The sequence below is a fragment of the Rhopalosiphum maidis genome, chromosome 1, assembly GCF_003676215.2.
Source record: "Rhopalosiphum maidis isolate BTI-1 chromosome 1, ASM367621v3, whole genome shotgun sequence".
Taxonomy (NCBI): domain Eukaryota; kingdom Metazoa; phylum Arthropoda; class Insecta; order Hemiptera; family Aphididae; genus Rhopalosiphum; species Rhopalosiphum maidis.
The window spans coordinates 85825797-85897885 of record NC_040877.1 but is presented as its reverse complement, the minus strand read 5'-3'; the positions used below and the strand labels follow the sequence as shown (position 1 = coordinate 85897885).

General features: G+C 26.8%; 5 protein-coding genes and 2 pseudogenes across 6 annotated transcripts in view; 1 reads left to right on the top strand and 6 right to left on the bottom strand.

The window, feature by feature from the left end:
* LOC113559348 overlaps positions 1-17673 on the top strand; it is a 17696-nt gene extending 23 nt beyond the window's left edge. The window contains exons 1-10 of one of the 2 annotated variants that reach the window (XM_026965052.2): positions 1-366; positions 9145-9260; positions 10260-10504; positions 10578-10612; positions 11101-11215; positions 11373-11558; positions 11633-11819; positions 12882-13065; positions 15273-15488; positions 15545-15770. The exon at positions 1-366 is cut by the window's left edge and continues 20 nt beyond it. In XM_026965052.2, the coding sequence (XP_026820853.1) occupies positions 9151-9260; positions 10260-10504; positions 10578-10612; positions 11101-11215; positions 11373-11558; positions 11633-11819; positions 12882-13065; positions 15273-15488; positions 15545-15625 (1359 nt within the window). In that variant the 5' untranslated portion in view covers positions 1-366; positions 9145-9150 and the 3' untranslated portion in view covers positions 15626-15770. Of the gene's footprint in view, positions 367-9144; positions 9261-10259; positions 10505-10577; positions 10613-11100; positions 11216-11372; positions 11559-11632; positions 11820-12881; positions 13066-15272 lie in introns of both variants that reach the window. The other variant, XM_026965051.2, reaches the window with a different exon arrangement.
* A 1812-nt stretch (positions 17674-19485) lies between these two features.
* On the bottom strand, positions 19486-21909 carry LOC113557711 (annotated as a pseudogene).
* A 2987-nt stretch (positions 21910-24896) lies between these two features.
* On the bottom strand, positions 24897-33156 carry LOC113557712. The gene is made up of 4 exons (XM_026963267.1): positions 32527-33156; positions 31801-31869; positions 31318-31410; positions 24897-25025 (listed from the first exon to the last, which is right to left on the bottom strand). Exons 1-4 carry the CDS (start codon positions 33154-33156, stop codon positions 24897-24899), a joined length of 921 nt encoding a protein of 306 aa, XP_026819068.1.
* A 4462-nt stretch (positions 33157-37618) lies between these two features.
* On the bottom strand, positions 37619-43820 carry LOC113557713. Its single transcript, XM_026963268.1, has 4 exons — positions 43191-43820; positions 42471-42539; positions 41994-42086; positions 37619-37744 (listed from the first exon to the last, which is right to left on the bottom strand). The coding sequence occupies exons 1-4, from the start codon at positions 43818-43820 to the stop codon at positions 37619-37621; spliced, it is 918 nt and encodes a 305-aa protein (XP_026819069.1).
* Positions 43821-53098: 9278 nt separating this feature from the next.
* LOC113557714 lies at positions 53099-53744 on the bottom strand (annotated as a pseudogene).
* A 2490-nt stretch (positions 53745-56234) lies between these two features.
* On the bottom strand, positions 56235-58950 carry LOC113557715 (piggyBac transposable element-derived protein 4-like). The gene is made up of 3 exons (XM_026963269.1): positions 57338-58950; positions 57203-57279; positions 56235-56389 (listed from the first exon to the last, which is right to left on the bottom strand). Exons 1-3 carry the CDS (start codon positions 58948-58950, stop codon positions 56235-56237), a joined length of 1845 nt encoding a protein of 614 aa, XP_026819070.1.
* A 596-nt stretch (positions 58951-59546) lies between these two features.
* Positions 59547-62426, bottom strand: LOC113557716. Its single transcript, XM_026963270.1, has 5 exons — positions 61797-62426; positions 61145-61213; positions 60730-60822; positions 59669-59774; positions 59547-59575 (listed from the first exon to the last, which is right to left on the bottom strand). The coding sequence occupies exons 1-5, from the start codon at positions 62424-62426 to the stop codon at positions 59547-59549; spliced, it is 927 nt and encodes a 308-aa protein (XP_026819071.1).
* Positions 62427-72089: the final 9663 nt, after the last annotated feature.

The window sequence follows — 72089 nt, the reverse complement described above, 5'->3', positions numbered from 1 at the left end:
AACGTCGAGCTCCGAGTCCTCCGCCCGCAGATAATATGTAGCCGCGTCGCGTCCCACCACTGCGGCCGATCCGATCGCTGGATCTCTCCCGTTTCCGAAGTGTGTTTTTGAACGAGCGTCGCATACATGGTACCTGGTTTCCGGGTCCTTCTGGCAGCCGATGTCACCGCCGCCGCCACCGCATCCGTTCGTCCCCTCGTAAATAATTTATATTTACACAAAAATCACGATACGTCGTTTTTCCCGCGTTGACCACCCACCCGCCCGCCGACGGACGGAACCAAACGTCCGCCGCCACTACCCGTTATTCGACATATACCACCAGTGTTCTACGACTTGTATACCGGACCTGCTGCAGGAAGAAAGGTATCGTCGACATCACATAATATTATTATATATACCTACTGTGCACGATATTCATTGATATTGTTATACATATCTCTTTTTACTCGTTTACGAGATTTTGTACTATCTTCAACAATATATGGTATGTTTACCCGGGTAAAAAACTACGGAGGGGGGGGGAGGAGAACACACAAGTCTTAAATCTCACATTAGAAACGAACCATGGCTACCCATAAAACAACGTGATGATGATCCTGTATAAACACAATTCCTTCTTAATATATTTAAAAATATTAATAAGTGTATTTTAAATGCATCTGTTCTTAAAAATGTCTAGTGTCTACTGTAGTATATTTGTATTCTTTGTCAAAGGTATTACTTTGCTCACCGTAAAAATTGCAGGAGGGTAAGTGCCCCCTACCCTAAATTGATCCCCCTACAATTACGCTACTGGGTATAGACGTGAGTTTGTGACCTGGTCACTGGTCACAGTAGTCACACTTTATAATATAGACAATAAATTAAGAATCTAATTGCGGTATGCGTATGTATAAATTAAACTTAGATTGCACGCGATTTAAACCAACGATAATAATATTTATTTTTTTTTTATTGGATAAAAAACAAGACCCTCGGCAACATAGGCCACTGGGTTAATAGATAATTTAATTAATAGTATGTAATTATACTATATCATTGTCTACTTATTCTAATTATTCTAAATTGTTTTAAATCTTGGTTTGAAGTTTGGCGGCTATAACAAAATTGATAACAATATTTGATTATAATATTATTTAGTGTGATTTTCACTAGCTGCTTTCGATAGAAGTTTCCGTGACGACGGTATGTTGTGGAATAACTACTGTAAATTGAAATACACGTATATGTATATTTTTTTTAGCTATACCTACGTGGGCCACGGGGTTATATTTATATATGCACCCCGTTTTCGTGCTCTAACAACTATATCGATAATAATGCTATGAATCGTATTGCAAAATGTTTAAGGAATGTGTAATGATGTTATTTTTCATATTAGTCATATTCAATGTACCTAAATTAGATAATGGTTTGCTGTAACAATACAATTACAACCACCCTGCACTTTAAACATTAAAAACACTTTTCATAATATAATATCCACTTAACAATACATAGATTACATGTATTTTTACAAATTTTACGTATGTAAAATATTTGGTTCATAAATCATAAGCTTATAGATATGAATTAAAGAAGAAACAAACACGTTTAGAAGAGAATTATCAATGTATTTTTTAACATAAAAAGTATATCTACTGTTTTAAAGCTATATTATAAATAATTATAGATAGGTAGACATTTAGGTAAGTTCTTCGTACTTATACATACCGTCAATTTAGTATTTTAATTATTACGGCTTGTTGCTATATGGTAAATATAACTTATAAGTAATACTTATTATTCCATTAATAATTAATATAATTGAGTTAATAAAGTGTTTGAAATTATATTTTACCACAAAATAACATTTTATTTTGTCATAAGATAACTCGTGTTTTTCTCTTAACCGATGTTTACTATGGTCTATTTATTATTTATGTAGGATAGATATTGTAAAACTTTACGACATACTTTTTTAAATCATATTATATCGTTATATTTAATATAGATAATATTACACATGGTCCCTAATATTATCATTTAGTGATTGATTATTTTTCACCTAATTTTTTCGCTATATAAACAATTATTTATATGTTTAATCAGAGAGCTTTCATATTTCACAGGTTTTCTTCAAGTTCCATACTTTTTAACTAGCCCTTTTTTTTGTGTAAGAATAAACATTATATTTAATTTTAAGTGATTTCTTAAGGATATATTAATTGGTTTTTTGATCATAAATTAATCTACTTGTCAGATATACGAATCGTGTTGTTATAAAGATAATATTTTAGGACTTGAGATAATGATAAAGTAAAAAAAAAACTCTATTTAAAAAAATTTTTCACGGATTGTACTTTTCAATTAAATTCTCAAGATTTATTTTTGTTTATTATGAACTTAACATCACAAAACTAATACTTTTTGAAATTTCAAGAAATATTCTTTAAATGAGGTCGTAGAAAAAAATATGAAATTAAAGTTAACAAAATAATTTCATAATTTCTGATTGTCTATTTTATTAACTTCTAAAATGAGTTCAATATACTTTATTTAGAACTTGCGATTTTTAAAATGCATGTAAATTACAATATTTGCAATGACTACTAGAGCCAAATGTTTTTTATGGAAGTTTTTATTTTTATAATATAATTAAGTGTTTTACTATTTAAGCGCATATTATTTTTAGAGATTTCAAAAGTAAGTCTTGTTAAGTTTATACGCAGAATTAATAAAAAAAATAAATAATACATCAACAATACATTTCGTTGGTGCCATCTATATTATATATATATGTATGTATGTATATATGTATATGTATGTATGTATATATGTATTGTGAATTGAGAATTTTACTTATGGTTGCCTAATTGCCGAACTATTGAACCGATTTAAATAAAAGCTTTATCAATATTTTCTTTGAAATTTGGAGGGTGTTTTAAGTTTTTTTTAACCATTATAGTATGTTTTAAGGTAGCTCACAAAGTAACGTATGCGTTTCGTTTTGTCTTAAGAAAATTTAATAAATTGTGTTTGTATGTATGGTTGCTATTCGTTACAGAAATAAAATTTAAAAATAAATGTATGTACTAGCTGATTGCTAAGGATATTTTAAAAATAAAATAATTAATATAATTTATTATTTGTTACATTACAAATATACAACAAAAAACCAATGTCTTTTTGTTTTTAGTTTATAGACTAAAAATTGACTCAACCAATTTTAACGAAAGTTTTAGATAATGTTTTTAGAAATATTATTAGGAAAGTTTAGAGATTTTAACCATATAAAAAAATATGCTAAGTGTTATATTAAATCCACTATACAGGACACAGGTGTATTATTCATCACGGTCGAATTAGTTCACTAGTTCTCAAAACTAGATAAACTGATGCTGATTTGACCATGAACTGAGTTAAACTAAACCCGAGATACAACGATATAACGTTGTATCTTATGTTTGTTCATTTTCTCGGGTAAAGTCAGGTTATACAGTAATATAAATATAAAATATTTTAAGTCTAAGTATTTGTCCTATTGATAATAATATGTCATTTGAAATTTTATTCTTAATTATTGCATTATTTTACTGTTTAGAAATGTTTATTTCAAAATATAAATTATTGCAAACTACTCAGAATCAATTAAAAAAGTTTAGGTACTATAATCTATAACATTATATATTATCCATTAAATCTACATTATGAAGTATGAACATTTAATATTGAGTTGACATTAGCATATATTGTAACAAAGAAACTAATCTTATTGAAGTTAAAAATATTGTACTTCATATATGATGTTAAATAGATTGTAACTTTTTAAAAGGCTTTTAATAAAAGTCACAGAAATGACTGGAAGAATGATACGTATGCAACATTATTAGTATACTCAAGAACTTGAAAATAACTATTATACAGAACTCTTTCTTTATGTCAAGTATTAATCAAACACACGTGCTCTTTATTGCCTATAGGCTATAGGCAATTATAAATCGATTATAATTGGATTGGATTATCATCGTATGTATCAGTATTAAAGTAAATAATTTATTATCAGACATTTAGACTGTAATAACTGTTTATATATTATTGCCACTTATTTAGAATATTTTAGATAACACTTTTTTCTTTTTAATATTTAAATTTACAAAGGTATATTGCATTTTACTTTGGTCTTTGATTTATTATAATAATGTTTTAGTTTTGACTAAAATACATTTTTTTCGGAAAATCAGTGATCTATTTGATCTTATTCTAAGACGTATATTTAATTTAATACATCATTATTGCGAATTGTTATATAAAGCTATCAAGATATATCAATGTTGAACACCTGATATAATACCATCACGTCGTTGACTCTTAGGTATTATACTCTTATCTAAATTATAAACTTATGCGATATGTTTAATAATATATTATATATATTTAACATATTAAATAGTTAGATACAAATGAATCCATTGACTTGTCGAAAGCATATTTATTAGTGATTACTGAAGTTATATCTAAACGTATACGCGATAATCGGTGTAATTGCAATCATTTGAAGAGCTTAATACATAATGATAATTATTTTCACTAATTGTAACCTACACCTTACTTATTAATTTTATTTATAGTTATAAACGCTAGTCAGCTTTTTACGTGTATGAAATATCAATATCATTATATCTATTACTAAATAGTTATAACATCGGTAAAATAAGTTATATGATTTAAAATAATAGTACGAAAATACAAGTAATTAAGTATTTAAGGCCAATATTAATCTAAATTAATATAATTTAAAGATCACATAGTTCCGATTGATGAATCATTCTTTAGAATATTTGAACGAGAAATCAAAAAAATTGAAGGTTTTGCTGGATCTTGTACGATCTTGTTGAGTTCTATTCAGTGTATGCAAACCGATTCTCTTACGTCCATGTACATTCAAACGATAATTAATTCATTGTATAGCTATATTGGTATGTATAAGGCCAGTTCGCCATAAATAGGTACGCTTCTTATTCTTAAATAGCTAAACATTTTATACTTTTTAAAAGGACTAGTTTGAAAATAAGCTATTATAAGATTCCATGATTAGATTACATAACACAGTATTAATCTGTATATTGTCATACTTCTAACACCATCGACAAAGAAAATAACGATACATTATATATAATACGTTATAGATGTATACGATGTATATAATATTGGTATTTCTATTATTTATAACAACTTTGTTGTCATTGTAAATATCTCTTATGCAATTTATACACATTTCTTAAGTTTGTCGAGTTCCTAAATTCAAACACAAATAGGGTAACGTAATTTATTATTTGCTTATGTGCACATTTTTATTTTTATTTAATTTAATTTTTTTTTTGCACTATACTATGATCTATTCACACGGTTTAAGTGATTGCAAATATAATGACGCAAGTAGGCAAAAACATTTTTCGAGTGTCACAATAATAAAGCCATATTTTATTTTACTTTACAAATGATAACAACAATGAGTATTGATTTTTTGAATTGCTGCTTAAAATCTATTGTTCGTTCACTTATAATGTATACATGTAATTAAATATATTAAGTATAGTTAACATAATAACAAGAAAGCTATCTATACTATTTTATACGTGGTTATACCGCGAGGATTTTATGAATAAATCTCCTACTTGGATTTAATGATATCGAATTTATCTTATTATTCAATAACGTTTTGTACCGACTACCGGTAGATAATGGGTGTATTATCACTAAATATAACTATAACTATAATACTATAAAAACCATCACTTTTCATTTTTATAAGATCAAAAGTTCAAACAGGTGCATAAACAACTTAAATGTGGCACGCATTGAAATAAAAATATATACTACAATGAGTTTTTCAAACTTTAAACAATTAGTTATTAAGTATTAAGTATTAAGTTTCAAAAAAGTATATTATATTTATTAATAATAATGATATAATTTCAATTATTTGATAATTAATTAAAATATGAATAATATGCTATTGAATATTAATTTTTATACTATATATACTTCATTTGAGATATAAAAATACAAAAATATTATGCATTATGTACTAAAAAATTGAAAACAAGTGCAAAATAAAAATTTGTATTTCAGTTAAGTGAAATATATATGGTTCAATTTTGGTTTTTTTAGCTTTTAGTGTTGACTAATCTGTATAAATTTTTAAAAATTAATTTTTCAATTCAAAGCTGCTATTAAAAGTATTATGGATTCTCTTGTTGAATTTAAGATAAAAATAATATAGTGATATTCTATTTTATAATGAAGTAGTAGGTTGATATTTCATTTTTTATGAAATAAATAATATCATCTATACTTTAGCCGTAACTTAAGCTATATATAATATAATATTTTGATGCAGGATAATATGGAATATATAGCTCCCAAATGAGACTGCTCAATTACTCTAAATCACTTTTCATTACTTCACATTGAATATTTGTCAACTTACACTACTTGTGTGGTTATGATTTTAAAATAAAGATGCAAATTAAGTGAGTGCATGGCAATATTTTGCATCTAAAGACTACAATAATCAATATTCTACATGTATTTAGAATATTTAGACACCTATATTTACTACACATTAATCGTTATTAGAGATTCCTACGGGTAATATGTTAATGTTAACAATTAATTATGTGTTAATACCATTATAACTTAATATTTAAATTATATTTACGTCATTTTCTGATTTAAAATATTACAAAATTGTTTTTTCGTTAAACATAATATTATATAATCGTATAACTACTCCGTGTTATTAAAGTGTAATGTACTTTGGTCAAACAATTATATTATTGTATTTATTCTATGATTATATAATATAGTCTTATAAATAATAGTTTACAATAGTTTATGTTTAATTGACAGGTACGATCACAGACTGACAGACTATAAACTTATATAGTCCGTGGCATGATGCTGTCTAGTACGTAGTTTTGTTTAGTAATATGTCTCGATAAAGAAGTTATAATAATTGCTTTTTTTAAATAATGAATTAATTTAATCCGTGGATTTAATATTAATAATGACTGATTGAATATTCGCAGTTTTTATAAAACCAATTTGAATACTCTTGGAATTGTAAATAGCTTATTAGTGGGACTTTATAATATTAAATATATTTTTATGAAAAAGTAGTGTTCATTAGTAGCATAAAATATTCATAAATTTTGATAAATAATATATCATATATAATAATATAAAACATTACTTTCTAGCAATTATATGTTAAAATTATAAGACTAATAATCATTTTATATTTTATATACAATTACCGGATATGCTTTTATAGGTAGTAGTTGCATTATAATATAATATTATTATATCGATAAGTACTCATATAATTTATTATAATTGTAGAGGCTACGTGACATTTTAAGCAAATATCAAGTGATTAGTTCAAGAGGAGTATTTCTATATTATACTTGTGTAGATATAGATAAATTGTAAAAATAATTTCAATAAAAAATATAAATTGTTGTTTAATTTCCGTCGAAAATTATTGTAATGACTCATTATATTAATATTCAATAATGACTAATGGGCATAACAATTAACACGAATACAAGACTATGCTTGAATTAAAAGCCAAATAATAAGCTATTCAAATTTACTAATCAAATTTTATTTTGGTAGGTTATTATGTTGGATACGTTAACTGTATAGTGTATAAAAGATTATTGTATATATTTAAATTATTTCGTGATATTTTAAAAATGCATTTATCTTGTAAAGGTCTAGACAACTAAGACTAAGTGAAACTCTATATTTAATAACTAAAAACAAATAAAGTTAAATTGAGAATTCTTTTTTACCGACGAATTTATTAGTGCTTGATTAGTCTTGATTAGATGCGCTAAAAATTAGTAAGCAATTTAATAATGACGGTTTATATACAATATAATTACAAATTTAATATTTAGGTATACAATAACATGCCCATGTGACACTAAAGTATACAATTTAACGATTATAGTACAGCTCGTTGTACCTAGCTATTATACAAATGTCAGTATATTATTTTAGGAGTTATTATGATTATTTTATAAGAATAAAAACAATAACTAGTATTTTCTCAATTAGTACTGTGTTAATTTATCGAACATACGAGTGACTAATAATGGATTATCAAACAGTTAAGAATTTGTATAAACATTTTTTTTTTTTATTGAATTTAATATTTACACCTCGAAATTTAAACAAAACATAGTAGAAGTCGTATATTATATTATATTGTATATCTTTATGGTATATAAGTGCATGTATTAACATACTATTAGAAAATTATAAAGTTCTATTTTCACATTTTATTATATTTGTTAATATTTTCCACATAATTTAAAATGTAAATAAAACATTAAGTCTAAAATATCGGAATTTTTCCCTTTAGACTACTAGCATAAACATTATAAAAAAGGTGGCAAGTGGGTACTGCTCTTCTGTACATTATATGTCAAGTGGGTCATTGTAATGAATGTGTTAAATTTTAATTCAATAAAATAATTTCTTTGTATATGAAAAACGATTCTGAGCAGAGACAGTCTGTTGGTCTATACACTAAGTATATTTCTCGTTGTGTATTTTGATATTAGCGATATTGCTATTATAGTATTTTATTTTACTATTAGTATTAATATAGCCCGTAGGTAGATTACATTTTTTTCTGAAAACATTACATTTGTTATTATAATATTATATTTGTTCTATATTATATTATTGTTATTAACTTTTGAATTAATACCACCTTACCATAAAACAGTGTGAAATAGATTCATTTTTCATGGTATAAATAGCTAGGTAATAGTTTAAAAGGAATTTTTAGAATCTCATTGTATTAAAATACTTGATGAAAATCACATTTATTTTCTGTTATTCGTTTTTGAGTTACATTAAAAATACAAAATAATTTTTATATACATAAAAACAAATCCAAAGTATAAATTGATCAGTTGAAGTGTTTAATATTAATCATTTATTATAATATGATATAATATTATAATTGTGTATATGTAGATTATAGGTACAATAAAAATAATAAGAATTAATAATATTATTCAAGTTATTTAAAAAAATATGTAATTGTTTAACTAATATATTGAAATTAATTCATTTCAGGTCAAAATGTCAACGATATCAAGTTTTTGCGATATTTTGATGGTGAAAGTGGTTGGAGATCCTGATTGGCGGCAAAGATTTGTCGTGCTTAGCAATAGTACACTATGGATTTATGGGTAAGCACTGTTATAATAATAATGATAAATTAAAACAATCTAAGACGTATTAAATGCATAGAATGATTGGTTTAACAGATAACATTAATTGTTTTTAAAAGTATACAAAATCAAAAATTGATAATAGGTCCACGAACAACAAAAAATAACTTTGTACAGAAAACCAATCTTAGCGGAGATGGTTTGTCAGCCTATATATCTAAGGATACTCGAATATATATTTCTATTTCTATAGATAATTGAGTTAGTTGATATATTTTAGTAGTTTCAATTTCTGATATATTTTTCATAGATTTTAACTTTCAAATTTTTATTTTGATCAATTTTGTTAAAATTTGAACTTTAAATATTTATAAGAAAATGTGAGGATATATTTTCGATATTTTTTTAATGGGTATTAATAACTTATGAAGAGTGTTGTATTAAATTTTCAAGCTTTTTTATTAAAAAAACAAATATTTTATTAGTCATAAATCGAAAGAGGAAAAATATTTTTAAAACTATATTACTTCTAGAAAATAGAAAACAAATATTTTGTTAAAATTATAAAGCTATTAAGTTATTAATTTCTGAGTTACAATAATAAAAAAAAAATATTTATTTTGTCAAAAACGTGTTTTGCTTAAAAATTTTAGTTTATTTCAATTGTTTTGAAAATCACTTGGAATCTATTACTTCGTTCAAAGTACCAACTAGATTAAAATTGCTACTAGAAATACATTAAAAATTGAAATTGAAAACACTTTTATTGATATTTAAGGTGACGTCACAAAAAAAACCACATTATTATAAAACCAATACATTTATTGGTCAGTTCAGAATCTAAAAATTTTTTTTTTTAAATAAACAAGTAGGTAATTTAAAATTCTAGAATGTCATGTAATTATCTATAATTTTTTCAAGTATAATAGTTAAAAAAAAAAACATTTTTCGAAATAATGAGAGTTTATAGTTAAAAGAATAATTTTGTATAATACAAAATATTACTTTTATTGACAGGGATGATCAAGATCCACGAAGGACAAAAATTCATGCAGTAAGAGACTTGGCAGTATGCCGAAGAATTTGCGACGGAAGCCACTTAGTTTTGCATATCAAAAACATAGCTAAATTGGATTGGTTTAAGATTAAATTTAACACAGAAAAACAACTAATTGCTTGGAAGAAACGTTTGCGACAAGTAAAAGAAGCTTGGAATGAAGAGACTTATTTTCAATACCTTAATCAAAAATCTCAGCTCAGATGTAAATTGATTATTCTATATCTTAATTTAATAGTATGTTGATTATTCAATCAGTATTTTGTTTTTTTTTCCAGCTCCATATGAGCCATTAACTAGGATAAATCAACAGGTATGACGATCATCTTTATTTTATATTATATTATACAGTTGAACCTTTATTTAACAAACTTGATGGTTCTTTTAACAAAATTCATTAAAAAAAAATAATAATTTTCTTTACTTAAAAAACCAATTTTTACTGTACGAAATAAATGCAAATATGTATATACGTATGTATAATAAGTATTAATGAATTAATTAAAATAAAAATAAAATAAAATAATCAAACAATAATCTAAGGTGATAACATTTAACTAGGCATACCTAGTTACTAGTTAGCATACTCATAGCATGAAAATTTCATGGTTCCATAAAATATTTCGTTATATAGAGAGTTTAGTTAAATAGAGGTTCACAATATATACAGCTGAATATGTATCTGGACAATAGATAAGAAAAATTTAAATTTAATTTTAAAACCATTCAAATAAATTGTATAAAGATATTTATAAAAATATTTTATTATTTATATTAATTAATTAATTTATAAACGTTCAGGTGCCTAGTAATAAATTATCAAAGCCTCCACGCATGCCATTTTCCAGGAGCCGTTCACTTCAAGAAATAATAAGTTGGGAAAAGTTACCCATGACACTCACTCAAGTAAACAAGGGTAAGTTCACCAAGTTAAATTAACAATTTTCCCCTCTTAGTTTGCATTAAAACCTTGTTATATTATGTTAATGCACAATATACGTACAGTTATTTACATTTCTACAAATTATATACATATATTATTATGAATTATAATCGCTGAATATTTCTATTAGAGATGCTTTGCGGAATAAACGATATAGACGCAATTTTAGTCAGAGTTCGATTATCAATATTGGAAAACGAAATGGCTTACAACAGAGAAATGGACAAAATGTTAGTCGCTTTTAAAAAACGAGCTCTATGGCCAGATTATTTCCTGATGGACGACAAATCGTTAATTGAACAAACGCTATCTAAATGTGAGCAAGAGTTTAATAATTAACAATTTGAAATTGGTATACTATAATGGAAATGAGTATGGTTCATTTTTTAGTGAAGGAGAGCTCAGACACACTTTTGCACGACGTCGAAGATATGTGGCCAGACGCTCCTATGGTATTACAGAGTTTGGATGATCTAGCTGATTTGTTAATTAAACACTTGAAATCAGTGGCAAGGACCCGAATGATCACCTACTGCCATCTTCTACGGGATTTTAGGCCTTTCTTACGTAATAATCTGTAAGTAATGGACATTGATAAATTTAAGTGATGATGGCTTATTCAAATTTTAACCGACCACGATGAAAATATTTTTTTTATATAATATATGCTTGAAATGTATACGTTAAGGTTGTTACTATTATATAATGCAGACATTATTCATTAAATAGTAAATTTAGGCGAGTACTTTGGTTAACGCACTTTTTTAAAACTCAATAAAATCAAAATTATACAATCGTGGATAATTTGAATCGGTTTAACATAATTATGTTTTTACCACCGCAATTTGTGAACGCAGTTTCATACTACTCGTATTATCAATGTATAACATATGTATCTACGCCTAGTTATAAACGTTATAACAGTATAGAGACAAAATTGATGGGCCTATCCCTATATTCATTTTTGATTAATACCTATAGGATATTATAGATATCTAATAAATTTTTGATTTCATTCGAAATCGAATTAGTATGTTATAGTTTATGATCATATTGTGACAAGGATCAATTTTTAAAATACGAAATCGTTTGATTAAAAAAAAAATTATAATATGCATTGAATATTAATAGATTTGTTTAAAAAAAATGTATGACTGAAAAGTAGGAAGACAATATTTGATTATTTGTCCAATGAAAAATATAATAAAATAATAAGTTAATGTTAAGTTATAAAGTAATATTATATTTTTATATATCGATGTTATAAATAAATTATTGATGTAAGCCCTCTTCAAATGATATTCTTGCAATATCATACTTAATAGAATTGTTTTATAATGAAAAAATAGATTAAGAATGCATTTTATTTTTTATACATACCAAAATAACTTATTTTTAATCATAAGATTAACAATATATCCTCTTAATCGAGTAAATATGGTTTAATTAAAATTCATACCTTTGCAGAAAATCGTAATAATCTAATATAGTAAATATAATTATATTTAATAATACATGCAATATTTTATTACTTCAATAAGTATATATTACATTTTTATCTGGCTGATTCCCACATTATCCGTCTGTCAACATTCAATGTATTTTTTTTATTAACGTCAACCTTTTTATTATCATCTAGAGAGAGCGTGGACGACATATACGCAGATGTGTACAGCGAACACTTTTATATGGAACGAGCGCTTCTGCCGATCTTCCGGGTCTACAAGTTAAAAGGCATATCTAAAAAGCTGGCTGTCATGTTATTCACTGAGAAGGACACCAACAGCGCACGTTGGAACAAACTGTTCGACCTGTGTCAGGAGGTATGTACGAAAAGACAGCTAATCGCATTTAAAACGTACATTGTCATAATACATTGACTTGTATGGCGTATGCGATAATGTACACGAATACACAAGTCACAATAGATATCACTCGAAACTCCAATCCATTATTGGTTGTTTGTGGTAAACTCGATTATAATAGCATTTTTTTCTTCTTCTTATTTTCTCAAAAAAAAAAAAAACCCGACCGAGGTCAATATCGATTGAAAACATAATCCACAATTATTACTATCTTTGCATATTTATCATTTTTTCAATAATTGTAAGTAGGTATTCACTCGAATACGGTGTGCTATTATGTCAACGTATATAAGTATAGTGTGACGTAATTTATTTTTTGGTTATTAAGATGTCTGCAGTATATATGTTTACAAAATGTTATTACATGGTAATACGTACTCAACTGATTAAGTTTTTAAGCTCTGTTTTTGAGTTTTAATTTGTGCCGCTTATATTTTATGGCTGTAACGTAAAGATAATAATTGTTGTAATAATCATGCATTTGATTAAATATCCTAATTTTATTTATTATTATAATTTTTATCGGTATGATGCAGTCAACATGACGTATTTAAACATTAATATAAGATATTAATAAATATTTTTATTACATGTACATAATATATATATATACGATTTAACTATTGAGAACCAATATTTTTGCAAATGGTTTGACAATTGTAAGAATGTAGTATTAATATGCATTTAAATCTATAAACTATAGGTACTCCAAGGTGACGTGTGTTAATGATATTGTTATTCGCTATACATGTTTATTTTTATTAATATTCATATCTATTATAAGTTTTTCTTATACATTTATTACGTGTCATAATAATTAAAGATTTCGTTAGATACACACTACCCACTTGCTTTAAAATGTTTTTTTTCATACACACAGTATACCTACCTATAAAACACTTAGTATATTATATTTCCATCATATAAAGGTGACCTAACCTGGCTAAAAATTCTATCAGTGGCGTAGCCGTGGGGGGCAGTGGGTCATGCCCCCCCTCCCTATCGGCTTTATCAACTTAATATAAAAACAAACTGTTATTGTTAATTGTTAATTATGTTTTTTTAGTACTTTGGGATTGGCTCCCTCCCCCATTTTAAAATTCTGGCTACGCTGTTGAATTCGATCGATATATTTTTAATTCTCACGCCAATGAAGACAAAAATGTGTTTTGAATTCATACATCTTGTACATTTATCATACAATTTAAAGTAAATAACTTGTGTATTAAGTATCCTATTCATACGAGAAATACTGATTTTTTTCTGATTATTTAGAATAAGTAGATACTTAAAAAGGATCGAATAAAGCCGTGTCTGTTGCAGACAATGTAATCAGATTAACCGTTAACAGTATTTGTAACGATTCTGTCACGAAAGATCAAAATATTCCGTAAAGAACGTCTATAATAATATTATATTATACGAATACATCGTAATATAATACAAATAATTCGTATAGAATTGATGACAATATTATAACATTAAAAGTATTGAAATTGGATATGGCACCGTTCACCACAGTCGGTTGCGCATGGAAAATAAGATTTTCGAAACGGTTAAGTATCCGTTTGCGTTTCTTTGTATCGCGTGTATATGACTAAATATTATAATATACAGGGTTCTTCGGCCTTGCTGTCCTTATCGATCGTTTTTCTTGATAATTATAAATTTAAACATTTTTGAAAAGTATTATAAAGAGTCACGATATTATTCTTATATTATTCAGTTCATGCTTTTATTTTGGTTACTCGAAATGAAATTTAAAATTTAAAAAAATAGTGGAATTGTCGGTGTAAGCGTTTCTAAAAAATCCGAAATAGCCTATATTTATGAGAGTAGCAAGTTTTCAAAACGTACTGAAATTCTACGAGCACCGAGTTTAGACTAAGTTTAGACAGAATAACAAGACGTAGTGTATTGTTATATTAAACCTATACATTTTGCGCCTATAAAATATGATTTTGGGCGCGTGTGCCCTTGTAAGCACCCTGTACACTTTTTTTATGCCACAAACAATATCATAACACGATAGTGGATTGGGTTGTAGGCGTTGTGTAAGGTTATATTATCATTGCGCTCAAAATGTCTGTCCGGCGCATCCGGTGGCATCACGAGTAGCAACGGGCTTATTGACGTAATACATCGTTTTTCACGTGTAATTGCAGACGCTGACCGAGACGTACGGCGAGCTGTCCAGACTGTTCGGCGACTATTACGCGCTGAGCGTGACGCAGTTGTTCGCGTTCAGCGACAAGCACGCGGCGTTCGAGCGCAACGGCAACATGAGCCTGTTCGAGAAGTTTGAACTGGCCAGGGAGGTGAGCGAGATATGCGACTCGGTGGTGCCGCTCATCAAGGTGGTGATCGTGGAGGGCGGCAAGCGCGGTGACGGTACCGCCGCGGCCGCGTCCGACGACGTGGTGGCCGCGGTCGAGGCCGCGGCGGCCGGTCACCGGCGCAGATGCGGCGCCGACTGCTGGGACGACGGGTATGGGAAGCGGGACGCCCGGCCGTTTGAGAAAATGACGTGCAAAAATCCGTTCGGCACCATCATGGAATACGACGTGGACAGGAAGGCGGCGTGCCGGAAGAACTGCGGCGGCGGCGGCGGCAACAACAAGAACAGGCAGAGGAAGACCGCGGCGGCCGGCAAGTGCATCGAGCTGAAGGTGTACTCGCGTTCCGTCAACTATTTCCACGAACAGTTCGACGAACAAGCGGTCGTCTGCAGCGGGTTCGTCGGGACGCGCACGTCGTCCGCCGTCTCACTGCCCTACTGACGGGTCGTTTAATATAACAATATTACGTACTATGTTGTGTATGAAGACATGTATGTGCGTGTTCTTAGAGACCGAGAGCGGTTGATATAGAGGAGCTTCGATGGGGCGGTCTCGTCCTCAATCACAATATTATTTGAATTTATCTATTACCAAATAAGAGCGTCGAGAACGATATATATATATATATATATATATATATACATATATTATATTTTTTTTAAATCGTAAAACATTACGCCTACGCATTATCACACACACACGCACGCACACATACACACGCGCCGTCACATCACGGCATAACCGGCAGACAGCAGTAATGAAGGTACTACACCGGTACAACAGCGGCGTGCCCTGCGGATTTGTCGAATGTGGCAGAGAGGATATGATTTTTTTACTATTCTCTTAGAACGAAAAAATAAAAAAATATGTATTCTCGCATTCATCTAGTTAATGTTTTAATTAAACACATCATTGATCGCGCGCGTTTTCAAAAATCACACAGAAAAAATATTGGGCTTAGAATTTTTGGTTTAGACAATACCCTATGAGAAATCAATAGACAGAAATGAGCCAAAAGGAAGATTCGGCACGTTCATTCCTCCCCCCCCCCGCTCGCCACGAGCACGTTCGCGTACAGTACATCGGTATTCTGATATTAGGGAATTACGGTCGACCCGGCGTAATGTGCCTACCGATAATCCGGAGAGGGCCGCGATTCACGACAATAGTACTTGGGGCGCGTACCACTTAGGCAATTCGATCCAAAACGTCAACTGTATGGGCGAATATGTAAACCACGAAAAATACTGTTTGGCCGAATAAGTATGAAGTATGAATAGATTTACAGATATTTAAATTTAAATTAATAAAAATATTTTTATGTACTTTAATTGAAAAAATGAACATAATAAAATCACATATTATAGGTAACTATTATGTCATAATAATGTCACTATAATCAAATTCATATAACTATATTATTAGTAATTTAGTGAATTTAAAAAAAAAATATTGGTACCTACAATAACATTGTAATATACCTATATTAATTTTGTCCCCATAAAAAATGCATACATATCATTCGTACACGTGAGGATAATTATGACATTCGCCTAAACGGTGTCAGTGGTGTTCGCCCAAACGGATTATAAAGTTTTTGGTCAAAATTATTACCACCACCCTCTAAGAGGAATAATAAAGAGGTCTCGGTCAGATATTTTATTGATAATTTTTTAGAAGGCGGAGAGGAGAGAATTCACAATTTTTAGAAAAGTTTCGTCGCGATGCATGAGTATAAATACCTACGTAATAACTGTAAGTTTGAGTGCATTTCTTTTTTCCCCGGCATAAATAGTGAACTGTAGATGAGGCTTATTGACGGCGCAATATCTTAAAAATAGCAATAAAAATATTATCATAGTATCAAGTATTTAAAGTTATTGAATATATAGTGGCGATGCTACAATGCGAGATAAATCAAACGCAGCAATATAGGTACTATTCAAATATAGAGAATACATTTTAGATGTCAAAATTTTGTAACAACCACGGTGTGTAAGCTCTAGTTGGTTTATCTATAGTAGATACGGTACCTATACCTACTTAGTTGTTTTATTTTTATATAAACTTCCACGAATAAGATAACAAAAAAAAAAAAAAAAAATGTTATTTAATAAACCATATATCAAAATTTGTATCAATGAAATATAGTTGTAAGAACGCAATTGCACACATTTTGTAACGCCATTATAATGTCAATAAAAAAATAAAATTTCACGGAGTTCAATGTTTTATGTATAATATATTAATGGTAAAAATGCTTACAAGTTACTATACAATTATTTTAATAATTGCATAAAATTTACGTTTTTCCTTAATGTCTTGTTTTTTTTTTTTTTAAGGAAGAGTAGTGACAGTGATAATTAGTCATTTTTAAATTGTAATTAATTTTAATTTGCGTGTAATTTTGTCACTTCGAAGTGGAATTGTGCATTAATTTGCATTAGCTAGGTTTTAGCCTGTTTCAATTCTGCACACGTTGCATTTCTGTTTGGCGCATCATCTACTTCCATGGTAGCACACGTCATGTAATGGTGGTGATTGTAAACTCCGCCAGAATACCGGTTAGATAAAAAGGTAATGAAAAGGTCTAACTCCGCCAGTGTTAAGGCCTTCCCACATTAAATACTTTGACATCCGTTGCGATAACATACGTCGAAATTTCTAAAGTTGACATGTAAAACATAACAGTACCTATCACAAAAATATATAGAAAAAAAAATAATAGTCTTAGAGAACACTATAAATAATAAATTATAATAATGATATAATTCGTCTTGAATATCTACAAATTGTACCACATCATTTTAGGTAGTTCAAAATATTATAACATAACGTTCCTACATATTTAATGGTTATTATTACGATTATTTACTATGATTATTTGACGTAATACACATTACAAATTGTATCATTGATTTGTCCAGATAATTATTATTTTTATTTTTAAGTATATTTGTTGGTATATTACGCATACTTAACTATTATTTAATATGGAAAATTATTATTATAAAAATATGAATATTTTTTTTTTTAATAATAATATATAATAAGTATTAATTTTATACTATTACCCGATTGTCTTACCTGACGTAGTTAACACTAAAAAAAAGGTATTTGTGGCGAAGTTTATATGCGCTCACATAGTGGTTAGGTTAGGTTAGGATAGTTATGTGGTTTATGACTGGGAATAACACAATGCATATGTACGGTACCGAAAAGTGAAAAACATAACTGTAGCTCTTTCAGCTAGGAATTTAGTATGTATCTCGCTTTTAGGTGTAATGTAATTGTGTTCCCCAAAAGGACGTGTTCTGCTAAGTTACAAAAAATATCAATGTTGAAATAATTTCCACAAGTATTGATAGTATTGTAATTAATTAACATCATTATCGAAGTAACGTAATTAGCAAACGAAATACCAGTAAAAATAATTTAAAAAATCATACACCTAATATAAGTCATGGAACTAGTTAAAGTGCGATACATCCGAATTGCATGCTAACTATTAGAGAGGTCTTTATTAGGAGAATTGCATGCTCTGTATAATTGTACTAAATAAAATAATTTAAATTAGTTTTTCACTGAAGGAAAGGGCTTTAGTTACATTAGAGAAGATAATACTGTGAATATTATAAAATTATATAATCAATTATTCCAAACAAGGTTAAAATAATTAAAAAAATAAATTAATACAATTTCATTGGAAAATTATTTTTCATTTAAGTACATCATTAATCATTATTTTGTAATAGTCCACACGATTAATAAAATGTTATGTTATACGTATTGGTATACAACTTTTACGTTGTTATTTTTAATAACTAATAATTGATCAACGATATACCTGTTTAGTGTTAAAACAAAATTAATTTCAGTGTAGGTGTTGAGCGATATGGATAACATATAACAATCAACTGTTTGATATCCGCCAATTGTATTTTACATTAAAATATGTATAACGTGTATACCTACATATTATTATATTATAATAATATATATCTTCTCGTCGACGTTTTTGATTAACAGCTACCAGCGGCTACCATGACTGTTGCCACTGTTGGCCAGATCGATAGCCGGTCGAGTCTTCACAGTCGTCGACAGAAACTCTTGTAATTACGGGAGTGATATTAGTACCGGTAAATCGGTTAATAGTGTAAAAAAAAATAATAATAGAACATATATTTTATACTATAAAATTTAGTTCATGAATTAAAAAAAAAAAAATATTAAAATAATAATCGGTCGTCTAAAGGTTGATGACCTCTTGAATAAAACATTATATAATACCAATTAATAGGTATCTATTATATTCTCAGTTTATAATTTTTATGTTACTTATATTCTGTAAAAATGTCTTAAAATTTTGCTTAGATTCTAACATAATTGGATGATTCTTCATTTGTATTATTGTTATTATACCAATAATAAGTAATATTAGTATCTATAAATAAAACAAATATATTGATTTTAAGCATTATTTACCTATTATTATAAATTATAATTGTATTTAAACAGATTCAAATAAATAACTAAATTAATAAACAATTGCATAATAACTGATTTAAATAGGTACTTACTGATACAACAAGATTTAAATTTATATTGAAAATTCCAAAAGCTGTGATTTCGCTTGATTCGTGAACTGATATTTGGTTCATAAATAATTTAATCTGATATAACCATTTAGAATTGGTGTTGATATGTTGTGAAAAGTATAATTATAATTTACATTAAACAAGTATAATTTAAAAAATATGCTCATACTATATAATATACTATTACTTGGATTTTTAGGTTGGCCGATAAATTCGATATCCTTATTAATCGTAAATGTGATATCATTTTCCGTTTCTGTAAAAATATAATTAAAACAATTACAATACCATCAAATCTTTAAAAATCTCATCGTTTTGTATAAAAAAACATAAACATTTAAGAAATATCTAAATAAAAATGTGATGATATATGATATGATGATTGAACTATTGTCAAACAGAAATATTAAATGTTTATACTTCATAAAAAAAAAAATGTTCTGAAATCAACCATATGAGCTTAAATAATATTATAATTTTTATTTAATAAATACATATAATTTTTAACGAATAAAATGTATTCTTAATTTAATTATTTTCTAAGTCGACATCATAATTAAGTGCTCTAATATATATACCTAAGAAAATAAATAAATTTATGTTTTATATTATAGATTAAAAATAAAAGAAGATCCATACAAGATAATAACATAATTATATTATACTCTGTCAATGCTATATTATTGAGCTATTATAAGTTCATAACTTGTGTATGAATTATAGGTAATTAGCAACATTGAAATATTTTTACTAACGTTACCTTTTCATGAACACGCGATGCGGCTATGATGATGGATAAAACCAATATGACATTTTGTAATTGAAATATGCATGGTAAATATTTTTGTAATATATTATTAGTATCAAAAGCAACAATATAATAATAAAAACTTAATAGCACACTATAATAACTAAACACAAAGAATCCTAATAGGATTTTTCCGTAACCGTTACTGAATGTTCTTAATAGTTCCGATAGCTCGGCGTGTAACAACTGCATTTTATCCAGCGTCATTTCTGTTATGGAATGTGTCAATTCACTTGGAGTGGCTAAAATCCGGGTAGAAGATATGTCCATGTATCATTCAATATTTGATATCTATACTCCAATTGTTTTAGGAAAAAATATGAAGGAAAAATTGTTGAAACGTCCATAATAAATTCTAACCGAATAAAATACACAACGATAGTAGAGATTATCAATGGTCTTTGGTGGCCACAAGTATGCAAGTAATGATGAAATAGCAATGTAATATATGAACGTGAAAATGAAAATTATGTTCCAATAAATGTTCTTGGGTGAAATCTGGCGAATCAATAAAAACTTTGGAAGTGATCTTAGTTTTCGGTCGTACTCGATTATACCATTCATCAACCTACAAAAAACACTATGTTAAAAACAAATAACTTATTTTTATTTTAGTTTTGTAGTGCATACCTAGTATTACTATGGTAAAAAATGAAAATGCATCATATAATATTTATTCTTTTTATTACTTACATGTTAATTTTCATATCTAAAATGCAGGAACATGAAAATTTATTTTTATATTTATGAATAATGAATTTGAATTCATGGACTATCAATCAGATAATTATATAGATTTTAGAGGATAATTTCTTGTTTTTATTTTTATGTTTTTAAAATGAAATAATGATAAGTATGTTAAAAGAAAAAAAAACAGTAAACAGATTAGTAAAGTTTCGAATTAATTGCGTTTTAAATCACCGAAATTCACTCACCTTGCTATTTATTCTACTCGACAGTAATCATCAAACTTCAAATATTCGTATTTTTATATACGTGTAAACGTACAGTAATACGCATGTACTAATTGTTTAGTAGCGTCGGTATCTTATTTTTTTGTTAATTTATAGATATGAAACATTAATGGTATTATTGGTATTATTTGTCTTACTGTATCAAATGTAGTTCTGATATTCTTGATGCAATTATAATTGTCCATACTTTGAATACGTATATTAAATGAATTATATCACCACGTTTGCAATCATAGTAAGAAAATATTATTAACACGATCATCCGTAAAATCTCAAGACATTTATACACAAAGCCTGTACTTTTGATTAATAACCCATCCGGTTGTAATATGTAATTTATGTTAATTATACCAATTCATTTGCACAAGTATAAAATAGTTCTTAAAATTTTTACATAAGCAGTCGTCATTTTAAGAAAATGTTTTTTAGCTACTAAATTTAGATTCGAAATAGCTGATGCCTATTAAGTTATTAACAAATATTTGATTATTTTAATGTGATTATAAATTAAATATTTCCAAACCGCTGAAATTATGAAAAATAGATGAATATAGGAATTTCATAAGGCATTATTATTTATTTAGGTAAGTCAATAATCATTATACTGTCAAAGTTAATAACACCGTCAATGATAATTGTATATAAGAATATTATACTGAGATAATATGATAATTTGATAAAATAGAGTATTTTATTTTATATTCTGGGTGCCTATTTCACTAAAATATTTACATCGTTCTGTGGTACGTCAGTATTGACTTAAAAATCCGGTGCGTACGAATTGCGTCCCGTATAAAAAGATATAAAAAGGTATAATACTAATTGCGTCACGGGTTTTACTCGAGCACGACTGAATTGCGTCCCCAGTAAACTTGTGATATCTAAAATGTATAAAGGCGAAATTATTGATTATTCTAAATTATTTTAGTATTTCCGATTTAATAAAAACGATTACGTTAAAGCTTTAATAAGTTTCTTGTGAGTTACGTTTAGTAGATGACCAACACAATTATTGTCGCAGTACAGTGCCAAACTGTTAACAGTCCATTACCCTACATGTGTTACATTTTTAAAGCCGATTATGGCGAGTGAAATGAATAGTATGTAGCGAAAAACAACGTGATTTATTTGTTATTGACCAGTATAAATTTCGATTCCACGAGTACTTAAAAAACAATATTCAACTGTGGTGGTGTTGTAAAAAAACGTGTAAGTCTTGTATTCATTTAAACTCCGTTATAAACTCGAGTAGCAGTTTCGAACAACAGTGCTATTCGAGATTCTTGAGGAAAATCAGAAGTAATATTTCCTGAATATGTTTATGTGTTGGAGTTAGAAAATTACTACGATAACCAAATTTTAAGATATAAGTTATAACACAGTAGCGGCGTAGCTGAGGGGAGCACGGATGTATGCCCCACCCCTTGAAAATTTTTATTGTTGATGTTTTAATCACAGTTATAGACTGTATAAGTAATAAAATAATACAATTATAAAAAATTGAATTTTTCACGATATTTTGTGATGTATTACAATTTTTAAATAGCCCCACTCTAGATTGAGGTCCAGCTACGTTACTGTTACACACATATAATTAAATTATAATAGACATATATACTAAAAAATAATACACAATGACTAAATTAGTAATTACTACTTAATATTATAATATGTATTTCAAAAAATGTCAATGTCATATAATAAAATATCTGTCATTCAAAATTTTAATAAACATAAGTATTAAATGTTTATAGTAACATAATACTTCATAGGCGTAAATTTGCCTTGTTAGAAGGGTATTATAAACATAGAACAGGCCCGCGGAGGGCTTCGACCCCGCACTCCCTACATATACATTTTACAATTTTATTATAACATTTATTATATAAAATGTATACAAAAACTTCAAAATTATTTACTTAACGGCGTATAATATATACCTTTTTATCGTTGTCGTTATAAAATATTAAAGTATAGCTCAATCATTTTAATTGTATTACAAATTTACAATACAAAGTTCATACATAAAACTTAAATGTTCACATAACACATACCTATCGGCTATCGGATATCCTGATTAGGAATTATGTTTTACATTTTATAATTTTTTCTAATAAATAACCTTAAATTTCTTGAAAAATTTAAAAAAAATGAAGGGGGCCTGAGCCTCCCAAGTCCTCCCCAATTTACGCCTACGTAACACTTGTTCCAAAATAAATCATATGAAATTAAATAAAAAATGTCATTATAAGCGCAACAAATATGGAGTAAAAACCGTTTTACCAATTAAAAACCTATCGCTTAGATTTTAAATTTAACGCAACAATATAGATAATATTAAAATGTAGAAAATAAATTTCAGGTGTCGAAAGTTTGTATACATATAACCACGGTGTGTAAACTCTAGTCGGTTTACTTATAGTAGGTACTCTACATAAATCTACCTAGTTGTTTTATTTTTAATGCCTAAGAATCAGATAAAGTAAAAAAAAAAAAAAAAAAAAATTGTTGTTTAATGAGTTATCAAAATGTATTTGTATGAAACTATGAAATATAGTTGTATTAGAACGCAATCGCACACATTTATTGTAAATGCCATTATAATATTGATAAATAAATAAACGTCCACTTTTTTCATTGCTTAATAAACAAATAATTATATATTAAATATGTACAGGCACGTATACAGGAAGGGGGGTTTGGGGTTCAATATAACAATGCTATCAAAAAGAGCTATACAAAATAATTACGATTGTCGCAATATATTGTACATATTATTTTATGAGACTCTTAATTTTATCAATATACTTTATTATAAAATAAAGGTAGTTACGATATTTTTATTTAGGTACAAATGGCTTAATATAGTTTTATATAAATACGTTAAAAAAAATCTTTTGAAATAATTGAAAATAAGATAACCCACTGTTTTCACTCTGAATTATTTTTCGTACGTAAAAATGTATTAATTATCAATTAGTCAACTTTTAATTTTTAAAACACAACCCATAAATTAATTAAAAGATTGATTAGTTCTAGACTATGCAATTAAAATAGGCATGTTAAATTTTCAGACAGTAATATTTTTGTTATTTATATTCTTTATAAATATCTGTAAATTCTCTTCTAATTGTAACATTATTGGATGTTCTTGCATTTGTATTATTGTAACTAAACCGATTATAAGTAATACAAGTATCTGTAAATAAAAACACTTTATATTATTTTGTATCATAATAAGCTATTCAGCTTAAATAAATTTAAAAAAACAATTTAAGTTACACAATAATTAAATTGCACTGAGGCTTCCTCTGTTTTCCGGCAATGTAACTCTTGTCCGTCATAATTATGACCGATTTCGGTAAAAAAAATGATTAAATTATTTTATGTATTTGTTGAAATTCCCTAATCCTGAATCCATCAAATATCGTAATTATTACGATATTTGTACAAAACCTTGGATTACAGATAAATTGATCAAAAACAATAATCTAAACCTTACCATATTACTATTACTCACATAGCTATAATACATATTATGAATTAAGATATCTTAAACCTTGATTCATAAAGCCGGTTTTATATTTTATACATAGTACATTCAAGTATGAATATAACATATGTTGTAGATATTATGGTTGTTGTAAAGTTAAGAGAATCATATAAAAAAAAAAAAATAATAATAATAAATATGTAATAATATTACACGAAAAATTAAAAAATTCAAACATATTTTAAAATATTCACTGTTAGATTTCAAAATTTTAACATATCGATAAAAGTGTTTTTGAATGAATTGTGAAAAAGTGATTCAATTTCTTATTTGTTATAAATAAGTCATATTTTATAAAGTTTTTGTTACTTAACACTTGAATTTTACAATATTCTTTGATCTGTATTTTATTTAAATTGTATTAAAAAAAGATTCAAAAAAGGTCATAGCCTATTTGCGTCCCAATTATATTGATATAATCGATATTAAAATGTTACTAAAAAAATATACATTGATGTTTATTTTAATTTAATAGAAGTATAAGTAATAAGTAAATTAGGTATACAATTGTAAATAATATAAAAATTCAGAAGTTTTACATTTTGTCAACTAAATTATAATTCAAAATAATAATTTCAATAATAATTATAATAATAATAATAATAATTTAAAAAAATTGTCATGATAATAGTATTATGTTGTATACTTATGTATGTATACTTTATATTGGTAGTAATTTAAATGACACTTATAATACAATTTAATGGTGAAATTTTGTTTTTTTTTTTAAACTTTCTATTTGTGTTTTTTTAAGTATTCTAATTTTAAATGTTTTTTTTCTGTAATATTTTTTTGTAGAATTAATGCTATTAATCAAGATATATGTATTAATCTGGAATGATTTTATGAAGTTAATGAATTGGAAAATATGCGCATGACTAGAATAAAAATATGAATCAAAGTTCGAGTGAAAAGCTTCACATGCATTTGTTGTTCTTTGTATGCTATTTGAATATTCAGACCAAACTGTCCCCATCCCACAAATAGTGAGATTTATTATACACTATAGTTTATCGATTTTAGTGATTTTAGTAGATAATATCAATAATAATTATATAGTTAACTTGCGTTCCCAAAACGGGACGCAAGTTACCGGTTAAATTTACTACCTGAAAAATATACCTTTTTTGGGACACAAGTAACATGCAACCAAAATCCGAACTTACAAAAACACGAAAGGTGAGTTTCATAAATAACAAATTCATCTAGTGTTGAAATAATAATAATAATAGTGATATGATTAATTTAAGGGGTTCTCCAAAAAAATAAATATAAAATAGGTTATGAATTTTTTCGGCGTAAATTAAAATATAACTTTTTGCGAAAACAGCTATGGTGATAGTTTGACGAGTGTCATTTTCTTTTTCCCCAAAATAACCTTGATCCGATAGGTTTTACTAGTGTTATGTTAGATAATACTTCAGGACTGAATTGCATACTTACTGATACAACAAGATTTAAATTTATGTTGAAAATTCCAAAAGTAGTGATTTCACTTGATTCAAGAACTGATATTTGGTTCATAAACAATTTCACCTAGAATACACATTAGGAAATTTTGTTGTAGATAATAATTGTGATAGTACCTAAATAAATTAAAATAATATAATTTTTATTTTTTATTAATAATTACGCGCATTGTCAGTGACGCCATAAGCATAAATCAATGACTCAACTCATAAAATATAATATGTAGTTTAAAATTTATATTATGAATAAAAGAAAAAAAATAATAAATAAATATAAAAAAAAAATTATGATCATTAATTATACATTCATTAACATAAATGTTAATTTTTAAATTTCTAGGGCTGAGCAATTGTATATGGCAAACTTCGTTATGTATTATTAATATTTATTTAAGGGAACAAGAAGTATAATTTCATTAAAATAATATGATAAATTACACTTATTATATATATTATTATTTACTTGTGTTTTTAGGTTGGCTGATAAATTTGAAATCTTTATTAATCAGAAATGTGATATCATCTTCCGTTTCTGTAAAAATATTTAATCAAATAAATTAAATGTCATAAAATATTAAAAAATTCCAATAATTTTCTATAAAATAACACGAGTATCTAAGAAAATGTTAACATTATATATATCCCCCATTAGCCGGTTTTTTCTTTTTTGAAATATTTCAATTTAATTATGGAAAATGTCTTACAAATTTTAGTTATTTATAATAGTAAATACGTTTATGTTAAATCAACATTAATATGTTATCAGTATTTTTGTTTTTTGTTGTTTTTAATTTTCAATAATTCAAGTTAAAAGTATATAGCTCCCTTCATTAAAAAAACCCTGAATACGTCTTTGCATATAATTTAACAAAAATAATAACCTTAAAAATTATAGTCAAAATATGATTTAATAATTGCTTATTTAACTGTTATCGAATAGAAATATTAAATGTTTATACTTTATAAAACAAACTTGCTCCAATATTTAAAAATAATAAATATAAATTTAAAAAATACATGTAGTTGAGATAAAAAAAAAAGTCACATTTTGTATAATACTAAAATATCAACAAAATAAAATTGTGATTCTATCATAAAACTCAATTTATATATTTCATTGTGCTTCAAGTATTTAACAAGTAACCGAGTTGTGATTTATCAGAATAAAATATATTATAATAATTAAAAATATTACGTTGAAATGTTGACTTTAATTATATGATATTAGCTTAACCCACTCCAACATGAATCCAAAGCGGCAAAGCAGTATATAAACTAATAAAATAATTAAAAAAAAAAAGCCATACAAGATATAAAAAGGACAGCAGTACATTATAAGATTATCTATATTATGTAATTATACTATATTAAAATGCCATAATTCGATTTTTGTATAAATTATAGTTAGATACTTAAATTTAAACATTTTTACTGACGGTACTTTTTCATGGACACGTGATGCAGCATTTATGATGGGTAAAATCAATATGACATTCTGTAGTTGCATAAGGTATGGTATGCATTTTTTCATAATATTGTCAAAATTAAATTTTATTATTTTTTTAGAAGTAATAGTTAAAAAATAAAAGCTAAGTAGCATATCAGTATAAGTGAATTTAAAATATCCTAATAGTATTTGTCCGTAACCCTCACTAAATATTCTTAATGGATCCGATAGTTCAGCGTGTAACAATCGAAGTTTATCCAGCGTCATTTCTGTTAAGGAATGTGTCAATTCCCCAGGATTGGTTAGAAACCCGGGTAGAAGATATTTCCACGAATGATTTAACATTTGGGATCTATACTCCAATTGTTGTAGGAAAAAATACGAGGAAAACATTACTGAAACTTCGATGAAGAATTCTAAACGAATAAAATACACGGTAATAATATTGATGTTTATGGTCTTCGGTGGCCATGAATGCAGAATAATTAATATAATCGTGATATAATAAATTGTTGTGAAAATGAATATTATGTTCCAATAGTTTTTCTTCGGTGAAAGTTGGTGAATCAGTAAAAATCTTAGAAGTGATGTTAGTTTTTGGTCGTACTCGATTAAACCATTCATCAACCTATAAAAATATTATGTGAAATTATTGAAAAAAAAATTAATTCAATTATGTCATGAGGAATTATTATTTATTTAGTTAAGTCAATATCATAATACTTACATAGCCAAAAACATCGAAAAAAGGTTAGGTTAGGTATTTGTGTATGAAGTTGTAACGAACACGTATATTGCACATAAATGCATCGCTACGCGCCGCCAAGGAGTCCACGCCCAGTCGTTTAATAGTCGTGGGTACAGGCGCAAGTCTGTACTGTCCGACTATTAAGACCCTTGCGCCGCTGCCTTCCCTTGACCCCGCCATCGCCGCCATCGGAGTGAAGTGCGACAGTGAGCGTCACCGCCGTCCCACTAGTTGTCATTGCCGTTGCGCCCAGCCGGTATCACTATCCCACTATCTCCCCCTACCACCCACTGGAGCTGTATTCACGTGAAGTCTTTATATATGTGTCGATGTTCGGAAGTGAGCTTGTGAATTACAAATTGTATTTATTCATATTATATTCAACTATACAACAAATCGTATTTATTCATATTATATTCAACTATACAACAAATCGTATTTATTCATGTTATATTCAACTATACAACAAATTGTATTTATTCATGTTATATTCAACCATACAACAAATTGTATTTATTCATGTTATATTCAAACATACAACAAATTGTACTTAATTTATCCACTATAATACGTTAATGTATATTATATTATATTTCGTATACTAATAAAAATGTATGTGAATGAACTTATTTAAAATATAACGTTTTTGAGTTCGTTACTAAGTTTATATGGTTCGTAATAATAACAAAAAATTAATGATGATTGATGGTAGGTTTATAATCCTGTCTGGTGTTTTTTCTACAATTAATGTTAGTATGTTTTGGCTTATATTTGTAATTAACAAATTTTGTAATTATTCCGGTTACAAGTAATACAAGTATCTGTAAACAATAATATTTTACTTTATATTTATTATACTAAAAAGATTAAAAAAATTATAATTACAACATAATTAAATTGCACAGGGATAACCTCTGTTTTCCTCCAAAGTAAATCTTGTCCGTCATCATTATGATGAACTGGGGCATTATATTGAATTAACTTATTTTGCTTATATAGTAATAAGTATATTCTTTTTTTATTAAAATATTTTTTTACATTAACTATTATTGCTTATTATTATTATTACTTTTTATTTTTTGATACCTACCCTAATATTTGAATGAATTATTTATTATTAATTATTTTAGTTGTATTATTTTTAATTTTTTCAAAGTTTACTTAATTTTAAGTGACATTTTATATAAGCTCAACCTAAGTGAGCAATTGAAAATTTTAAACCACAAGAAGATCATTTTACTCAGTTATTCAGACGACATACTTTTTTTAAAAACGAATATTTATTTTGTAATTTATCATTAAATATTCACAATGTTATAGGTATTTTTGTAAATAAATTTAAATAAAAAAATATTAAATCGTTATCCCAAAAAAGACACTGACAATAACTGTATTTATATTTTTTATAGTTACCTAATCGTATAGAGAGACTGAAACCTGAAACCATCTCGATTAAGTTTAGTCATTTAGATAACCTAATACAAGATAATCATATAAAAATACACTGTACAATTTTATTCTATATTTTATTATTAAATAACGCAATATTAAAGTTTATTTTTCTCAACTTTTATTAACCGGGACATACTTAATGATCAGGAAGGACACCGGGACATGCCGTTAAAAATGGGACTGTCCTAGTCAAATCGGTACTATCCTAGTCAAACCGGGAAATATGGCGAGCTTAGCAAGTTATAGGTATTATGATTGTGTAAAGTTAATAGATCGGAGTTTAAAAATCACTTACTTAATGTATAATAAATTACTGGTTAAGCGTTAAATGTATACACTTATTTCTAAAACAAAATTATTCCATAAAAAGTACAAAAAATCAATCATTTTTAAACAAACTCAAACGATTTCAACATTTCAATTTTTCAACGAAAATTTTTTTGAATAAATTCTTCATTTCATTTTTGTTTTAAATGAATTATATTTTATGGAGTGTTTTGTTAATACGAGTACATACATATACAAATATTCTCTGATCTTACTTTATTTACCGAATTAACCCAGTAAAAACTAAAGATGAGTTTCATAAATAACAAATTCATTTAGTGTTAAAATAATAATAATATTAATAGTAATATGGGATATAACTGATAATAAAGAGTTCTCATCAAAAAATCTGAAATACTTTCTTTTTTTTTTGAGGAAATTGGAATATAACTTTTGGTGAACGGCTATGATGATAATCGGACGATGGTCATTTTATTTTAGTTTTATTTTGGTTTATGTTAGATTAAAAATTCAACGACTGAATTGCATACTTACTGATACAACAAGATTTAAATTTATGTTAAAAACTCCAAAAGCTGTGATTTCGCTTGATTCAAGAACTGATATTTGGTTCATAAACAATTTCACCTAAACATTAGAATTGATGTTATAAATAATTATGTAAGTTAATAAATTACAATCATATAATTTTTTTTCTTTATCAATATCTACGTTAATTATTAGTAATGTGACAAACTAACAAGAATATTTCAATGACCTAATTCCTAACATATAATATGTAATTTAAAATTATTTGATAATTTTAAATTTGTACTATGAATAATAGGAAACATCAATAATTAAATATAAAAAAAAAATTATGGTAAATAATTATACATTTATAAACGCAAATTTTAATTTTTGAATGTCTAGGGTTAAGCAATTGTATATCTAAACTTTGTTTTGTATTATTAATATTATATTAGTGAAGTATAATTTAATTTGAATAATTTGATAAATTACACTTATATTATTTACTTGTATTTTTAGGTTGGCTGATAAATTTGAAATCCTTATTAATCGTAAATGTGATATTATCTTCCGTTTCTGTGAAAATATATAATGAAAAGAATTATAAAATCATAAAATTTTATAAAAATTCAATTTTTTTTTTATAGCAATAACATAAGTATCTAAAAAATTTTAACATTAAATATGTGATGAAATATGATACAATGATTATCTCTTTAATTATCGTCAAACAGAAATATTAAATATTTATACTTAATGAAAAAAACTTAACCAATATTAACTAAAATTCATTACTTATTAAATTATAATATAATATTAATTTTAGAAATATATTATAATCTTGATTTAATTATGTCCCGAAAAAGACTTTTATCAAAGATCAACGAAATAAAATGTTTAAACATAAATTACACATTAAATTGTGATTGTAAATATTTTTAACTATCAACCCGATTGTTATTTACCTGGGTAAAATATATGCAATTAAAAAATATTATGTTACATTTTAACTATAATTATATGTCATAAACCTTATCAACTCTTATATATACCCAAGCAGTGTACAGATTAATGAATGATTTAAAAATAACAGGAGACCCTTACAAGATTAAAAAGAACAGCAGTACCTACATTATTAGATTATCTTTATTAAACTAATGATGCTAAATTATAAGGTGATTTATTTAAGTATAAATTATAGGTAGTTACTCAAATTTGAATTTGTTTACTGACCTTTTCACGGACACGTGATGCAGCGATGATGATGGATAAAATCAGTGTGACATTCTGGATTTGCCAAAAACATGGCATACATTTTTGTATAATATTGATAAAATTATATTCTACTATTTTTCGAGTGTAAATAATTATAAAATAAAAATTAACTATCATAACCATATAAGTAAATAAAAAGTATCCCAATAGCAATTTTCCAAAACCCTCACTAAATATTCTTAATAGATCCGATAATTCAGCGTGTAACAATCGAAGTTTATCCAGCGTTATTTCTGTTAAGGAATGTGTCGATTCCTCAGGGTTGGTTAGAAACCCGGGTAGAAGATATTTCCACGAATGATTTAACATTTGGAATCTATACTCCAATTGTTGTAGGTAAAAATACGAATAAAATATTACCGCAACATCTATGAAGAATTCTAAACGAATAAAATACACGGTAATAATATTGATGTTTATGGTCTTCGGTGGCAATGAATGCAGAATAATTAATGTAATCGTGATATAATAAATTGTTGTAAAAATGAATATTATGTTCCAATAGTTTTTCTTCGGTGAAAGTTGGTGAATCAGTAAAAACTTTGGCAATGTTGTGAGTTTTTGGTCGTATTCGATTATACCATTCATCAACCTACAAAAAATTATCAGCTATTAAATATAAAAATAATTTTTTTATTGTTTAACTCATAGTAGACAAGTCATAAGCAGGTGATGACATTGTATTTTAAAGATTCATATCAAAATTTGAACTTCACTGCTTCACACAAAAAAGTGGTTCAAAAAATATTGTCAAAAACATATTTGATTTGCGTTTCTAAATTTTTGAAGAAAAAAAATAATAGAATTTGTAAAGTATTTACTATTTTTGTTTCTTAGGGCCTTTCTTGTAATGTTCGGTTAAGTGTTCGGTTAACGGATTTTATGGCTGCAAATGAGTTGTGTACCAAATACTGAATTGTATCCCTCAGTTTTTTCGAGTTACACACAAGTTTTGTCTAATTAATATAAATAATAAGTAAAAATAACTACATAAATAATTTTAATAATATTTAAAACTATGCGAACATTTAAATGATACCATTTTTATAAATTCAAATTGTGAAATTTGTCTCATAAAATATATGTGGGTATTTATATAAGCTTTTAAATGAACAAATTTCTTGAATTGAATTTATAAAAAAAATTTTATTTCAATTAACGAAACAACATACTTTATTCTTATGTAAAACATCGATTTGTATTTATCAGCACACAACTTGTGTAAAACTTCATAAAACAGTTGAGATCCAACTCATTTAACTTCGAATTTTATTACCCCCGTAATTCTATCGATTAGCGTTTATGGACACTTATTCGGACATTGTAAGAACAGCTTATAATTTATTAAATTTAAAAATGATTATTAATCTTACCTTATTAACCATGTTTCTGACATTCTTGATGCAATAATCACTGACCATAATTTGAATACATATATTACATGAACAAAATCAGTATTTATGTATAAATTGTGGGTGAATATTATTAATAAAATCATTCGTGAAATTTCAAGACATTTATATATTAAGTCCGTATTTCGGATTAATAATCCATCAGTTTTTAATTCGTAAGACATGTTAATGATACCAATAAACTTGCACAAGTATAAAATAACCTTTAATGTTTTTTTATTAACAGTCATCATTTTAAGAAAATGCTTTTTTGATTACTAAATGAGGAAACAAAATATTTTATACTTATAAATAAATATTTGTTTCTATAATGCAATAATAAATTCAATTACTCTAAACCACTGAAATAATTGAAAAATAAATAAATACAACTTTATTATGTCACGAGAAATTATTATTTATTTAGGTAAGCCGAATACACTGTCAAAAGTTTAGGTTAGATATTTGTATTTGCAATTTTTGTAGTAAGTAATAATAACATGCATTTTTATGTCTATGTCTGGTTTTTTTTTCTACAATTATTTCGTATGTTTTAATTCAATCTATATTTCACATCGTGTGACATTTTTGCAATACAAACATTTTAGATATCTAAAATGTCAAAAAAGCCATTTCAAATCGTGCAACTAGTTCTATTTTGTGGAGAGCAAAATATACTTATTACTTTTGTGTCATATTATTTATAATGATATGCCTTAGTGGTATTCCGGTTATCACTATATATTATGATAATTTAGAGACAGTTAAGTGATAAATGTGTTCCCAATAATCTATCAAATACTAATACTAAAATAGATAATTTAATTATCAGGGCTGAATGATACATGGGATCTAATCGCACGACAATATAGGTATATTGTTTTAGTATAAGTAAAACAAAATCTGGTAATGATTCAGAGCGGTTATATTAATATAACCGTATTATATTGTAACAAATTAATATAAGAAAAACCAGCTTAAATGTTAAAAGTCAAGAATCTCGATTATTTACGTTTGAGAGTAATCGTTTATTCGTAACTTGACAACAGTGGCGGATTTAAGGGGGCCAAAGGGTCACGCTCCCCCCCCCCCCTATTGGCATAAGTTAAATACATATTTAAAACTATTGTCTATTTGTATGTATTTATTAACTACTGAAAAAATTTGAGATTTGCGTTATGGACTATGCCCCCCCCCCCAAAGTTAAATCCTGGATCCGTCACTGCTTAACAATATGCAATAAAATAATATATTTTTGGAACGCAACTAGGTTATAAAATTGGTATTCTTGGACTTAAGTATACTATACGCTTTTGAATTTCAATATAATTTACCTATTAAATAAGATTCGAGACGCAAGTAGTACGCCTCGGTATAAAATTTACTTTGTTGTTTATTTTCCTCCGAGCTTGTGGATTGTGACCAACATGTAAGAACATATCTTTAATTAAGTATGGTTAGTCAGAATAAATATTAAAGTAGTGAAATATTGTATTTGAGTGGTCCAAATATGTACGATATGTATAAACGCAGCAGAACTTTGTGTGTGGAGTGGTTGTAGTCTGGTCGCAGTGTTGTATTATATTAATGAGACAACACAAAATTATCCAAAAAAAAAGAATAACATTTATATTATATAATATGTACAAATATATTTTTTTATTTAATCACAAATATATATAGGAATAAGATATTATAACAAAAACAATTACACATCAATAAATATATAATATAATATATAGTATTTATTTATAATTATTTATATAATTTATGTATGTACTACAGATAGATAATTTTAAATTATTTAACTATCTTCTGATTATGTTGTTTGTGTTGGGTTTAGAAAATTATTACAATAACAAATTTTTAAATATAAGATATTATAATAAAATATAAATTATTATATAGGCGAATAAAATCTAAAAAAAAATACGCAATGACTAAATTGCATGTTTAGTAATGTATATATCAAAAAAATACCAATGGTATGTCTTTCTTTCAGATTATTAATAAATAGAAGTATTTAATACTAATGATTAACTTTTTACTCAATTAAGTCTTATATGACACTTGTTTCAAAATCAACCACATGAAATTAAATAAAAATTCATATTATGAACGTAAAAGATGGTAAGTAAAAATCGTGTTTTACTATTAAAAATTTATAAATTCAAAATTAATTTTACCACCGTCTAGGTAATAAATTTAACGCAACAATATAGATACTATTAAAATGTAGTAAATATACTATTTTAGATGTCAAAACACTCAAAACCAAAAATGTGAATATATCCACGGTGTGTAAGATCTAGTCGGTTTACCGATAGTAGGCACGGTACCTATTTATACCTATTATAAGGAATGAAGATACATACATTAAAGGCCGTATATCATTTGCGCATCGTCTGTTTTCCTGCGCCAAAATATCGTACATCGTTTGCGCATCAGTACATCAAACGCACATCAATATTTTGTACAATACAAAATTAATGATTGTCATAAATCATATGTAATAAATTTATACAAACAATGAAAAATAAATTGAATCAGTTCAATATGGCACATTACAATAATGGTTACAATCAGTGGCGTCATTTCAGTTTTTGTTTGACTAGGGCAACTACTAACTGATTTGCCGACTCAACATTTTTTCCACGCAGTTCACATAGAATAGTGCCATAGTTGATGAGAGGGGGTAAATTTTCAGGTATATGGACGTCACACACAGGATTTTGAAGTATTAACTACAAACAATTTTGTCAAATATTTATTAGAATTAGAAAGTCAAATATAGAATAATTGAGTAATGTGTAAATAAATAATAAATAGGTAATATAGGTTCCTTTTAATATTGCAGATTTACAAGTAGTTAGCAGTATTTACAGTCATATAATGTAAATACTAAACATCTTGATTAATAATATAATTTACTTCTTTAAAAAATTAATAATAAATCTTTACTTATAAAATATCAATATTCAATATTATAAAATTTATAACAATGGCCTTTAGTAGTTAAAAATAAGACTTCTTATAAATTTTTAATATGCCGACTTTCCGACTTAAGATTGATGTAAATGTTAGACTAGGGAAAATGCCCAAGTTGCCCCCCTCCCCCAAATGACGCCACTGGTTTCAATTATAAGTCTCGTCAGGTCTCTGTTTTACTATCGACTAATCTACTATTAATTATTATCCAGATTGATATACTTATGCGATAGAAATCGATTGGTCACCTGATAAAATTAGTGGATAATCTAGCCATGTCGTTATTAACTTATCGACTACACAATACGTATTACTACTACAATGCATATATATTTTAAAATTGAATATCACGAGAGTGAATTAGGAGATGTGCGAATTTTAAAGTCAAAGTTAGAAATCAACTAGTAATTTTGATATACACCTTTGATTTAGTTCTACTGTTAAATAATATTGATACACAATTAATGTACGACCTTTTAAACAGTTGATGCGCAAACGATGTATAACCTAAAAATCAAACGATGAGCCACTGTCTTACAAAAAAGGTTAAAATTAACAGTAGTGAAACATAAACGACAACTGGCGATATTCTAATAATAAATAGTTATGTAAAAAGATTGATGATCCCAAAACAATATTAAACAATACAAATTAGTATGTTATATTTTCAGTTAGTCATTAGTTATGTAACTTATATTCCGCAAAAAATTCTTTGTATTTCGGTCTATTTTTAACATAATTGGATGTTCTTTCATTTGTATTATTGTAAGTAAACCAGTTAACAATAATACAAGTATCTGTAAACAAAAATTCTTTGCATTAATCTCTATTGTAATAAAAAAATTGAAAAAAAAAATTAGTATTGTTATACAATAATTATATTGCAAGGAGGTTTCCGCCGTTTCTCACCAAAGTAACTCTCATCACATAAATTCATCAAGTATACCTAACCTATAACATAGATATTTATCATAATCTATAATCTACACCTAAAGACAATTACTGATATTTTTATGTATTTCTCGACAAAAAATCTATTGTACATATCACGGTTTAAGATATCTTGAATTTTGGTATACATGAATTTTATTTGACAAACAGTAAATTCATTTATAAATAGTGCTTGAATTGGTGTTGCAAGGGGAGACGGAATCCGCCTTCTTTTTTTTTTTTCTAGCATACCCCTTCTATTTATTTGAAACGCAACATTTGCTGTAGTGAATTTGTAAATCATCAGTTTTTTCTCATTCAAAATATACCTATAACCTATAGCCATAATATTTGTATATTTGTATAGACTTTGAAAAAAAAAATTGGTTAATAATAATGGGTAATTAATATAATCAATCGTTAAGCTGCGACGACCACACCTAGACCTTTTTTCTATGCGACCGCTGCGATCCTAGATATTGTGAACGTGATTATTTTTCACTTTTATTATAATAATATATAAAAGAAGATGTCAAATCTATGAGTGTGTTTTCAGCAAATTTTACACTAATTCACTTTTAACAGCGATTGGCCACATTTGAGTTAATTGCTCATTTTTTATAGGAAATCTATAAAAATAAAAATATTCATAACCAGATGCTTATCAATAATAACTTAACTAAATGAACGTGGATATATGTATTGCTAAAAATATCTCGTGTAATAGACAATTATTATACGTTACAATTTTACAAACCCTACCAAAAAGAAAAATTAACGTTTTCGTAATGTGTACAATGTTTCGAACATATTCGTAAGTCATTCAACGACGTCACAGCCACCGAATAATCGGATCAGAATCGAATCGCACGCGTTGTCAGATCATTACACGAGACGGGCAGCTCAAACGAGAGCGATACAACCGTAACGCGGAACTCTGACGAGTCAGTCACTGGAACTGTACCATATGCTCGCTAGATTCGACGTACGCGTGGCTTGTCATTTCTGCGGAACGTAACCCGCCGTAGCTCTGTGCATACGTCGACAATGATGATAACGCACAAGGAAACGGGGTTTTACGAATATACGTTCTATTTGGGAAACATACTTGAACACTTACGAATAACGTACTCCTGCGAATGACTGTTTATCGCATAACACGGAAATAGAAAAAATAAAATATGCATTAACGCAAATATTTAATATAGATGTGACGGTCGGTGTTCGCGCAAACGCAACAAACCAATCACTGTCGCACTGCCCGAACGGTGTCAAGACTTATATTACAGGCCAAGGTCGAATTTTCTTTGTGCATACCAGAGGTCGAACTAAGGAAATGTTAGAGCTGCGAATAGGTATGAATATAGATATGAATAAAATCACTATTTAATAATACGAGTACAAGCAATGTAATGCGCAGGCAACATAATATGTTAAAGATGAAAAAATATAGATACCAGATGCCTTCCCTAATCGCGCAAGTCTGCCGGGGGTGGGTCTTGCTACGACGGATTACAGACAGTGAATGTCAATGCTGGTCGTTTCGCCGGGCATTTTATACTCGGTTCATTAGCGATTACACAGGACCGGTATCGTGTTCTGTGACAGATAACAAGAAATCGTAGAAACAACAATAGTGCAATCGCCGATAAACGCACAATTTAAATAAAAGTTATTATAATAATAATAAAAATATTAATATTAATAATAATAATAATAAGATTGGGAATAAGAATAATTAAAATGATAATAATAAAAAGAAAAAGAATAATCTAGAACCTTATCCGTGCATCCTTCCCACACCGAACGGAGAAATCCCCCTCTCGGACAAAAAATTTAAAGTTAAAATATTAAACAATTATTTATTATGTACAAACTTTTCACGGGATTTTAAGACTTTTCCAGAGTTTTTTCCAACCCGTTCTTTTCGTATTCGCGTAGTTTGCGTCTTTTGAAAGCCGTGCGTATATACGATTTTTCTGCCGTTTGAGTTCGTAGCGGTCGCGATCGCGGTAACGAGTACGATCGCCGACGACAGTGCCCGGACGTTTTTCTTCGTTCTTTTAATTTTCGCACATAGGATCGCGGACGCCGATCGACGTACGTGATATTTATTCTATTGTTATTGCCTAAGTGCACACGTATATCATATACGTTTGATTCGAAGCCCATTTATAGTTTATAATTTTAATGTACAATACTGTTTTTTATTTTTTTTTTTATTATTCAATAAATTGCATTTTATCGTATTTATATTATTTTGGTTGTTCTTGGAAGCTAAACTTTTACGTCATACTTATATCTTCAACCACGGGTTGTGCTGTATACCATAAAAGCGTTTCTCGACGACGTTTGTGTACATGGGACACGGATATATTGGTGTATATGTTACGGTCAAAGTGTTTAATCGGGAGTTGTAATACAGTGCCCGGGCATTGTGCACAATGCTCGTCATATTTGGGCAAAGCCGAATCTGCTTTTAATTTGGATACATTGCCTAGTCATTGTTATACAATAGCTGGGCATTGTGTATAGTGCTTAATTGTTTGTGGGCAATGTAAGTTTATCGCGATTCATGCGTCTGCATGATGTATAGTATATACCAATAACATCTCCGATATCATTAGAGAAGCGTCTAGAAAATTTTAAAATCTTGTCGGTCAAGGATATAACCATGAGCACAATATGAGGGGGCTCAAATTCATAAGCCCCTCAAAATCAATCATAGCTCCCCTCCCAAAAATGGTTTGTTTATTCCTTTCCGCCTTTATATATCTCAGGGAGCATACACACAGTACATACATGCAAATTATAATAGCTCCCACAAATTTAAAACTCAAATTGCGCCTATGGATGTAAGTGTAATCAGCAATGCAAGACAAATAAATGTAAGTGTAGGGTTGCAGGTAAACTATGTACTTCTAAATGTCATGATAGCTTAAATTGCAAAAATAAAAAAAACAATTTTTTAATATTCATATAATAAATTATTGTAAATTATTAAGATAACAAAAATTGTTTTATACATTTTTAATTAATTAATTGTAATTGCCTACTGTGCTCTGGTCATTCTGTACAATGCCTGGGCAAAGTGTATAATCGACACATTGTCCAACGAAATTGGGCATTGTATAGGTACATTGTACTACAACGCCCGATTATACACTTTGACCGTAACATATATATGTAATAATACGTGATAAGTTTTTTGTAGGTGTATTGATGAGTTATTAATAACATGTTATATATCTTTATTTATCGTAATTTAAATTATAATGTCATTGGATGATATGTAATAAATAAATGAGTGTTTCTTTATTTTAAAATATTTTTATATAATAAATTTAATGATTTTTGGGGATTATGGATGGGTGAAGGTGATGTGAGCGGCTTTGCTCCGCACGGTAATGTGATATTGGATTTAGTGTAGAACGCTCGTTCATACAAAATCCACTGAGTCCCCGTTCTAGTTTTTTTCCAAATCAAGCACTGGATATAAATATGACATAAGTTATAAGTATTATGATTGTATAAATGTAAAGTTATTAGAATCGGAGTTTAAATATCAGTGATTTCATTTATTAAAAATAGTAGACATATTTGTTAAGTGTTAAATTTAAACTTTAAATTCAAAAACATTAATATTACATGAAAAGCATAAAAATTCGAACATATTTCAATATATTCAGCGTTAGTTTTCAACATTTTAACATATCAATAAAATTCTTTTTGAATGAATTATTCCTTTCTTATTTGTCTTAAATTAATTATATTTCTTATAGTTTTTGGTTAATTCACATTTGATATTTAAATATTTTACAAAATATTTTCTGATCTGTACTTTATTTACCAAATTCTAAACACAAAAATTTTCATAAATAACCAATTTTACTATTGATGAAATAATAATAATAATAATAGTAACACGGAATATAACTGATATAATAAGGGGTTCTTAAAAAATATCAAAAATAGTTTATACATTGTTTCTGGCAGAAAACAGCCTTGATGTAGATACCACGTGAGCGTAATTTTATTTTCCGCAAAAATAATCCTCACCCAATAGGTTATACTGGTTTAGGTTAGGTTATAATAATAATTAAATTGAGTACTTACTGTTATAACAAGATTTAAATTTATGCTGAAAATTCCAAAAGCTGTGATTTCGCTTGATTCAAGAACTGATATTTGATTCACAAACATTTTCAACTAATATAAACATTTATAATAGGTGTTATGAATTGTGTTTTGTATTTTAAATTAAAATCATATCATTTTAAATCTTTATTAATGTCTACTTGCATTATCAGTGGCGTGAAAAGCATATTCCAGTAATCCTTACTTTAAAGCATAATATTTAATTTAAAACTGTATGCTTATTTAGAATATATATTACTTCACATCAACAATTAAATTCAAATAAAATAGATTGATAATTATTTAAAAACTTCATACTTTAATTAATTTTTTGAACTATGACATATCATTGGGTAAACTTTGTTCACCACGCCACTGTGTATTATTAACATTCATATTAGGGAAGTATAATTTAGTCTAAATGATATAATAAATTGTACTTATTATATTATTCACTTGTATTTTTAGGTTGGCTGATAAATTTGAAATCCTTATTAATCGTACATGTGATATCATCTTCCGTTTCTGTAAATATATAACCAAAAACATCATAAAATCATTAAAAATGTATTATTTTTGTATAATGATAACATATGTATTGAAGAATAGTTCAACATTAAGTATGTAATAAAATAGAATACAGCGATTATCTCTAAAAGACATGTCAAATATAAATATTAAATGATTATACTTTATAAAATAAATTTGCTCCAGTTTTAACCAAATGTAATTCAATAATAATATAATATACATTTTATAAATACATATAATTAAGAAAAAATACTTTCGTCAAGTATAAACGAAATACAATTGAGAGGCTATACTATTATAAAGCATATTTTACACACGCCATTCTGTTTATAAATATTTAACTACAAGTCGGGTTGTGATTTACCAAAGTAAAATATATATCATAACTAAAAATATAGTGTTGAAATTTTAACTATAATTATATGCCATCGAATTAATCCATCATTTATTTACCCAAAATAGTATATAAATATTATAAATTAATAAATAATTAAAAAAAAAAAACTTAAGATACATGATATAAAAAGGGCAATAGTGTATATAGTGTAAATTATAAATTTTTATTGATGATGCTATATTATAAAATCATCGATTTATTTAAGTATATATTATAAATAGTTCCTCAAATATTTTTACTGACGATACCTTTTCATGGACACGTGATGCAGCAATGATGATAGATAATACTAGTATGACATTCTGTATTTGGAAAATGTATGGTAAACATTTTTTCACTAAATTGGTGAAATTATATACTTCTACTTTTGGAGTAACATTAATTGAAAAATATAAACTAAGTAGCATATCAATATAAGTGAATACGAAGTATCCTAATAGTATTTGTCCGTAACCCTCACTGAATATTCTTAATAGATCTGATAGCTCAGCGTGTAGCAGCCGAAGTTTATCCAGCGTCATTTCTGTTATGGAATGTGTCAATTCCCCAAGATTGGTTAGAAATCCGGGTAGAAGGTATTTCCACGAATGATTTAACATTTCGAATCTATACTCCAATTGATATAGGGAAAAATACGAGGAAAACATTACTGAAATACTCACGAAGAACTCTAATCGAATATAATATACGAAAATCATAATGATGTCTTTGGTCTTCGGTGGCCATAAGTGCAGACCAATTATTGTTATTGCTATATAATAAATTGACGTGAAAATGAATATTATGTTCCAATATTTTTTTCTCTGTGAAGATTGGTGAATCAACAAAACCTTTGGTAATGATTTGAGTTTTTGGTCGTATTCGATTATACCATTCATCAACCTACAACAATATCATGTGAAAAAAATTATTTGCTTATTTTATTTTTACGGTATATGTTATACAATAAAAAATTCTTCTCTTAAAAATCAAAAATATATAATTATCATGTCTGTTTTCTAATTTAAGGATAAATTTGATTATATAATGCGTTCAATGCATTGACTATTTTTTATTTCTTATTGTTTGATTTTATATTCTGAGTGAGTGTTGAAGGAATTGATTTTTCAAAGATGCGTATTTTTTTGCTGCATCTGAATTGTGTGCTAAAAAAACGAAAAATTCCCAATTGTATGTCACCTCATTAACACACGAGAGGGATCTATCCGAATTGCATGATGTGTACTGTAGTCATAGTTCAAATCATTCCATTTTAAATTGAATGGCATATTTCACTCTCTAAGTCCTAGTATTTCAATTAGTCGAGGTCTTAAAGAAAGTATAATGTGGTATAAATGTAAAAATGCGTATTTCAAATTTGAATTATAGACGTTGAGAAATATACGAAAAAGAAAAATGTACAAGTTTAGTGATGACGTAATTTCAAAACAATGAAATTAATAGAATTTTATTTATAAAACAGTTGGCATATATGGCGTTGCCAACATCAAAATAAATAAAATAATATGGTTATACAATTTTCTAATAATATATAACATTAATATGACAATATAGATAATATTATTTTTTAATTATTATTTAAAAAACTCCACAATATTTTATAATATTATTATTTATTTAAAATATATCTCATCCAAGCATCCAACTATAGTAAATATCAAAATTAATTTTTTTGGAACATAGTAGAAAAGTTATAGGCTGGCTATGAGCTTTTAATTATTCAAAAATTGGAGCTTCACTCACTCACTCGCCCAAAAAGGTGATTTAGATAAAGATTGTAAATAAGTTATTCTGTATGTGTTTTAAATGTTCTGAATGTTTGAAAAAAAACGTTTTAAATAATATTTGTTTCATAATTTATCGGTATTAAATATAAAACTTATTATTTATCTTACGTTATTAACCGTGTTTCTGATATTCTTGATGAAAAAATGATTGACCATAGTTTGAATAATTTTATTAAATGAATAAAATCAGTATTTATGCTTAAAAAGTAAGTGAATATTATTAACATGATCATTCGCGATATTTCAAGACATTTATATATTATATCGGTACTTTGAATTAATAATCCGTCTGATTGTAATACGTAAGACATGTTAATGATACCAATAAACTGGCTCAAGTATATAATTTTCTTATAAACACTCATCATTTTAAGAAAATGCTTTTATGAGTACTAAATGTAGAAACGAAATGTTCGATAAGTACTCATTAATAAATACTTGTTTCAATAATGCAGTTATAAATTCAATTAATCTAAACCATTGAAATAATTGAAAAATAAATGATTACAATATGTCATGAAAAATTATTATTTATGAAGGTAAGTCAATAATCATTATTATTTCACAGTCGACAAATAATAAATTATTATTATGTAAAATAATGTAATAATTGAAATACTGCGTAATAACAAAATTATAAAGGATTGTACATACTAAACATGCGGAATTTAACGATTTCACTGCAATTTAATTTTTGAAAGCCATTTTTAAAAATTTGACGTTTTTATAATATGAAAAGGTTTTCGATCGTCAGAAAATAATAATATAAGTAATTTGGAAAACTTTATGTCATTAATGATTAAATTAAATAAGATAGATGTATTAGAAGATTCTTGAGAAACACCAGAAGTTACCTACAAATATTCCAACAAAAATACATATTGTTTTCTGTCAGGAATATTGGAGGCTAGTAAAAGATAAAAGTTTTTAAAATCTTAACGATATTATTCGATAACAAATGTATTCTGATAAATTATTCAAAAACCTTTTGAAAATTTGTATGTCGACGATTATGACATTTTCAATATGGTGATTAACAATAATATTTTTAAATAATTAATGAATTATTGTAGATCCAAAAATGTTGAATATTTTGAATAACCCAAATAATTGAAATTTGACAAAAGTTTGGTACTTTGCTAATATCACCGTCTTTGGAAATTGACGATTGATAACTAACCTTATATTCCTTCAGAAATATATGATTAAGTTTTATTAAATATGTTTAATGTGGGAATAGTTAGAGTAGATTAACATTAAATAAAAAATAAAATTAATGTTTTGTCAGGTCTTACATATGTTTTTGAATTTAAGCGATTCAGTTTTTCATAAACATTACTCGTGTTTAACACTATTAAAAATGTTAAATTAATAGATTTAAAAAAAAAATATTTGATATTTCTTTTTTGTTAGAAAAATATACATCGTTGTACGACTTAGATCCGAAGAGAGTAGACTTTAATCGGTATTTAAGAACTTGCAAAATAGTTTTGAATTTTTAGCTGAGGAGCCTTAATTGTTGGAAATAAAGTTATATTAACCAAATTTGTTTTGCTTCGTATAAAAAAAGCACGTATACTCGTAAAAATGATTGTAATTAAATTATTTTGGCGATCGTTTGTATATTATATGAGTTATCTTTGACTTAAATATTAGTGATAGTTTGGCATGCATACATTTTATAATAATTACAATTTATAAAGTCGTATATGTGTCCCTTATAATTTATCAAAAGCTAACACGAAAAAGATAATTTAATGAACAGGGCTGGATGATACATGTGATCTTACCTTATTAACCATGTTTCTGATATTCTTGATGCAATAATCACTGACCATAATTTGAATACATATATTACATGAACAAAATCAGTATTTATGTATAAATTGTGGGTGAATATTATTAATAAAATCATTCGTGAAATTTCAAGACATTTATACATTAAGTCTGTACTTTGGATTAATAATCCATCATATTGTAATACGTAAGACATGTTAATGATTCCAATAAATTTGCACAAGTATAAAATTATCTTTAAATTTGTTTTATAAACAGTCGTCATTTTAAGAGAATTATTTTTTGCACATTAAAATACGACCAAACAAAATATTCAATTGTCGTAAATAAATATTTGTTTCTATTATATAATTATATAAATTAAATTATAGTCTAAACCATTGAAATAATTGAAAATTAAATCAATTCTATTATATCACGAAGAATTATTATTTATTTAGGTAATTCAAATTTCAAATATTCCGACAAAGTTTATGTTAGATATTTGTATTCGAAATTAATTCGGTTAGTAATAATAACAGACATTGACATGTTTATGATCAAGTCTGCTATTTTTTCCTTGACTATTATTATTAGTATGTTTTGGCTATTATTTATATTTCACATTGTGATGAAATTTTTGGCAGTACAAACTTATTAGACGTCTAGTTTTAAAGAATCCATATTCAATCAAGCAACTAGTTTTTTTTTTTGAAAGTAATATACATATACTATACTTAATACTTGCTTTTTTTTTTTAGTGAAAAATCTGTCAAGATAAAAATAGGTTAAATTGACTTCATGTCAGATCCGTCAGAAAGGAAAATTAGGTAACAGTATAAAACGTATTACCTATAATAAAATTTCTATTATTAATAATAAAAAATTTATTATTTGTATAATAATGATTTTACACCTTGAATAATAGTTAGCTATGCTTAATATGCAAACAAATATGTACAAAACTAAAAAATAAGAATAATAATTGTCTGAACAAATCAATGTTTCAAAACTGGCTAAAAATAATCCAAATTATTTCAAATTTAAACATTCTTATATTTATAAAAAAATGTAAAAATTAAAAACCTATCCGGCCAAACCACAGGAAATATTCGTTTTTATAAAATGTTTTGTAAGTGCCTTTGTCTTAAACTAAACCAGAGAGTCTTAATCGTATAAATACGAAATATTTTTGTTTCTATATTATATGAGAGATAGATAGAGAAAATAAATATTCGTTTAATTGTATTACCTACAATACAATTTGATAACAATTATTATTATAATTATATATATTTTTTTACCACAACGTTTCGGCATTTTCATGCAGATTCGTATTATATTCTAGTCAGAAGGTTGGTCAAAGATTTCCCCCCCCCTCAGACTTATCGAGGAGATCCGTTGTAGTGTCGGCGACGTGAGGTCGGGCGTTTTCGTGGTACAAATACCTTGTGATACTTTAAAATAACTGTTAAAACTTTATCCACGGTATTCTTAAGAAATTCTCTATCAGTTTAGTAATCTCTCGCATAATCACACGTCCATCCACAAATACAAGTTGCTCAACTTTCGTCACTGTTGCGTCCAAAACTGATTGATGCCCGCAGCCACCCTCATCATGGACATTTCAACAGGCATCTGTAAATTCACTACACTCCCTAACTTCCGTACATTTTTTATGTCCATACACTTTTCTCCATATACATTGGTTAACAGATTCCAAACCAAAACTAAGCATCGCGGCGAAGTGGTGACTGGCAAAATAATGGTGAGGGATGTATTCTTATGATCCTTAGTATCCTATGATCCTGCATGGGGCTGTTGTCAGATTTAAGCTAGTTCATTCCATCGCAACGGTAGCTCGTTGGAGAGGATGTGTACAAGTTGCGCTCAAAAGTACCTTGTTTTTTTCGACCAATTCCATTCTAACTACCTAAATAAAAATAAACCTGTTGTCTATACTCTATACATATTATTATTATTTACTTGGTTATAATACCAATACATAAAATAGGGGAGGTAAATATGTAAATAATAATTATATTTATAATAAAAGGATAAATACAATAACTATAGGTTATATAGTTTGTGAAAAAGTAAAATAGTATAAAATGATAAAAAAAATTGATATTTGCATTATATATATGAGTGTGTGTGTGTGTGTGTGTATGTGCGTGTTATTTGTAACATAAGAAAATGCATATAAAATGATAGGTAAAATTTAGAAAAATAATTTGAATAGGTAAGAACAATAATAATTATAATTATACTTAGACGAGTCTAAAATTCCTTATTCTGGTAAAATACACTCATTGTACCAGTTGAGCTATTATTATTAAAACAGTTTTTATTATTTTAATATTCTATGATTATTATTTAAATATTTACCTCCTATTGATTAAAAATTATTACTAAGATCAATCTATTAATCCAGAATAATAACACTAACTAATTTTACAATTTTTAAATCTTCTGACGACGTCAGAAATCAGTGATTTGACAAACTAAACAACCTTGTATGGTAAATTTACCAAAAAAGATAAAAAGATAACGGATAAGGGCTATTTTACTTTCCGTAAAAATAACCGTCGGCTGTTTGGTTATACGGATTTAGGAAAGGTTATAACCAAAAAGACTATAAAATAAATATTTAGAATTGATCATATAAATTGTTTTAGTTTAAAAATAAAATCATATGATGTATATTATTAAAATGATCATTAATGCTCACATACATTATTAGAAGTGTGAAAATCATATTTCATTGTTCCACCTACTACCTCACAATATATTTAATTTAAAACTATAATATGCTAATTCAGAATTTATATATTGTAGGCCACAATACACATCAGCATTTAATATACAAAACAAATCGTATGAAATTAATTATTCATCTACAAAAATTTAATTCTTAAAATTAAATTACTTTATGCAAAGATTGTTCACCACGACCATTACATATTATTAAAATTAACATTAGGAAACTGTAATTCCATTAACATAATATAATAATAAATTGAATTATATTATTTAATTGTAATAATCATTGAATATGCGACATTATAATTTTTTTTTTTAAATTTTGAATTTATTTGGTTAAAATATACTTTTGTGTTTTACATTGCAACTTTAAAAATGTCAACGTATATTTTCATTCCCCAAAAATTTTCAATATCTTCCGAAGCTCTTCTCTGTCTACATTAGCATATGTTTGCTTGTAATCCACAAAAATTGGATACACATATCCAACAATTGCTCACAGATATTGATCATAATATTATAATATAATTCTATAAATATATCTTGATATATTTTATACATTTTGAAGGTGGTAAAAATGTCTAAAAATTTTGGGTCTCGGCTGTAAACCATTGGCGAAACTAAGTCTAAAATATCATTAAATTTAAACTTTATAGTTTTATATGTATAGTACAACAGTTTAAATATAGAAAAAGAAATTTTTTTTAAAAATATTTTTTTGTTTCCCATTTTTAAAAACTGAAGAAGTTAGCAAATATTTTGTGGACGATTTAAAAGCATTACCACCACACACAGATATTTTCTGATTACATATTAGACACTTAATATCACCTGATGTAATATTTCTCACAAATATTTGCTTTAAATTTTTAGCTACCACCGAGAGTGCAATAAATAGTTGTGAATTATATCATGTTGAAGTTGAATTTTTTAAATCGTTATCATTTAAGTTTTTACCGAGAAAATAACCACATATGTTTTAATTTATACCATTTATACGATATTATTGTACCATAAGTTAAATAACATTTATTTCGGGACTCAACTTACCATGATAAGGTAATTTGGGACCCAGTTTATCAATCTCGAATAGCAAAATAGATTATCATTGATATAAAGGGTTCATAAAAAATATCTAAAATTATTTATTAATTTTTTTAGCGTCAATTAATCAATATAAAACCTTGTCAAAAATAGCCAAGGTGATAACGGATGAAAGTCAGTTATGTACCACCAAAATAACCCTTGCCTGTTTGATCATACGGGTTTAGGTTAGGTTATAACCAAAATAAATAAATTGCATACTTACGGATACAACAAGATTTAAATATATGTAAAAAATCCCAAAAGCTGTGATTTCACTTGATTCAAGAATCAATATTTGGTTCATAAATAATTTAACCTGAAAAAAATATTTAGAATTGATGTTATAAATTGTATTAGTTAATAATAATCATTAATGTTTATTACATGCATTATCAGAAGTGTGAAAATCGTATTTTATTAACCCGCCCACTACCCCACAACATATGACAAATCAACAATTACATATTAAAAAAATAGTATAATAATGAATTATACATTCACCAAAATAAATTTTAATTTTTTAAATTTGATTTCATTAAGCTCACGTCGTTCACCACCGTCACTGTATATTATTGACATTAACATTAGGACATTATAATTTCACAATTAAAATAATATAATAAATTACATAATATTATTTACTAAATTTTTTTTAAAAAAAGGTTTTTAAAGCATACATTATTTTTGTTTCTTAATTTATGGTATTAAATATAAAAAGTGTTATTTTATCTTAGTTTATTGACCGTGTTTCTGATATTCTTGATGCAATAATGACTGACCATAGTTTGAATATGTGTATTAAATAAAAAAAAAATCAGGTTTTTGTATATAAAGTGTAGATGAATATTATTAACATGATCATTTGTGAAATTTCAAGACATTTATGTATAAAGGCTGTACCGCACACTATTTATTTTTTAGTGAAAATAGTAAAAAGATAAGATTATAAGATAAGTACTACACAATAATTAAGTCTTTAGTTGCCACTTTTGTTGCCTATTTATTTTTAGGAGTATTTGTTCCAATTTTTGGAAGAATTTTTACGTGATGGAGATTGTATACAGTTTTTAAATAATGTCGGCAGTTGTTTTAGCCAATCAAACTCTGAAAATTTAAAATTTTTGAATATATTATACATTTTTTTTGATGAAATATGAAAATAATGAGAATAAATAATTAATCATTAAATAATCAACAATTTTTAAAATGTGTGCGGTTTTTGGAGTCAACGAAAGCAGTGGCCAATGGCTTAAATTGGCAAATATAATCTATTGTTTGTGTGTATGTTTATGTATGGTGTGGAAAGGGTTAAAAATAATATATCTTCTATAATATGATTGTTGGATTTTATACAAGTTTTAACGCTCATTTTATGACTTACAAACTAATTGTAGGAAACTAGGTACCCTTATTTACAAGTGGCAGTTCTGGCAATAATCTACTGAATCCGTCGCCACCTCAAGGCTTTACATAGTATTATACGCAACAACTCTATTTTACAATAAAATATGTATAGTCGTATAAATGTTTAGTGTATTCATATATATATATTATTATAATTATGTATAATATCTCGTCGGCGGTTTCACCTAGCTGTCAACGATTCCGTCGGCTGTTGTCTGTGTTGATCAGACCGTTTGATGGTCACATCATCACAGACGTTGAAAAAAAAAGTTTGTAATAACGACCGCGATACTAAAACTAGATAATAAGCTAGCAAGGTTATGTAGTGTTAATAACGATAAAATTAAAAATAATAACAATAAGAAATTTCATTATTTAATAAGACATACAACTCTTTTCGCTACAAAATTGTTGTTTCTGTGTTAATTATATATACATATTAAAAACAAAAAGTGGTGTACGTTAAAAGGTTGATGAGCTATAGATACTAGAATATACCATACAATACACATAGGTATGTTACACTTCACTGCAACTCGTTTGCGAACATTTAAATATTTTTACCTGAACATCGACTAGTTGTTTGTAAAACGAAAAAAGACACTCATGTATTTATCGTTACAGATTGCAGTACAAATTATCAAATATTCAATAGTATTATAATTTTATAATCTTTTCTGTTAATTAAATAATTTTAAATTTTCAGTAACAACGCCTTTTTTTTAGTACACTCTCTGTAGTTATGGTTCAGTACAGTGGTGATTATAGTGTGTTAGATCATTGTAGTCATAGGTTTATGCCAGAAAAACTCTTTAATATGAACATAAGACGTATAAGCAATATAAAATTTCTAATATTTTTGAAAAGTGGCGAAGAAACTGAGAAACTGATGTTATAGTATCGACAATTATAAATTTAGCAAATATCGTATTTCAAAAAGTTTTGCTAATGTTATTGTTGATAAATTCAAAAAAAAAATAACCAAAAATCCACTATCATAATTTATTAAAATCTTTTGAAGACGCAAGAAATCCTTTAATCGATGAGCAAAGTGACCTTCATTTGCATTTAATAAATTCTCAGTGATGAAAAAAACATAATTATGATATTTCAATTGAAACTACAATTCAATCGCATAATATAGTGTTCATATATAGTATATCATATTTAAGTGTTCGAGTATATACCCAAAGCAATAAATACATTTATATTATAAAAAAGAAATAAAAGAAGAATCAAAAAAGATAACAACGGTATGAGACAGTATATATAATCAATATTTAATCATTTGTCGATAAATTAAAAATTCATAAATTTATTTAAGTATAAAAAATAAATAGTTACTTAAATTGAAATAGTTTTACTGACATTACCTTTTCATGAACACGTGATGCAGCTATGACAATAGATAGAACCAGTATCACATTATATAGATTTAAAATTAATGGTAAATATTTAACTATAATATTAGTAGTATCGAAATCCATAATTAAAAAAATAAAAATCACCTATCATATCATAATAACTGAATATAAAGAATCCTTATAGCATTATTCCGTAACCTCTACTAAATATTCTTAAGAGGTCTGATAGTTCGGTATGTAACAGTCGTTTTTTACCCAGCGTCATTCCTGTTATGGAATGCGTCAATTCATTAGAAGTGGTTAGAAACCCGGGTAGTAGATATTTCCACGCATCATTCAACATTTGATATCTATACTCTAATTGTTTTAGGAAAAAATACGAGGACAAAATTGCTGAAATGTCTACAAAAAATTCCAATCGGATTAAATACATAACGATAGTAGACAAGTCCATATTCTTTGATGGCCAAAAGTGCAAAAGAAATATTGTAATTACAATATAATAAATCAACGTGAGAATGAAAATTATGTTCTAATAGACGTTCTTCAGTGAAAGCTGGCGAATCAACAAAAACATTGCAAGTGATATTAATTTTTGGTCGTACACAATTATACCATTCATCAACCTACAAAAAACATTAAGAAATCGATTATTTATTTTTTTTTTTTTACGTTGTATTGTTCACAACTATTATAAGCGTAAGTAGATAGTAAAATTAAAATGCATCATACAATATTTATTATTTTTATTCTCTTCACGTTAAATTTTATGTTAAAATTACAATAACCTTTTTGTTTTTTCGGACTATTTATCAGATAACAATATACATTTGTGATCATGGTTTCCTATTTTTATGTGGTTATAATGCAAAAATGATGAGTAGTTCTATGGAGGCATTGCTTGTTGAGGTTCTGATCCAATTGAGTTCTATATCAATTATAAATAATCGACTACTACTCGTATTTTTTTCTCCTTGATAATAAATATACAAATTTTAAATACTCACCTCATACAGTGTAAAGTTTAGTTTAAGGTATTTAATCAGCAGAATGTGTATCTTATTTTATGTTGTACCCAATAACAAATATTATTATAACAGTAAAACTAAAATGCATTATACATAGTCATTATTAAATTTATTTTCATGTATATTTTTTCAAGTACAATTTGTTTTTTAAAAAAAGTATTGAAATTAAAAACGAATTGTATTATTTATCTTACTGTATTATTTGTGTTTCTGATATTCTTGATGCAATGATAACTGTCCATACTTTGAATAATTGTAAAGAATTAATGAAATTAGAATATTTGTAGTATGAAAAATAGGATATTATTATTAACATGAACATCCGTTAAATTTCGAGACATCTATATACCGAGTCTGTACTTTTGATTAATAATCCATCCGCTTGTAAAATGACAGTTATGTTAATTATACCAATAAACTTGCACAAGTATAAAATAGTCCTTAAAATGTTTACATAAAGAGTCTTCGTGTTAAGAAAATGGTTGTTTTTTGGATATTAAGCAAGAATGTGAAATAGCTGATATTCATAAACTATAAATATTTGTTATTTTAATGTAATCATAAATTCTATTATTCCGAACCGTTGAAATTAAATGAAAAATATATGAATGCAACAATTTCCTGGGGAATTTATTATTTATTTAGGTAGGTCAATAATCATTATAATGTCATAGTTAACAATACCGCCGATAACAGCTAGGTAAGTATTAAAGGACTATATTGAGATATTAGAAGTAGAAAACATAATGTATTCCATTTTATATTCCGAGTGCCTTTTTCATTAAATTATTCATACTGTTCTATAATGAAAGGACAGTAGTGACTTAAACGCTGCCTAATAATAGTTATAATAATAAATATTAAGAGAACTACAGAAGAAAGTACATGTACATTATTAATATAAGAAAAATAAAATCTAGTATTGATACATAGTGGTAATATTATACCAGACAAAACTGTACAAATGAAGGTAATAAAAACCAGCTTAAATGTTAAGAGTCGAGAATCTAGATAATTTACATTTGATAGTATATCGTATATTCGCAACTTTACAATATAAAATCAAACAATATACTTTCCGGACGCAACTATTGATTATAAAATTGGTATTTTTGGACTCAAGTAAATACTATAAATCAGGCACGTATACAAAAAAAATTACAGGGAAGGGGGGCTAAAAATTTAGCAATACAAATTTTGCCACAACATAATAAAACAATTTTTTCCTCGTTACTCGAAAATGTTTCGGTGGGGTGAGTGGGGGGGAGGGCTGAACCTCCACCACCCAGTATACGTACCTGCTATAAATTGAATGCTCCAATAAAGTTATTATTCGAATATAGGGAATATAATTAAGATGTAAAAGTTTGTATATAAGATATAACCGCCGTCTATATTTATTTATTTCAGCTAAATCAATTACAGTTACAAAGTTACTATAAATTACATTAATACACCTAACTAACATGTTTAACAACAACTAAGCTATAAGCTCGTATCTGGTATTCAGAGTTCATGGATATCATAACTCATTTACAGTAAAATAATTATATATACAATAACATAATAAAGTACTACATAATCAATTAAACATAAATAAAATTAAGTAAATAGATATTCTAGTAGGTACAAGATTAAAATCATAATAATTATACAACACAGCACGTATAGTTTACGTTTAAAATAAGGATAATGTTGGTGTAGATATATATGTAATTAATATTCGTATGATATACGTCAATAAAACGTGTATTATTAGGGTATTAGTATAAGGGGCTAGGACATCTCATTAATATAATAGTTGGTCGAACTTAAGACTATTTACATGTAAGAAAAATGAATACACGAATACATTAGGTTTAAAATACGTTGATGCATAATCGTATATTTTCCGTGGAAAAATTGCATTTAATTAACGTCGATAATACGAGTATTTTTGGTAGGTCAAACTAATGTCGTTACATAAGAATTACATAATCTTGTGAAATGTTGGTGTATAAAATCACAATTTAAGGTGCTGGTGTGACGGATCTGTTAAGGAAACAAACTAATTCATTGCTATTAAAAAATAATATTTATCTAACTCAGGCAAGCGTCTCATGAAAAAGTAATGATTTTGCCACGTTCAGGTGAAATTTATTAGTATCACACACTCTATAGTTACTTATGTTATCAAGATCATACTTAAGTGGTTTGTTGTCAAGCGAAGTCTTTACAATACGGAATATTTGAGCATAAACTGAAACCCAATATATTTGATTTGACACAAATAATATGCTATACTAATGATGTGTAGAAAATTTGATCTAAAAATATTTAACATAATATTCAACGATATTCAGTAACTGGACTACTGAAGTGAATGGATGTCCAAATAAAAATTGAAGTAAAAAATGTATGGGAGCGATAACAATATTTTTTTATATAATTATGACTACAATTCAATTGAATTAAGCCAATTTATTTATTATAAGATGTAAGTTAAAACAATATTATTAAAATTTTTTTACATTCCATTGTTTGAAATGCCAATGAACAAACAATATAGCATAATTTGGAAAATCGACTAATCGACATTTAACACGTTGACTGCCACAAGCCCGCCGGCGACCCAAGTGATGTCTTTTATTGTGAAGCTATTTGGGTCGCCGGCGACCTAAATCATATTATTAATGTGACGCCACTTGGGTCGCCGGCTGCCAAATTTAACATCAACATTAATTGTATCTAATTCTTTACGGCTTGGAGAGAATAATTTTTAGATAGTACCATGGCGTAGACAAGACGATTTTGATCATTTTAAAAAAAAAAACAATAAAATCCTTCAACTTTAATACATTTATATTTTATACAAAAAAATGTAATATTTGAATATATAAGTGTAGTAAACAGTAGTATAAAACGTTAAAATTAAAATTAAAAAAAACAAAGAGGTACCCTGTGTAAATTGATAAAAAAAAATTCACTTTATATTACTTAAAAATAAAATTGTATACAAAAACGTAACAAAATTTTATTCATACATTTTGTTTTTTTAAATGGTTTTGAAAACATTGTATGCAAACCGATGGTTTCGATGGGCAAAGACTGCAAAAGGTTGTTACTTTCTTAGCCTTGTTCAAAGCTTCCCTAGAAATAATATATTAAAAATTTATATTAATTTAAAAAAAAATTATTTTGAACTCACTTGTATCCTAGTTCATTCGAAAATTTTGTATAGCATTCAATACACCTTTTTCTTTTTTTTCTGTTTCTTGAACATTTTTCTTCTGTCTCTTCGAGTTTATGTTTTATTATTTGTCGTCTTTGAAATCTATTTTCAAGAGGTTGTTCAGAATTTGAAACACGTAAAGATGTAGGTTTTAATTCAAGGAGTTTATCTACAAGCACTTCACGAAATTTATGTATAGTGAGTTTATTTCGAAAATTTTGTTCATTATACATAATTTGAGCATTTACTACAAATGTATTTAAAATTATCTCAGTTGCTACCTTGTGATACCACCGAACACTCTTTCTCATAGGAGTGCAGTACGACGCTAACTGATCCGATAAATCTATTCCTGCTTTTCCAGCATTATAGAATAATATGATATCTGGTTTTAATATATCTTCTTGATTCCTATTTTTCTTCCCTGTGTTTGTCATATTTAATTGATGTCGCGTTGAAAGTAAGTGAATGTCACGTTTATCTTTAAATTTAGATACTACAATACCAGAATTATTTTCCAGACCAACAAATTCCCCTTTTTTCAATTTTTTTTCAATCACTGTTTTTGGTAAAAAACGTCTATTTTTTCTAAGAATTCCAACCAAATGAGTGTCTTGCCTTAAAAGTGTTTCCGCTAGTGGAACAGACGTATAAAAATTATCAGTGACAATAGTACGTCCTTCGTTCAGATAATTTTCACACAAAGAAGTTACTATTGTTTCACTCAACGCTTCTCCGGGTTTTGATTGTTTTCCTTCGTATATAATAATTTTATACGTGTATCCATTAGTCCCACATACTTTGAAAAATTTTACGCCATATTTATGTGTTTTATTTGGGATATACTGCCGAAATTTGAGTCTGCCTCGAAAAGGTATCATAGATTCATCTACCGCGATTATTTCTCCAGGTTTATTTATATTTTTTACTAAATCATTTGCCATATTAAGTAATTTTCTTACTTTGTATAGGCGATCGGTTTTGTCAGCAGTCTCATTGTCCTCAAAATGCCAAAACCTAAGAATGAGTTCAAATTTATTCCGACTCATAATTTTTGGTGCAACACCATTTTTATAACGTTCAGCTTTGCTCCAATAGTCAGCTATTGAAGTCATTTTTACGAGTCCCATCCACATCAAAAGTCCCATAAATTTTTCCATATCATTTTTGTTTATTGGTTGCCAAAATGAAAATCTACTACCACGTGTAATTGTTTGAGTATTTAAAAATTGTTGAGCGTTTCTATTTGTTTCAATGACCATTAACTCAATTATATTGTCAGTTAAAAACAATTTAAAATAATCCATAGGTCCAATATCTTCGTCTAAAATGACTAATGGCCCCGAATTTCCCGTAAAGTTAAAATTTTTTTGATTAGTACCTGTTACTGTATTCCAATTTGATTGGCTATTGTTAGATATTGGTAAAATTTGATTCTCTATTTGATCCTCATCATCTGACGACTCTTGAGAATCGCTATTATTTTCATTTTCAACACAATATATCGGATCACTATCATTATCGTCAAAACTGTCACTAGAAAAATTGTCAGAATCATCTAATGCATTATTAATCATGCGTTCATCCATTATGATATTATGTTAACAATTGTTACGTAAAATAAAGCAAAAATTATAATAAAATTCAGAACTTGATAATCACGAGAAGTTCACACTTCTTATTCCAGACGAATACTAAAAGATAATTAACATATAAACGTGTAAAATAAATATTATTATTATCTTAACCAATAAAAAACAAATTATTGTATCTAATTCTAGCACGAGACAGCGGGCGACCCAAGTGGCTTGTACGAAATATTACATTTTTGGCAGGCCGCTTGCCAGCCGGCGACCCAAGACTTTTTTTTTTTCATAATATTATCTACGATTAACTGATTCTAAATATATCAATTTTATTAAAATCTAACAACTGGATCTATTTTTATACATGTAAACATTATCGACATACGATGTAAAAATAGTATAGCCTGACACGCGCTGATACGACTTGGGTCGCCGGCGGGCTTGTGGCAGTCAACGTGTTAAAATGACCTTCAATACCAATATGCTGTTTTCTCAGTGATGATAAACATATTTATATTTACATCTGAAAAAGAACTTGAAATTACTCAGATTTGTTCAACACTTTTTAAGGGATGGAATATTTTCATTTGCTTTTTTATTCACCTGTTTAAAGCAGACAGTCCTAATCCTGTTAAAATGATTTTTCGTCATAGATAACAAAAATATATGTTCGCAATTAGATTGTAGGCTTACATTTTTAATAAGTTATTATTTATATAACTTATTTTTTGTAAAAACTTAGATATGTCATTCTTTAATTGCAACATTAATGGATGTCCTTTCAGTTCTATAATTGTAACTAAACCGGTTATAATTAATATAAGTATCTGTAAATAATTGAATTTAAACAAATTAAAAAATATATAAATATATATAATAATAATTACACAATAATTTGTATTTATGAAGGTTTCCACCGTTTTCCGACAAAGTAACCCTTGCATCTCAGTATGACCGATTTCGGTCAAAATAAAAAAAAAAAAAATTATATTGTTTTAGATATTTTTTGAAAGCCCCTATAAACTTAAATTTATCAAATATCGTAATGATACATTTATAGGCGCCTAATCGTGAGTCATAGATATTGATGGTATATAATTTTAGATATCTTAAATCTTGATACAGATTGCTGGTTTTATATCTGATACATAGGTATGGTATGACATAAGTTATAGTATTGTGATTGTGTAAAGTTCATAGAATTAGAGTTTAAAAATCACTGATTTAATTTATTATGGGTAGTAGAAATTATTGGTTAAGCGAAAAATGTATACATTAAATTCTAAAAAAATAATATTATATGAAAAGTACAAAAATCACGTTAGATTTCCACATCTCGGCGAATGTCATTTTGAACGAATTCTTCATTTCTTATTTTATTAAAATTAATAATATTACATTATTTACATTGTGTGAATGGTTAATTTATAATTGATATTTTACAATATTTTCTGATCTGTACTTTATTTACTGAATTCTAAACCCATGTAAAAATTGAGGGAGTTTTCATAATTAACTAACAGATTCCGCTCGTGATTTAATAATAATAATAGCAACACGAGATATAATTGATACAAGAGATTCTCAAAACATATCTAAAATAATTTATTATTTTTTTTTTTAGCAACAATTAATCGATATAAAACCATAATCGGAAAACCGCCAAAAAAGATAAGAAGATAACGGATGAGGGCTATTGTTTTCCGTAAAAATAACCGTGGGCCGTTAGGTTATACGGAGTTAAGATAGGTTATAAACAAAAATACTGAATTGAATACTTACTGATATAACGAGTTTTAAATTTATATTGAAAATTCCAAAAGCTGTGATTTCACTTGATTCAAGAACTGTTATTTGATTCATAAACAATTTAACCTAATATAAACATTTATAATTGGTGTTGAGAATTGTGATAGCAAATTAATAAATATTATATTATCTTTAATGTTCATTAATGCTCTCAATGACGAAGCTACTATAACCTACTACATAATAGGTATATATAGTTTAAATCTGTAGGCTAATTTTAAATTTTTATTATAAGACATAGAACCATCAATAATTAAATATAAAAAAATAGTATGATAATGAATTATAACATTCATTATAATGAAAATTTTAATTCTTAAAATGCATTGCATTAAGCAAACATCGTCCTCCGCTTCCGATACGTGATAAATTACATAATATTATTTACTTGTATTTTAAGGTTGGCCGATAACTTAGAAATCCTGATCAATCGTAAATTTGATATCATCTTCCGTTTCTGTAAATATTTAATTAAAATCATTATGATATAAATCAATCTTTTAATATAAAAGAATATTCAATGTATGATACAATGATTGTTTTTTTAATTATTGTAAAATAAAAGTATTAAATATTAATACTTTATAAAAAAAACTTGTTAACTATTATTTATATGAAAAATAATTGAGAAAAGAAATTGTATTCTTAATTTAATTATTTTATTTTTTACTTGCATCAAATATTAACGAAATGAAATGGGCTTGTGAATGCCATATAATAAAATGCCTGTAAATATTTAATTATTAGCTGGATTATGATTTAACGGAGTAAAATATATCACAGTTAAAAAATCAATGTTCACATTTTGACTATGATTTTATGTCATCAACTTTAACAACTCCAGTATATACTAAAAGCAAAATTTAAACTGATAAAATAATTTAAAAATAAAAGAAGAGCTATCATATAAGATAAAAAAGGCCAACAGTACATTATTAAATTATCTATATTGGATTATAATGTTATATTATTGTATAATAAATTTAATTAAGTTAGGTTTAAGCTAGTTACTTTAATTAAAATATTTTTACTGACGTTACCTTGTCATGGACACGTGATGCAGCAATTATGATGGATAAAATCAATATGATATTCTTTAGTTGGGAAAAAAATATTATACAATTTATGATGATAATATCAAAATTATATATTTCTATTTTTACAGAAACAATAATTAAATAATACAAATGAAGTAGTATATCAATATACGTGAATAAAAAGTATCCTAATAGTATTTGTCCGTAACCCTCACTGAATATTCTTAGCAAGTTCAATAGTTCAGCGTGTAACAACCGAAGTTTATCCAGCGTCATTTCTGTTATGGAATGTGTCAATTCACCAGGAGTAGATAGAAACCCGGGTAGAAGATATTTCCATGAATGATTTAACATTTCGAATCTATACTCCAATTGTTGTAGGAAAAAATACGAAGAAAACATTACTGAAACTTCCACGAAGAACTCTAACCGAATAAAATAAATAGCAATAGTAGTAATGTTCACGGTCTTCGGTGGAATTGAGTTTAGAAACATTGCAGTTATTATAATATAATATATGGACGTGAAAATGAAAATTATGTTCCAATAGTTTTCCTTCGGTGAAAATTGATGAATCAACAAAACCCTTGGAAGTGATGTTAGTTTTTGATCGTACTCGATTACACCATTCATCAACCTACAAAAAATATAATATGAAAAAGTAGATTTTTTCACATAGGGTTAGGCACAAATAGCTAATATGGTAATAAAATCAAAATACATCATATAATATTATTTATTTTATTTTATTTTTAATGAAATCGATTGTCTCGTTATGTGCATTGAATAATGTATTTTATTAGTGTAGTAAAACCTGTATACAACGGACAAAAATAATTGTCCGTTATAGACAGGTGTCCGTTGTAGACTGGTTTCAGTGTTTTAAAAGTAAAATTAATCTAAAAACATATTTGTTGAATGAAAAATGAAAAATGTTGTACGTATATCATATCATTGAACATTGTACATATTATTATAATCTTAATAATTAATATTTTTTTATCATTATAATATTAAACATATGACTTATTAATTTAATTTTAAGTTTTCTTAAAAAATGATGGAAATATACCTCTGGATAAATCTCAACTTTATAAATTAAATAGGTACGCGCAATTAACGTTATCATAATCGGTCGTAATCGGTGTTTTCAAGTTAATACCTAATTGCACTCCTTATTGACATTGTTTTGTAGTTTGTACATACATATGATATTACATTTGGTTTTGAACTAGGACCTGTTTCGGTTGTTATTGAACCTACTTTATAAACTCATGCAAAAATGCTTTTATGGGTACTAAATGCAGAAACGAAATATTCGATAAGTACTCATAAATAAATACTTGTTTCAATAATGCAGTTATAAATTCAATTAATCTAAACCAATGAAATAATTGAAAAATAAATGATTACAACATGCCATGAGAAATTATTATTTATGAACGTAAGTCAATAATCATTATTATTCACAGTCGACAAATAATAATTTATTATTATGTAAAATAATGTAATAATTGAAATACTGCGTAATAACAAAATTATAAAGGATTGTACATAATAAACATGCGGAATTTAACGATTTCACTGCAATTTAATTTTTGAAAGCCATATTTAAAAATTTGACGTTTTTATAATATGAAAAGGTATTCGATCATTATTTTCTGACGATCGAATATAAAATTCTAAATATGTAATTTAGAAAACTTTATGTCATTAGTGATTAAATTAAATAAGATAGGTGTATTATAAGATTCTTGAGAAACACCACAAGTTACCTACAAATATTCCAACAAAAATACATATTGTTTTCTGTCAGGAATATTGGAGACTAGTGAACGATAAAAGTTTTTAAAATCTTAACGATATTATTCGATTACAAATGTATTCTGATAAATTATTCAAAAACCTTTTGAAAATTTATATGTCGACGAATATGATCTTTTAAAATATGGTGATTAACAATAATATTTTTAAATAATTAATGAATTATTGTAGATCCAAAAATGTTGAATATTTTGAATAACCCAAATAATTGAAATTTGACAAAAGTTTGGTACTTTGCTAATATCGCCGTCTTTGGAAATTGACGATTGATAACTAACCTTATATTCCTTCAGAAATATATGATTAAGGTTTATTAAATATGTTTAATGTGGGAATAGTTAGAGTAGATTAACATTAAATAAAAAATAAAAGTAATGTTTTGTCAGGTCTTACATATGTTTTTGAATTTAAGAGATTCAGTTTTTCATAAACATTACTCGTGTTTAACACTATTAAAAATGTTAAATTAATAGATTTAAAAAAAAAATATTTGATATTTCTTTTTTGTTAGAAAAATATACATCGTTGTACGACTTAGATCCGAAGAGAGTAGACTTTAATCGGTATTTAAGAACTTGCAAAATAGTTTTGAATTTTTAGCTGAGGAGCCTTAATTGTTGGAAATAAAGTTATATTAACCAAATTTGTTTTGCTTCGTATAAAAAAAGCACGTATACTCGTAAAAATGATTGTAATTAAATTATTTTGGCGATCGTTTGTATATTATATGAGTTATCTTTGACTTAAATATTAGTGATAGTTTGGCATGCAAACATTTTATAATAATTACAATTTATAAAGTCGTATATGTGTCCCTTATAATTTATCAAAAGCTAACACGAAAAAGATAATTTAATGAACAGGGCTGGATGATACATGTGATCTTACCTTATTAACCATGTTTCTGATATTCTTGATGCAATAATCACTGACCATAATTTGAATACATATATTACATGAACAAAATCAGTATTTATGTATAAATTGTGGGTGAATATTATTAATAAAATCATTCGTGAAATTTCAAGACATTTATACATTAAGTCTGTACTTTGGATTAATAATCCATCATATTGTAATACGTAAGACATGTTAATGATTCCAATCAATTTGCACAAGTATAAAATTATCTTTAAATTTGTTTTATAAACAGTCGTCATTTTAAGAGAATTATTTTTTGCACATTAAAATACGACCAAACAAAATACTCAATTGTCGTAAATAAATATTTGTTTCTATTATATAATTATATAAATTAAATTATAGTCTAAACCATTGAAATAATTGAAAATTAAATCAATTCTATTATATCACGAAGAATTATTATTTATTTAGGTAATTCAAATTTCAAATACTCTGACAAAGTTTATGTTAGATATTTGTATTCGAAATTAATTCGGTTAGTAATAATAACACACATTGACATGTTTATGTTCAAGTCTGCTATTTTTTCCTTGACTATTATTATTAGTATGTTTTGGCTATTATTTATATTTCACATTGTGATGAAATTTTTGGCAGTACAAACTTATTAGACGTCTAGTTTTAAAGAATCCATATTCAATCAAGCAACTAGTTTTTTTTTTTTTGAAAGTAATGTACATATACTATACTTCATACTTGCTTCCACTTACAAAGCAAAAAATACATAAATTTACATAAAATATTATTTATAATGATATGGCTGTATGGTGTTATGTTTATCGCTATTCGCTATATATATCATTATAATTTAATGGATAATTTAAAGATAGTGATGTTTGAGTAACTAGCATCGGGCACATGTAAACTCTGCCACAAGTTTCTTTTTTTTTTTTTAGTGAAAAATCTGTCAAGATAAAAATAGGTTACATTGACTTCATGTCAACTCCGTCAGAAAGGAAAATCAGGTAACAGTATAAAACGTATTATCTATAATAAAATTTTTATTATTAATAATAAAAAATTTATTATTTGTATAATAATGATTTTACACCTTGAATAATAGTTAGCTATGCGTAATATGCAAACAAATATGTACAAAACTAAAAAATAAGAATAATAATTGTCTGAACAAATCAATGTCTCAAAACTGGCTTTAACGTTATATTGTAACGTCAAATAATCATAATCAATAATAAATAAATTATATTACAATAAAAAATGTTTAGCATGTACACTGGTGGATTTAAAAGGAGGTACCTAACAGTATTAATATGTATCGATTTCAGAAAATGCTTATGATTATCAAAATAATATTTAACTAAAATTATTTAATATATAAATAATTATTTGTTGTTTTAAGGGGCCGCCACAGCAACATTTACTTACTCTATCTGTCTTCCACATAATATAATATAAGAACAAAGATATTCCTTTTTCCCACGATCACGACTCCCTAGTTCAGTTTAGGGCAAAGGCACCTAGTATGTATTATATATTTAATAAAGAAGAATGTTATATGCGCTTTGACAGTATAGATTTTTAATATTTACATTTTTGAACTAGTTATTGGTGGCTAAAAATAATCCAAATTATTTCAAATTTAAACATTCTTATATTTATAAAAAAATGTAAAAATTAAAAACCTATCCGGCCAAACCACAGGAAATATTCGTTTTTATAAAATGTTTTGTAAGTGCCTTTGTCTTATACTAAACCAGAGAGTCTTAATCGTATAAATACGGAATATTTTTGTTTCTATATTATATGAGAGATAGATAGAGAAAATAAATATTCGTTTATTTGTATTACCTACAATACAATTTGATAACAGTTTTTATTATAATTATATATATTTTTTTACCACAACGTTTCGGCATTTTCATGCAGATTCGTATTATATTCTAGTCAGAAGGTTGGTCAAAGATTTCCCCCCCCCTCAGACTTATCGAGGAGATCCGTTGTAGTGTCGGCGACGTGAGGTCGGGCGTTTTCGTGGTACAAATACCTTGTGATACTTTAAAATAACTGTTAAAACTTTATCCACGGTATTCTTAAGAAATTCTCTATCAGTTAAGTAATCTCTCGCATAGTCACACGTCCATCCACAAATACAAGTTCCTAAACTTTCGTCACTGTTGCGTCCAAAACTGATGGATGCCCGCTGCCACCCTCATCATGGACATTTCAACAGGCATCTGTAAATTCACTACACTCCCTAACTTCCGTACATTTTTTATGTCCATACACTTTTCTCTATATACATTGGTTAACAGCTTCCAAACCAAAACTGAGCGTCGCGGCGAAGTGGTGACTGGCAAAATAATGGTGAGGGGAGTATTCTTATGATCCTTAGTATCCTATGTTCCTGCATGGGGCTGTTGACAGATTTAAGCTAGTTCATTCCATCGCAACGGTAGCTCGTTGGAGAGGATGTGTATAAGTTGCGCTCAGAAGTACCTTGTTTTTTTTCGACCAATTCCATTCTAACTACCTAAATAAAAATAAACCTGTTGTCTATACTCTATACATATTATTATTATTTACTTGGTTATAATACCAATACATAAAATAGGGGAGGTAAATATGTAAATAATAATTATATTTATAATAAAAGGATAAATACAATAACTATAGGTTATATAGTTTGTGAAAAAGTAAAATAGTATAAAATGATAAAAAAAATTGATATTTGCATTATATATATGTTTGTGTGTGTTTGTGTGTGTGTGTGTATGTGCGTGTTATTTGTAACATAAGAAAATGCATATAAAATGATAGGTAAAATTTAGAAAAATAATTTGAATAGGTAAGAACAATAATAATTATAATTATACTTAGACGAGTCTAAAATTCCTTATTCTGGTAAAATACACTCATTGTACCAGTTGAGCTATTATTATTAAAACAGTTTTTATTATTTTAATATTCTATGATTATTATTTAAATATTTACCTCCTATTGATTTAAAATTATTACTAAGATCAATCTTTTAATCCAGAATAATAACACTCACTAATTTTACAATTTTTAAATCTTCTGACGACTACAGAAATCAGTGATTTGACAAACTAAACAACCTTGTATAATAACATGGTAAATTTACCAAAAAAGATAAGAAGATAACGGATGAGGGCAGTTTTACTTTCCGTAAAAATAACCGTCGGCTGTATGGTTATACGGATTTAGGAAATGTTATAACCAAAAAGACTAAATTGCATACTTACAGATACAGCGAGATTTAAATTTATATTGAAAATCCCAAAAGCTGTAATTTCACTTGATTCAAGCACTGATATTTGGTTCATAAAAAATGTAAGCTAAAATAAATATTTAGAATTGATCATATAAATTGTTTTAGTTTAAAAATAAAATCATATGATGTATATTATTATAATGATCATTAATGCTCACATACATTATTAGAAGTGTTATAAAGTGTTATAAGTATTATAAATCATATTTCATTGTTCCACCCACTACCTCATAATATATTTAATTCAAAACTATAATATGCTAATTCAGAATTTATATATTGTAGGCCACAATACACATCAGCATTTAATATACAAAACAAATCGTATGAAATTAATTATTCATCTACAAAAATTTTAATTCTTAAAATTAAATTACTTTATGCAAAGATTGTTCACCACGACCATTGCATATTATTAAAATTAACATTAAGAAACTGTAATTCCATTAACGTATTATAATAATAAATTGAATTATATTATTTACTTGTATATTAAGGTTGGTCGATAACTTTGAAATCCTTATTAATCGTAAATATGAAATCATCTTCCGTTTCTGTAAATATTTAATTAACAATATCATCAAACCTTTATATTATTCAGTCTCTTAGTCTATACACGTATGGTATTCATTTTATAGAATACCGGGAATTCGGTATAGAATGATAATCGAGTGTCTAGAAATCGGTCACTTTAATAGGTGATAGAGTCGATAACCATATTTTGTGAATTATCACTGATAACTTATCAGTTATCATTTGGTGTAAAAGTCTGTGTTGACACTTGCCTGGTGCTTTTATTATTAAAAATAATAAATACCGAAAATTGGTTATCTAGTGACTAACTATGACTTATGAGTCCTCAACGGGTACACCTCGATACCTGACTGGGCAATCTGCCTATGGCGGATTGGATGCATATCGTATAGTTTGCTTGGTGTATTTTTGCATATAAAAAAAATCATCAACCAATTACAATACATACCAAAAGTCGTATGTAAATTTATAAAATGAGCTAAAAATAAAAAAGAGCCATGCAAGATGAAAAATGTTAACAGTACTACATTATTAATTTATGTATATTGTGCTATAATGCTATATTATATTATAATACAATTATTTAAGTTGGGTTTAAGCTAGTTGCTTTCATTAAAATATTTTTATTGAAGTTACCTTATCGTGGACACGTGATGCAACAGTGATGATGGATAAAATCAGTATGATATTTTTAAGCCGGAAAATATATATTATATATTTCACGATAATAATATCAAAGCTATATACTTTTATACTTTTAGAAAGGATAATTATAGAATGAAAAATAAACAAAATATCAATATAAGTGAATACAAAGTACTCAAATAGCATTTTTCCGTAACCCTCACTGAATATTCTTAATAGGTCTGATGTTTGGTATGTAACAACCGCATTTTATCCAGCGTCATTTCTGTTATGGAATGTGTCAATTCATCAGGAGAAGACAGAAAACCGGGTAGAAGATATTTCCATGAACGATTTAATAATATTTCGAGTCTACACTCCAATTGTTGTAGGAAAAATACGAAGAAAACATTACTGAAACTTCCACGAAGAACTCTATTCGAATTAAATAAGCGGCGATAGCAGTGAAGTCTATGGTGTTTTGTGGCCATAAGTATAGATAAAATATGGTTATTGTGATATAATGAATCGCCGTGACTATGAAAATTATGTTCCAATAGTTTTTCCTTGGTGAAAGTTGGTGAGTCAAAAAAGCCCTGGAAGTGATGATAGTTTTTGATCCTACTTGATCAACCTGCAAAAAAATATTATGTGAAAAATTTTATTATTTTTTACGGATTATTGGGCGCAGCTATAGTATTATTATGATGTGAAAATTAAAATGAATCATATAATATTATTTATTTATTTTATTTTAAAATTTAATGAAATAAATTGTTTGATTGTGTACATTGTTAAGCAATGATAACATAATTTTGTGCAGTTTATTTCGTTAAATTGACAAATGTGTTTTTATATAATGATATAATGTATGCAGGTACTCAAAATAAATCAATTGCAATTTAATTGCTGAAAACTCTTTCAGGACGCCTTACATTTTCATTAATTTCATTCTTTTCTATTTGGGTCGGCTTGTAATAAGAATACCTACTAGGAACGATTGCTCCTGCCCCGAAAATGAGGGAAAAAATGTTTTAAGTTGAACAGGTTTAATCATAATTCATAACAGAAGATTGATTTTTCAAGTAAAAATAATTGTATCTATATTATAAAACGTAAAAATTAATGAAAAATTTAACTAAAGAAAAATCTAAAAATATTACATTGATTCTAGTAAATTTAGTTGGCTGGTGGGTGGGTGGATGGGTTGTTTTAAAACTTGCTCCTTGAGTTTAGAAAACTTAAGCTGCCACTAAACCTATTCAAGGTGTGCTGAATCAAAACAGGCTAAACGACTGTATCCGAATTGGTTTCCAACATTCCAGGCAACACATATATTCTAATTGGTTTCCGATATTTTAGGTACGCGGCGAAATATATGTATATGAAAACAAATATGGACAAATAAAAAATAATACAATAAATAGATTATGGTTTATAAAAAAATCTTTAGTATACATATTTACCTCAATAATACAAATTCTTATATAAAAAAAAGAAATTGATGAATTAAAATAATATTATTATTTATTTTATATTTTTAGTTTAAAAAATACATTATTATTATTATAACATATTATCTGCTATAACAAAATAATGATAATAATTGCATTATAAAAATAAAAGTGGTAAGAAATCATAATTTTTAACCTGCATAATATTATGTTGTCCGTCCTAAATGCTTTGACCCGGGAACTCGGGAACCAATACTAGGATGTACCCTTAGTAATAACCCGGGATTCAATTCGGACGTTTCAGAACCAAATCGGTACACTAGGCTAAACCTAGTTAATGCAATTTATTGTATAATTTCGCCATAAAATGACAAAATAACACTCAAGTTAAAAAAAAATAACAATTCAAAAATGACAAGCTGTCATTGGAAGCTGTAAGGCAACAAATAAAATTGGAATAATATGAACTGAAAACCTAAGTTTAATCACATTACCAGACAAAAGTATTGTTTATTTTCATAATCAATAAAAATATTACAAAAAAAAAAAAAAACAAATGCCAAAATAAAAATAATGAATAGATGGCAATTATTCTTCTTGAATTTATAACCATGGATGAATAATAAACATTGCAAGATTGCAATAAATAGCTGTAAATTCTTTTTGTCTGCCTTATTATACCAGGTTCCAACTGGTTAAACTGTGTTTTTGTTTGACTATTAGCAGTCAAGTTATAAACAGGAATGATATTGAGTTTTAATTATTCATCTCAAAATTAAAACTTCACCTTAGATTGTCTTAAATGTTTGAAAAAAAAAGAATTGATAAAGTAAAAAATATTTTTGTTTCTTAATAGTTGCATGTATTGTATAAACTATAAAACGGTTTAATTATCTTACTGTATTAATCGTGTTTCTGATATTCTTGATGCAATAATGACTGTTCATAGTTTGAATATATGTAATACACGAACAAAATCAGTATTTCTGTATAAATGGTAAGAGAATAGTATTAACATGATCGTTCGTAAAATTTCAAGACATTTATACACGATGTCTGTACTTTGGATTAATACTCCATCGTATTGTAATACGTAAGACATGTTAATTATTCCAATTAACTTGCAAAGGTATAGAATGACGTTAAAATTTTTTTTTATAAACAGTGGTCATTCTAAGATGATGTTTTTTTGGATACTAAACGTGGAAACGTCAATTATTTGACAGACACTCATAAATAAATATTTGTATCTATAATTATATAAATTAAAGTAATTTAAACCACTGAAATAATTGAAAAAATAAATTAATTCAACTATGGCATGTTGAATTATTATTTATTTAGGTAATTCAAATACACCGTCAAAAGTTTAGGTTAGATATTTGTATACGATATTAATTATGACGTGGTTAGTAATAATAATTTCTAAAAAGTATGTTTACATTTTCAATTAAATTTGTATATATAATTAAATATTGATTTCTGGTTTTAAATTACACATAGTGTTGTTCGGTTGTAATATGTAAGTTATGTAATTATACCAATAAACTTGCACAAATATAAAATAGTCCTTAAAATGTTTTCATAAGCAGTCTTCATTTTAAGAAAATTTGTTTTTTGGATACTTCGCGAGAATGTGAAGTAGCTGGTTCTTATAAATAAATATTTGTTATTTAAACGCAA

Excerpts from the sequence above, each read along its gene's own strand:
- LOC113557712 (XM_026963267.1), bottom strand. The coding sequence starts at position 33,156 with ATGAATGGTATAATCGAATACGACCAAAAACTCACAACATTGCCAAAG. Across the intron at positions 31,411-31,800 it reads CAGCCAACCTAAAAATACAA|GTGAAATTGTTTATGAACCA; the intron begins GTAAATAATATA and ends TCTAATGTTTAG. Across the intron at positions 25,026-31,317 it reads ATTTAAATCTTGTTGTATCA|ATACTTGTATTACTTATAAT; the intron begins GTAAGTATGCAA and ends TTTTATTTACAG.
- LOC113557713 (XM_026963268.1), bottom strand. The coding sequence starts at position 43,820 with ATGAATGGTATAATCGAATACGACCAAAAACTCAAATCATTACCAAAG. Across the intron at positions 42,540-43,190 it reads CATCACGTGTCCATGAAAAG|AAACGGAAGATGATATCACA; the intron begins GTATCGTCAGTA and ends ATATATTTACAG. Across the intron at positions 37,745-41,993 it reads ATTTAAATCTTGTTATAACA|ATACTTGTATTATTGTTAAC; the intron begins GTAAGTACTCAA and ends TTTTGTTTACAG.
- LOC113557716 (XM_026963270.1), bottom strand. The coding sequence starts at position 62,426 with ATGAATGGTGTAATCGAGTACGATCAAAAACTAACATCACTTCCAAGG. Across the intron at positions 60,823-61,144 it reads CGGCCAACCTTAAAATACAA|GTTAAATTGTTTATGAATCA; the intron begins GTAAATAATATT and ends TGTTTATATTAG. Across the intron at positions 59,576-59,668 it reads TAAGTTTTTACAAAAAATAA|GATTAGGACTGTCTGCTTTA; the intron begins GTTATATAAATA and ends TCATTTTAACAG.
- LOC113557715 (XM_026963269.1), bottom strand. The coding sequence starts at position 58,950 with ATGGATGAACGCATGATTAATAATGCATTAGATGATTCTGACAATTTT. Across the intron at positions 57,280-57,337 it reads TCGAATGAACTAGGATACAA|GGAAGCTTTGAACAAGGCTA; the intron begins GTGAGTTCAAAA and ends TATTATTTCTAG. Across the intron at positions 56,390-57,202 it reads ACCATCGGTTTGCATACAAT|TTTATGCTCAAATATTCCGT; the intron begins GTTTTCAAAACC and ends ATTGGGTTTCAG.